Source organism: Ranitomeya imitator, chromosome 4, assembly GCF_032444005.1.
Source record: "Ranitomeya imitator isolate aRanImi1 chromosome 4, aRanImi1.pri, whole genome shotgun sequence".
In the NCBI taxonomy this organism is placed as follows: Eukaryota; Metazoa; Chordata; class Amphibia; order Anura; family Dendrobatidae; genus Ranitomeya; species Ranitomeya imitator.
Window position 1 is genome coordinate 588,617,033 of NC_091285.1, and position 72,089 is coordinate 588,689,121.

Genomic DNA, 72,089 nt, shown 5'->3' on the forward strand with positions numbered 1-72,089 from the left:
TGCGCAAGAAATACGCCAGTGAAAATCTATGGAAGCGTGAAAAATACGGATTACACACGGACAAGCAGTGTGACTTGCGAGAAATACGCAGCGCTGTTAGAGAGAAAAGCCGGTAATTCAGTGCGGTGTACAGTAAAATCACACTGACAGCTTACAGTCCAATAGGTAGAATAAATGTGTACACATAGAATAGGTATATATATATATATATGTCAGTGAGACACATATATGTATATATATTAATATTTATTCCAGCGCTATACAGCTTGAAAGTCGGTAATTAAATTACCGGCTTTTTCTTTCTCCTTCCTAAACCCGACATGATTTGAGACATGGTTTACATACAGTAAACCATGTCTTCTCTCCATTTTTTTTGCAGATTCCACACTACTAATGTCAGTAGAGTGTATCTGCAAAATTTGGCCGTTCTAGCTCTTAAAATAAAGGGTTAAATGGCGGAAAAAATTGGCGTGGGCTCCCGCGCAATTTTCTCCGCCAGAGTAGTAAAGCCAGTGACTGAGGGCAGATATTAATAGCCTGGAGAGGGTCCACGGTTATTGCCCCCCCTGGCTAAAAATATCTGCCCCCAGCCACCCCAGAAAAGGCACATCTGTAAGATGCGCCTATTCTGGCACTTGGCCACTCTCTTCCCATTCCCGTGTAGCGGTGGGATATGGGGTAATGAAGGGTTAATGTCACCTTGCTATTGTATGGTGACATTATGCCAAATTAATAATGGAGAGGCGTCAATTATGACACCTATCCATTATTAATCCAATTGTAGTAAAGGGTTAAATAAAACACAAACACATTATTTAAAATTATTTTAATGAAATAAAAACAATGGTTGTTGGAGTATTTTATTCTACGCCCAATCCAGTCACTGAAGACCCTCGTTCTGTAAGTAAAAAAACATAATAAACCAACAATATACTTACCCTCCGCAGATCTGTAACGTCCAACGATGTAAATCCTTCTGAAGGGGTTAAAACATTTTGCAGCAAGGAGTTCCGCTAATGCAGGCTGCTCCTTGCTGCAAAACCCCGGGGAATGAGGCTAAATATAGATCAATGATCTATATTTAGCTTCATTTGCGGTGAGGCGCCCTCTGCTGGATGTTCATAGATCGTGGGAACTTACCTAGAAAGCTCCCAGGCTTCTCTGGCGGAGAAAATTGTGCGGGAGCCCACGCCAATTTTTTCCGCCATTTAACCCTTTATTTTAAGAGCTAGAACGGCCAAATTTTGCAGATACACACTACTGACATTAGTAGTGTGGAATCTGCAAAAAAAATGGAGAGAAGACATGGTTTACTGTATGTAAACCATGTCTCAAATCATGTCGGGTTTTAGGAAGGAGAAAGAAAAAGCCGGTAATTGAATTACCGGCTTTCAAGCTGTATAGCGCTGGAAAAAATATTAATATATATACATATATGTGTCTACTGACATATATATATATATATATATATATATATATAGACAGTATATATATTTTTTTTTTACTTTTTGGGACACATGGATCACTTCTATAGCGGTATGTTGGTTTTGCAAGCCTGCGAGAAAACCACGCAGTACGGATGCCATACAGATTACATACGGAGGATGCCATGCGCAAAAAACGGTGACACACCCTGCCTACGGAGGAGCTACGGACCACTATTTTCGGGACTTTTCAGCGTATTACAGCCGTAATATACGGACCGTATTTTCATACGCTGAGTGTGAAGCCGGCCTTAATGTGGTCTCTAAGTTGTATGCACTTGATGAAGGGGACAAACCATCCCCAAAACACGTAGTATATTTACATGTCTCATCTTGTGAATAGGCTGTCTTCCTCCATCGTAGCATCTGGAACATATCTGCCCACTTCTTTTTCCTTTTTCTTCCTGAATTGTATCTTTAGCTCTTGACCAGGATGGTGCGGAGCTGATTGTTGGTGCGCCAGCTGATCGGGGAAGCCATCCGTCATTCACCTCCTCTAAAAGTGTGCTTATTCAGTACAGTGGTGCAGCTTCTGCCTGGTGAGGGTGGGAAGCTGACGGTCAATGCAGCAGCTGATCAGAAGAATTCTCCATTTTGTGCCCTATAGCAGTGTTGTGCCTGTCCAGCAAAACAAATGAAGGTGAGAAATACTTACTTGGGCCTTGTACTATGCCGTAGTCGAATCACACTGAGAGACCCCTTCTCTCTCTTTTTTATTCCAAACCCGTTGGGGTCTTTTTTCCTATTAGTCAAACCTACATTATTTTTTTTGGAATGTTTCAATTTTAAAACCTATTTGAGTATTATTTTTTACAGATCAATGGCAAGAAAATGAAATGTTTTCAGCTTCTTTGTGGCATAGAGCTCATGTGTTGATTTCACAGCATGCAGCAGACAATGTACCACTCAAATAAATTTCAGCTGGAGTAACATGACATGTAGCAGTGAACAACTTTATTTGAAAGAGCTTGGAAGAAGATATTCTTGTTCCGCTGGTTATTTAAAGCCCCAAATGAACAGAAAATGTTTTACAACTTGCTCCAAGTACATCGCAGACTTTTCCACTCATATCTCACTATCGATTCAGGGCTCTCTGCGGCGTGGGTCAAGGTGACCTGAATGGCAGCAGACAGTCAATAGCGCTGTTCTGGTAAATGAAAATGGATGAGTTGGTTAATAAGAGTTACCTCACAGCTGTTGTATTTCGGTGCACCGCTAATAACATAAACCATGAACAGATGGGACTTGAATCTGTTGATTTAGTTAAAAATTAAATTCCTCTAGTTTTTTTAGTGACATGCTTTTCAAAGAATACTTTAGAATGGTACATCATTTTGTGTCAAATGTAATACTATGGGCTCATGCAGACGACCTAGTTATCGGTCCGAATATAATCCGACAAAACATCGGATCTCACGTGGACCAATGTTAGTCTACGGGTCCATGTACATGTTCACATTACAAACTCTGTCTGAGGAAAAAAAATCTTAGCAGGCTTGTGTGGCGCCCCTGGGGTCCAGTCACCACAGAGGTACTGCACCTCATCCAGAGGTGTGGTATCCTACTCTCAGGTAAGGAGGGAGCACTACCCAGGAATCTAACACTAACATCCAACACACACCAGCTCAGTCGGGGCACCTGGTCGTACCCTTAAGGAGAAAGGCCCCATCCCAGGCTGGATAGGAATAGGTGGTGGGAGTGGGTGGAATAGGTAGGAAACACCTGCCCGGCCTACCAGAACCACCATCATCTCATCACTTATAAATACAGTTGCCCTGGGGTCTAGCTCTACCTGTGGAGAGCTGTATCAACTCTGCAGCATCACTAACAGCCCAAGAGCGCTCTGAAGCAGCGTCGGCTAATACCTTCATTGCCGAGTACCACAGGTGGCGTCACGAACAAATCTCGTATAAACTTCATTTTTCCCTTTAACAACCATTCCATCTTTAATTGGATGGCCAGGGCCACTGCTGCGGTGACTACATCCCCTTTAAGAACTTTCGATTCGGCACAAGAACCCCACTGCCCTTGGGGGCGCTCCACTTGTGCAGGAATATGTACTAGAAATGGATTTATCCTAATGTTGACAATTATCTTTGACCGGTTTCTCCCTTACACATATACAGTACCTTGCGAAAGTATTCGGCCCCCTGGAACTTTTCAACCTTTTCCCACATATCATGCTTCAAACATAAAGATATAAAATGTACAGTATCTGTGAGTGAGTGAGCAGGGCTGTCACTTATGTAAGGCTAGTTTCACACTAGCACTTGGCATGGCTGCGGAGGGCTGCGCATGCATCGTTTTCACGCTGCGCCGACCGCAACAAATTGCAACATGTTGCGTTCGGCACGGGTCGGCGCAGCGTGAAAACGACGCATGCGGAGGCATCCGCATACATCCGCACGGTCTGCGTACCCAATGTTAAAGATAGGGTATGCAGGATGCGTGCAGACATAGGCGGAGCTTAATGAAGAGGCGCGGCAGTGGGCGGGGCTTCACAGAGGAAGTCCGCAGCCCTCTGCAGCCATGCGAAACACTAGTGTGAATCTAGCCTAACAAGAAGCCATGAGACCTCTGGAGACACTAGTGCAGGATGTGCCATCAATGAGGAGAGACTGCCATCTGTTGGCCAGCAGAAATCAAGCAGAACCAAAGTGTGCTGGAAGATTTGCAGGGGAATGACATTGTGTGTTGGACTGGATCAGGTGACCCTCAGTAAGGACTTCCCTGATATAAAAGCCCTGCGCGCCCAACCACGAGGAGATTTGTCGCCAGGGAAGAGAGCGTGGCAGACGTGCTTCAGATACACTGCTGAGACCAACGTGACAGGCCTCAGTGGGGAGTCTGTGCTACCCAGGTGCCAGTCACCACCTGACAAGGTCTAGATCCCCCAGAAGATATTCCCGAGTACGGTTAACACTGGTCAGAGCTGGAACCTGCACCCTGTGAAGGTCAAGCCTCCAAGGCCTGACTACACCTGTCAACAGCTGAGGCCCGTCTTCTCTGACCCGAACCTGAGAGATTTCCACCGACGGTCAAGCCGAGAGGAGCTGTGCAGCAACTGTGACAGGACAGGACCACCTGCGATAGGGGAGGAACAGTGTGAGTGAGCAGGGCCGTCACTTCCAGCTGTCACCTACGGTATCGGGGTCGGCTGTGACAAGGATCACAGGTTGGGGGTTCATTGTTGGCTCAATGGGCTTTCATAGACTACATCAGGAAGAGACTTGCGGCCTCGTGGAGAAACCCGATGATCCCCGCTAGGGCTAGAGCTTCGAGTGAGAACTCACGTGGTGGCTTCCAAGACTGGGTGCACCACTAACGGTAAGTAGTGAGACTTTCTTGCTTATGCTGAACCTGTTGTGATTCCCTATACTGTTAAATTGCATATCTACTAACACTAATTGTTTAAAAGTTACTGTTGTATATAAATATCAATATATCAACCCTTATCTTTTTCTGCGTCGTGATCTCTGCTCGTTGCATCCAGGCACCTGCATTAGGCCTGTTTCACACGTCAGTGTCTCCGGTACGTGAGGTGACAGTTTCCTCACATACCGGAGACACTGACACACGTAGACCCATTAAAATCAATGCATCTGTTCAGATGTAATTGATTTTTTGCGGACCGTGTCTCCGTGTGCCAAACTCGGAGTCATGTCAGTGTTCGTGGGAGCGCACGGATTACACGGACCCATTAAAGTCAATGGGTCCGTGTAAAACACGTACCACACATGGACGTTGTCCGTGTGCAGTCCGTGTGCCGTGCAGGAGACAACGCTACATTAAGCGCTGTCCCCACCACTGGTGCTGAATCCGCGATTCATATCTTCACTGCAGCAGCGTTTGCTGTAGAGAAGATATGAATAATAGTGTTTAAAATAAAGATATATCATTTACAGTAATGAATATGCGGCTCCACCTCCCATAGGGGTGGAGCCGCATATTCATTACTGTAATCGGCGGCCCCATGTGACCGCATACAGGAAAAGATGCGGCCAGACCAGGAAGTAGCCAGCCAACGAGGGAGCCTGGTGAGTATTTTCAGAAGATATGAATCGGGGCTTCAGCACCAGATGCTGGTACGTGTGGTACACAGCACGGTGCGTGTGGTACCCAGTGGGCACACGGGCAGCACACGTGTGCCACACTGATGTGCCACAGAAACGTAGGGGCACACGGACACGGATAATTCCCGTACCGATTTTTTCCGGTACCGGAATTATCTGGACGTGTGAAACCGGCCTTACATGTACGTAGAGAGAGAGACCTTTCAATCAGATGCAGTGGAGCTTGAAAAAGCCTGGGGAAGAGTCTGGTCTCTATTATATTCCCTGACTAGATACTTAAAGTACATTATCTCTAAAATGCCAGAACAAATCAGAGAATAATACACCTGTCTGCAATCGTGCGGTCAGTTCGCGATTTGTGATGCCCATGGTTTCTGCAGCATGAATCACCTAACAGATTCTCTTTAAACATAAGTTTATAACAGTTTTGTGGAATATTCACTCTTAATATATTGACAAGGGTATTATAAAAAAAATAGTTCAAAGGTAGCCTTTGCACCCAGAATCCTGCTTTCCAAGAAAGTTAAACAGCTCCTAGCTCTTAGTGGGTCGGGGCCCTTTTACATACCTTGCATACATACAAGTAGTCAGTAGAAGTGTATTCCAGAGAACTGGTATTACACCAGTAAAATCCTAGAGATGGGAGTCAGAGATTATTAAGGTTGTTAATCATGGATCATTGTTAGAATGTAAAGCACAGTTCGGGCAGTAATTAGTGGATTTAGAGATGTGATACAGTACAGTAATATGGAGATAAGGCCGGCGTCACACTAGCGAGTTTTACGAACGTATGAGCGCATAAAATACGTCCGTAAAACACGCCTAACAAACGTCCCAATTATTCTCTATGCCCCTGCTCCTATCTGCCGTATTTTACTTATCAGTATTATACGGCTTTCTACGGCCGTAGAAAATCGCAGCATGCTGCGTTTGTCACCGTATTGCACAAAAAAAACGCCAATGAAAGTCTATGGAAGCCAGAAAAATACGGATTACACACGGACCAGCAGTGTGACTTGCGAGAAATACGCAGCGGTGTTAGAGAGAAAAGCCGGCAATTCAGCGCGGTGTACAGTAAAATCACACTGACAGCTTACAGTAGAATAGGTAGAATAAATGTGTACACATAGAATAGGTATATATATATATATATATATATATATATATGTATATATATATATATATATATATATGTCAGTGAGACACATATATGTATATATATTATTATTTCATACAGCGCTAGATAGCTTTAAAGCCGGTAATTCAATTACCGGCTTTTGCTATCTCCTTCCTAAACCCGACATGATATGAGACATGGTTTACATACAGTAAACCATCTCATATCACCTTTTTTTTTGCATATTCCACACTACTAATGTTAGTATTGTGTATATGCAAAATTTGGCCGTTCTAGCTATTAAATTAAAGGGTTAAATGGCGTAAAAAATTGGCGTGGGCTCCCGCGCAATTTTCTCCGCCAGAGTAGTAAAGCCAGTGACTGAGGGCAGATATTAATAGCCTGGAGAGGGTCCACGGTTATTGCCCCCCCCCTCCCGGCTAAAAACATCTGCCCCCAGCCACCCCAGAAAAGGCATATCTGGAAGATGCGCCTATTCTGGCACTTGGCCACTCTCTTCCCATTCCCGTGTAGAGGTGGGATATGGGGTAATGAAGGGTTAATGCCACCTTGCTATTGTAAGGTGACATTAAGCCAAATTAATAATGGAGAGGCGTCAATTATGACACCTATCCATTATTAATCCAATACTAGTAAAGGGTTAAAAAAAACACAAACACATTATTAAAAATTATTTTAATGAAATAAAAACAAAGGTTGTTGTAATAATTTATTCTACGCTCAATCCATCTGAAGACCCTCGCTCTGTAACAAAGAAAAAATAATAAACCAACAATATACATACCTTCCGAAGATCTGTAAGGTCCCACGATGTAAATCCATCTGAAGGGGTTAAAATATTTTGCAGCCAGGAGCTCTGTTAATGCAGCACTGCTCCTGGCTGCAAAACCCCGGGGAATGAAGGTAAAGTAGGTCAATGACCTATATTTACCTTCATTTGCAGTGACGCGCCCTCTGCTGGTTGTTCCTGGAGCGTGGGAACTTTCCTAGAAAGCTCCCAGGCTCGAGTTCATATGAGGACAACCAGCAGAGGGTGCCTCACCGCAAATGAAGGTAAATATAGGTCATTGACCTACTTTACCTTCATTCCCCGGGGTTTTGCAGCCACGAGCAACGCTGCATTAACAGAGCTCCTGGCTGCAAAATATTTTAACCCCTTCAGATGGATTTACATCGTGGGACCTTACAGATCTTCGGAAGGTATGTATATTGTTGGTTTATTATTTTTTCTTTGTTACAGAGTGAGGGTCTTCAGATGGATTGAGCGCAGAATAAATTATTACAACAACCTTTGTTTTTATTTCATTAAAATAATTTTTAATAATATGTTTGTTTGTTTTTTAACCCTTTACTAGTATTGAATTAATAATGGATAGGTGTCATAATTGACGCCTCTCCATTATTAATTTGGCTTAATGTCACCTTACAATAGCAAGGTGGCATTAACCCTTCATTACCCCATATCCCACCGCTACACGGGAATGGGAAGAGAGTGGCCAAGTGCCAGAATAGGCGCATCTTCCAGATGTGCCTTTTCTGGGGTGGCTGGGGCAGATGTTTTTAGCCGGGGGGGCAATAACCGTGGACCCTCTCCAGGCTATTAATATCTGCCCTCAGTCACTGGCTTTACTACTCTGGCGGAGAAAATTGCGCGGGAGCCCACGCCAATTTTTTCCGCCATTTAACCCTTTAATTTAATAGCTAGAACGGCCAAATTTTGCATATACACAATACTAACATTAGTAGTGTGGAATATGCAAAAAAAATGGTGATATGAGATGGTTTACTGTATGTAAACCATGTATCATATCATGTCGGGTTTAGGAAGGAGATAGCAAAAGCCGGTAATTGAATTACCGGCTTTAAAGCTATCTAGCGCTGTATGAAATAATAATATATATACATATATGTGTCTACTGACATATATATATCTAATATATAATTGCCTAGTGTAATGACCAGAGGTCCGAATAAGATCCAGTGAGTCACAAACCAAGACCAAGGCAGAAATCTCCAACGGTATTTACTCAAAGGCAAATTAATCAAGGTAATATGGAGAATATTAAGGCAGATGCACCCCAAAGATACACTAATTCAGCAGCAGCTGAAATCACTGTGCCACTCAAAGGTCTCCTGAGAACTGTGTACTACAACAGACTAGTAAGAAATTTACCTAACAGGCAACTAAAAACAGGAACAAGTGTAAATTGAATGTAGTGTTATTAAGGGAGCCCCTGGAATGGCACATTGAGTATAACTTACACAACTCTAATATAAGATACACCTCTAAAGTAACAATTTAACACTCTGAGCAGAGATACCCGGGTATCTATAACTATGGTACCGTATCCTGAGATGGATTTCCTCTCAGGCAGGAATCCGCAGAGGCTGTAGCCAGTTCATATCTTCAGCGCCAATAAGTTACAGCAAGCTCCTCTTGTCTTGTCGGCCGATGCCGAGCCCAAACGCCGGGGACTTAGTTAGTGGTCTCACGATGTAGTCTCTGCTTCTGTAGCTCCTAGGAATGGTTCCACGACAATCCGTCCGTCTCTGTATCAGCAGTCTGTCCAGACTTGTTCCTCCACTCAATGCACAGGGAATCCACAGACTTCCAAATTCGTACTGCGTTCTTAGCAAAGTCTCCGTCTTTTCTTAGATAAAGGGTTAGCTCCTCTCCAGGAAACGTTAGCAACACAAGTCTCTCACAGAGTTAAACAAAAGGTTAGCTCTTCTCCAGGGGAACGTTAGCAACAAAAAGTCTCTCAAAAGCTTCTTTTCCTCCAAAAACACTTGCAGTAAATCCACACAGTCTCTTTTTAAGATCTCACAGCAGCTTCTCCTTTTCTTCCCGCCTTTTCTCTCTCAGCTCTCACTTCCTACTTTCACTTTACACTCGAGACACTAGACCCCACCCCGCAGCACACATTGTCTCTGGGAGGTCTGTCCTCTGCTGCAACAGGCAAAAACCACAGGGTCCTAGTGCCCTCTCAGTGGGACTACAGTTCACCCTCTTACACCTAGAATACTACTTCCTGCAATTTGTGCCAACTTCCGTGGCTTTGTCCGGAGCTAATGTCCGGAGCTAATGTCCGGAGCTAATGTCCGGAGCTAATGTCCGGAGATAAGTGACGTCAACAGTGTCCAGTGTCTGATTGGTTGCCGCCTGCTGCGAGCGACCAATCAGAAACGTGCCGTACTGTGACACACTCCGCCCGCCATTTTGGTGTGATTTTTGAATTTTTACCTCACAGCAAGTTTCTACTGCGTGGAGGCGGGCCCAGTGACGTTGCTCTTCAAGCTCCTGCCGAATTTCGTCAAAAAAATGATAATACCATTTACCAAAACTATATATATTTAGTTGTGAAGTGGTTCAGTGACATTTTCACACCAATTTTGAACTTTTGTTTGGTGTTTTCTCCATATACTGCCTATTATTTTTGTTCTTTCTTACTATTATTTATTAATTGTATTATTCTTACATTTGAATAAATAAAGTATATATGGATTCTAGACTCCCGATTCTTTAGAATCGGGCTGCCATCTAGTATATATATATATATAGACAGTATATATGTTTGTTTGTTTTTTACACATGGATCCCTTGTATAGCCGTATGTTGGTTTTGCAAGCCTGCGATAAAAACACGCAGTACGGATGCCATACGGATTACATATGGAGGATGCCATGCGCAAAATACGCTGACACACCCTGCCTACGGAGGAGCTACAGACCACTATTTTGGGGACTTTTCAGTGTATTACGGCCGTAATATACGGACCGTATTTTCATACGCTGTGTGTGACAGCAGCCTAATACGTTGGAGAATAAGAATAAGAGCATGGTGAGAAGACTAGTTAACTAGAACAAGATTTATTATGGTTGTGATCCTGGATGGTTTTCCTGGTGCACTGTGGTCAACAAAGGATTACATCCATGGTCCTAAAACAAATTCCCGGCTCACTGCTCTAGGTGTCCTAGTCTCGCCTGCATTACACTGCGCTACATGTGGTTCATATATGAGGTGCCCAGGACAGTAGCCGTGGGCAAGCTGCTGCTCCAAATAAATTGTATCCCAGTCCATATGTGTTGTGCAGGGTACATTGCATTGCGTTAACTTGTAGGCCAGAGGCCTTCGCTGTCTCCACACTTTTGGGTCCAGGAACAGTTGAAAACACATCAGGGACACCCGATTCATTTTAACAAGTTCAACTTCACTGGACAGTTCATGTACGTCAGTCTTTAACACGCAGTATTGGACACAGTACCCTTCGCCACTTATTCCATGAGCGCAGCATATTTCCAGAATTTTCTTACGTTCAGTTCAGACAATCCCTACTTTAACAGATCCAATTAGCCTTAGGGATTTCCCATCAGGCACCCCAGTGTCCCCGAGATCCAATATGTTTCCCTCACATGGTTCCAAGTCCATCTTCCTCTTTACGGAAGGGTTGTCAATGCTCTCCATAGACCCCTGACTTGAGCCTTGAGCTCCAGATGTTGCAGGAATGTCCGCAGGAAGTTTTGTATGACCTCATACCGTCAGAACATTTAGTTCACACCGCGCTCCAGCCCACAGCACCTTGAACTTGATCTTGCCTCCTGTAATCAGGTTGCGGGATGCAGTGACGCAAGAAAGGCAGAGCAAGGGTTAACAATTTAATTGAACAGTAAAGATACTCCTCGCAGGGAGATCAACGGTTAAATTTCAAAAGATAGGGAAGCAAACAACAACAATGTGATAGCAGTCCGCTCAATAAACTTATCGTGTTCATAGCTTCTTCGGCCGCAGATTATCCAGTGAGGGTTGGAGTCCCAGCAACGGCCGATGCAAGATCTTCAGAGGAGGTTCCACAGCTCATGGTATGTCTTCTGGTAGCAACAGGCGGTCTCCGGTTTTACTTGTTGCCCCTAGTCCATGAACTTGTGCAGCCAAAGTCAAGGGAGCTGCGTACAGTCTATTGCCAAAGGAAGTCTGTGGTGTGCTGTCCGGCAAAGGGGGCCACAACGACCAGTCCTGCACACTCCTGTGCCGGCAGGTGGTACTGAGCTTAGCGGAACCCACAGGCCTTTCTCTGCTGCTAGTCTCAGTGGTGTGCTTGTGTGTGGCCGACCGCGGTACGTTGCGGTGCTGCGGCACACCAAGCGGAGCACGCTGCGCACACACCTGCAGTACCTAATACACTGTGCATTGTTTACATTTCACATGACAGAATGAAACGCAGGAAATCTGCATGACAGTATTCACACTGCGCAGTTGTTGTTTTCAGGGGCAGGAACACAACAGTCAATGTCACACCATTACCCATATGTAAGGGTGTGCACTGGGACTGTGTGATGCCCCACTCCCTTTCTGCACATATTGCCTTGTAGCATTATTAAACCTTGAATATATGTTGTATTTTATATTATGTGTCTAGTGCTGCTATTTGTACAATTGTTGTTAGTGAAAGTGCAGTACCTCAGTTATTACACTAGATGGGGGTACATTAGTGGATATAGTTATGTAGGAGGAGACAACCGTGAGTAAGGAAGAGGGTTTTCCCTGTTTTTAGTCCGAAGGGCCTTAGAGTCCGTACAGTGCGGTTGCCTCCCCAACGTTAGAAATGAGAAGTCCTGAATGTGGTAAAGCTGAGCAAGGAGAACGCTGTGGCACCGGATGGAACGGTACGATCCCGACACCCACTGAAAGCGTAAGGAAGAGTACAGAGAAAGCGGAGGTTGTGAATTGTATGGAGCCCTACACTGATGCTGTATCTGACATGGACGTGCTGCGTAAGGGAAGAAGTAAAGTCATTTGTTTACAGTTGCAATTGGACTGTGTCTCTGTTTGTGCGAAATCGTATGGAGGGGGTCTTCCACAACTCAGAGGAGACCCTGAAGGTGCCGAGAGCAGAGAAGCAGTTACATGTATAAAAGGATATTGTTTTTATGTGATGGGAGACCAGGGTGCGCAAGAGCCATTAGTCTCAGCCACGACTACAGCCCTGGCGCTCCCTCACACGTACATGGTCCAGTTCACAAACTTTTACAAGGCTAGGGTGCACCAGTTGCCTTTGATTTTGGCTAATACCAATGTGCAACGGGCTTTTACAGATCTATCCCACAGTATTCTGTGCTAGACCAATAAGGCCGATTTAGCCCCAGTCTGTTTCGGTGCTGGTCTGTTCCTACTGTTTAGCGTTAGTTAAAACTCAACTCATCTTTCTTGACCATGTTCTTCTGTCTGCTGCCTGTCTTGACATATGCCCAACCACGACGTACAAATGACCTCTACTGACCTCAACTCTTCATCTGGGGCAGTACGGTGGCTCAGTGGATAGCACTGCAGTCTTGCAGCGCTGGGGTCCTGGGTTCAAATCCCACCAAGGATAACGTCTGCAAAGGAGTATGTATGTTCTCCCCATGTTTGCATGGATCTCCTCCCACACTCCAAAGACATACTGATATAAGTGAGTAAAATAAATAAAAAATAAATAAATCTGCCTTCTATTCTATGCCTTCTATGGGATCATCTTTCTGTGTTCATATCAGTCGTTGCCGATTTATTGGCCTATGAAATCTGGGGGTTAAAGGAAAAGACAGCACAATCCCTTAGACCAGAGTTCCCCAACTCTAGTCCTCAAGGCCCACCAACAGGTCATGTTTTCAGGATTTCCTTAGTATTGCCCAGGTGATAATTGCATCACCTGGACAGGTAAGAATTCCATCACCTGGGCAATACGAAGGAAATCCTGAAAACATGACCTGTTGGTGGACCTTGAGGACTAGAGTTGGGGAACACTGCCTTAGACACTGCCATAGTTTGGTTGCAGAAGAAACTTGTGAGAGTAGATTATATGGGGTAATTCAAGTTTTATCTACACAGAACATGAGGTACATGCATCAGCTTCTTAATACAGCATAACAGGAAGTCTGAAGGACCTTTTACCAGACAGAAAGTGAAACCAAAGTACAACAAGTATATGCATTACATTCAACTAAGCATATAACAGTAACAACATCGCCATCTACTGTCAGAAAAGTGTAACCTCCTCCTGCACACAAATAAGTCTGTATCAGTTGCATATCTGCCAACAGTCTCTGACTTAGCACCTAAGTCAGTTCTTTACATGATCCAGTGGATCCATCTCCACTTGGTTTCACTACACCAGATATCATTAAGTAGATGCATATTTTGAACTTCAAATATTATAAACATTCAACCCAAAATCACCTATACCATACATCACCGCTAACCATAAGACAAAGTATATAAGCCTTGACTTTATTATAATGTACAGTTATTAAACGATTTCTATCTAAAGGCAAATATTCCTTCTTTAAGACTAAAGCTGTGGAATCGTATTCTAAGGGAACATAATACGGTCAGAGCTCCTGCTTCCCTTTTTTTGCCATACCCAGAAACAACATCCCCGTTCCATAATTTAAAAGTTATTAGTTACCTCGTAGGAATTAAAGTTACTGCAAAGACATCAAATTTTATAGAGAATTCTCAGACATACTTTCTCTCAGGGCACAGGATGCCGACATCAAAGCTGTTTAGAGAATATATTTAGTTTATATTATCTTTGCATTATAAAATCTTTCATCTCTTGAGACCAGAAGAGTCAATTAAGAAAAGGAAAAATGTGTAATATTGTGTCTCTGCCAGAAAGAAGAGTTTTGCATCTATAAAAGGAACTTTCTTCAGACTCCTTAATTATTGCTGCTTGATAAATGATAGCGCAAATATGATGAACCAGGCCAGGGCCGGCGTCAGCACCCGGCACAGCGGGCAAATGCCGGGGCCCTGGGGAGAGAGGGGGGCCCACTCACGCTGTCATAGATATAGCTGGGAGAGCAGGAGATAACATGCTCTCTCCGCCTGCAAAGTCACTGCTGGCTGCGTTCTCTTAACCCCTATGTGCCAGCTTTGACACAAGCATCTTATCACTCAGTGAGTGCAGCCAGGCAGGCACACATAGGGGTTAAGAGAAGGCAGCCAGTGTGACATTGTTTGTGGGGGGAGAGAGCATGTTCTCTGCTCTGCTCTCCGCCCCTGGCTGGCTGTCATGCTGCTGAAGTTATGAGGTAGATTCAGGAGGAGCTCCTCGTCCTACCAGTGCATGAGTGAGTGGCCCTGCTATATACTATGTGGGCTGCGCTGCTATATACTACGTGGGCTGCTATATACTACGTGGGCTGTGCTATATACTACATGGGCTGCTATATGCTACGTGGGCTGCTATATATTACATGGGCTGCTATATACTACGTGGGCAGTGTTATATACTACATGGCTGTGTTTATATGCGATTATGAATCGGGGTATGTGTTAAAGGGGGGGCCCACTGAGACTCTTTCGCCCGGGGCCCTCAAAAACCTGGAGCCGGCCCTGAACCAGGCACAGATGAAGACAAGGAGCACATGTTATTATGTACCAACAACATAGAAGAAAGGAGAACACTACCTACTGCATAAGAGCGGCCTGACCAACCCTCCCACCCACAAATACTAATTCCAGCAACCTTCTCGTTCTCCCGTCCACAGGCACCATATTGGCTGTGCTGCCTAACTGTTAAATGCCTGTACTCCTCCCTTCTCTTTCTATTCCATTCCCTTCAATTCCTCCCCAATTCCTTAATTTTCTCCTGATTTTAGTATATGTTGTGGGGGGAGAATCTGATGGGGGCAGGGCAATCTGGAGTCAAAGAAACCGCCACCAATAAGAGATCTATACTTTCGCGGTCTCGTTCACATGAGCATATACATCGGACAAGTGCTATCCAATATTTCATTGGATGGCTGGTGGACCAAAGTTATACTATTTTTGCAGATTCAGCATGAGATATAAAAAAAAATTGAAGCAAGCTACAAGAGATTGTATCATGTACACCCATTCAAGTCTATGGGGGCGTGTAAAATATCAGACTGCACTCTGATGTCATCGGAGTGCAGTCCGATTTAAGCAGACACAGACAATGAAGAAGTTGAAGAAATTAAGTTTTCCATCTTTTCCAAACCTGTTGGATGATTCTCTCATACGAGAGAACAGGATCACAGTAGACTGGTACTCATCTCATTCTCTGATCAGGGCACCAAGTGTCATTACTATAATGGATCCGATCTACATCATTCTGATGTGCTGTCTTTTGCGTCCCCTCTGAGTACCCATATGCCACCGATACCTCTGCACCCACTACAGCTCTATCTCTACACTCTATTTATCCAGCTCTCCCGGTTCTTGTTAATCTTCTCAATGAATTATATATTAGTTAGAAGCACAGGGGACATGGAAGATGGTAGATGGTAGAGCCAGTCTGTAGATTGTTTTTAGTGTGTCACCATGAGGACGCATTGCTCTGCATAAGAGCTGTAAAAACAAAATGGCATTTTCTATATTCATAGTAATTACATAGAAACATTGGAGCATTTCAGAAACATTTTAGAAATCGATGGTTGTAAAGATTTACGTACATATCATAAAAATAACTGGATAATAAACTATATTTTTCTCAAAAAAATACAACTGTGTAAGTTTGGACCCTCCTAGCTGATTTGAAGATAGTCATAGTCACTTTTCACATGACCCGTAGAGATCCCTCTGGGCATTTCCCTCATCTTTAGATCATTAGTGAAAGTTAAGAAGCATCCAGTACTCAAATATTTAAAAGGAATCTCTCAGCAGTTATTTGCTATGTAATCTGAGAGCAGCATGATGTAGGGGCTGAGACACTGATTCCAGTGATGTGTCGCTTACTAGACTGTCTGTTGCTGTTTCAATGAAAACAGTGTTTTATCAGCAGGAGATTATCCCTACAGGACTAGATGTCTTATGCCTTCTAGTCAACTTATCTGTGTAATCCCTCCCCCACTACTGATTAGCATTTTTTGTATCAATGTACAGTGTGCACAGATCAATGGTGTGGGCAGGGCTATACAAAACTCAGCATTCTGAGCACTGCTGGATCTGAAGCAGAGAAAACAGTGATTCTATCACAATGACATCAAGCAGACTAGCAAGTACATAACACCGTGCTGGGATTAGGGTCTCAGCCCTTACATCATGCTGCTCTCGGATTACATAGAAGGAAACTGCCGACAGATTCCCTTTAAAAAGGGTTTTCCAATCAGCCCCAATAGCATTGCTTCTACAGTTCAGAGACCCCAGACCCCCGACGGATGATGCTAGTTGCCATTTATGTGTGGAACTTAATCAGCAAAGCTCACCTGATTTGAGTTTTTTGCCGTCAGAAAGTGTCTGAAAAGTATCAGGTATAATGACAATGCAGCAACGTTAGCGGAAAAGGTAGAGCACTTGTGCACAAGAGGGTGCATTTCATGTAAGGATGACGGATCGGTACAAGAAGTCGTCTCCCCTGAGGATGCGTAGTCCTTTATACCAGACTGTGCTTGTTTATATACATCTCTCAGCCGCACTTGTGTCCTGCCGGTCTCATCATAGAGCCCTGAAGTCATCAGTGCGGCACAGAAGTTCTGTCTGGAATCCTGCAGTTTGTCTTTTGAGATTTTCTTTTCCAGACAAGATATTCAGAAACAGAAAAACAAGCACAGTGTGCAGTGCGTTAACTTGTGTAGCTGTGACGTGCTCCCGAGTACTCAGGGGTCCTCAGGCCAGGACAACTGGAGGCAGCCAGCAAGCAATATAAAGATTAGGAGGAATAATATTCACTAAGCAAACAAGTCCTACATAATAATAATCATAATAATAATAATAATAAAATAATTAAGTGATGCTTATTTAAAGAAGATCATATATTGAATGTACCATATTTTTGGACTTTAGTACCCATTTTTTCCCAAAATTTGGTAGTCCAAATAGTCCAAATGTAGCTTACCGGGGGGCCCTGGTGGTGGAGTGGAGTCACAAGAGGGATGCTGTGATGCTGTGCGGGTGTAAGGAGGTGAAGCACAAGAAGAGTCTGGGGACGGTTACCATCTCAGCTCTGTGCCTGGAACCATTGAGCTGTGCGACAGGTTCCCCAGGGGGCAGACTTAGAGACTGGGCAGGAAGGAAGCCGGGCAGAGAGCAGGAAAGGCGCGCACGCAAGGTTCAGAGCAGCGTGAGCAGTGGTCAAAGCAGGGTGCAGCTGCGCTCCGGGAGAGAGAAAGAGCTCCCAATCAGAGGACAAATACAATGCCTTGCGCAGGCGTGTACTACTGAGGACAGAGAATGAACTTCAATCCAATATTGCGGCCAGCATGCAGCCAGCAGGTAAGGAAAGGGTGAATCAAACACCTGAAAACCCTGCCCCTATGACCGAAAACCAGTCCCACCAAATTCAGGTGACAGGTTCCCTTTAATAATAGACTGACCCTTTAATAATAGATTGCAGGTGGAAATCGTTGCCTACCACTAGCGCCTGTGTGTTGTAGTGCTTCCATGCTGAGCATTCGGGATAGTCCTCACAACTTCTATTCTCGTTCGTTCCAGTTCTTTCTAGTTCTTTCTCGTTCTTTCTGTTCTCCGTCCCCCTGGTTTGTTATGGCTAGGACGCACCCGTTTGACGGGTAGGCTCGGAGCTCTTCCGGGACCCTAGAGACGCCCCTCTCCCACTGTTGCCCCCTATGTCTGCTTAGGTGATGTAAGGTAGACAGCCAACCTATAATTAACTGTCCTGCGGTATTTGAAGTAAGGCATAAAGTCAGTTACTTCCTCGGTGTTCCGGGCAACGGCTACGCGCCTCAGTAGGATGTTGCCGTTCTCCAGGCACAACTCCTACTGGCTCTCCTTTGTGCTTGATCTCGTTTATCACTGTCCACAATATCCTTTGCTTTGTGTCCTTTCTAAGGATACCGCCGCAAGGTAGTGCAGGTGTGGTTCCGTTTCGATCTGTTCTTGTCGCTAGGTACCTGTCAGGTTCCCACGCCTGACAGGGACCCCCTTGAATCTTCCCCCGCAACACCCCCTGCCACGGGATGTTGCCTGGACAAAACCCAGTCAGCTTCTCTCTAACTTCCTATCCAATCCCTAGTTTTACCAGTGTGAGGAGTGGCCTAATAAATAAAACCTTTTGCTCCCCCTAGTGGCCGGAGTGTGAAGTGTGATGTGTGCTGGTCATACCTGGTCAGATGAACTCCTTTAGTGCCATCAGACGTACCATCACTCCCCTTAGTGGCAGAGCGACATTACTGCAACGACCAGGTCTCTGGGGTGCTGCAATTACATTGGACTGTATATGGAAACTCGGCTGCGATCCGGAGGATACCACGCCTATATGTGAGTCTGCAAATAAAGACACTATTTATGTTGAACTTTCTGTGGTCCCTGCCTGTCTGTCGAATTGCACATTGTAAACATTAAATGGCCACTTATGGTATTTGTCCACATGGTACATAAATAACAGTCACAAATCAGTACCCATGATAGAGACTATAATACAACCCATCATCATATGCCCCCAAGAAAAAGATGATATCGGGTGAAAATATATGGTATAAAAATATCAATACTTCATTATTAAAACAATGACCATAGGTATATGGAGGTGAAACACAGAACGTGACTAAAAAAGTGCTGTAAGAAAATACATAGCAGGAGGCAGGTCAGCAGGAGGTCAATCATTAATTAGAAATGCATAGGAAATTTGCAATGTTGATACTGCACTAGTTTGGGACCATAAAGATAATGCGGACAAAACAAGTCTCCAAGAATAATTCCCAATAAGTCAGGGGTAAACCAACAGATAGTAAATTGCCGCCAACGAGGGCTATCGTTATGAATATTCCTTACTATGTGTCGTTGTTATAATGCTAAGAGGTAATCCTCCCAAAAGGGAAACACACAGAAAACGGCAAATGTCAGCATGTACCCACCGCAGTATAGATGGACCTTCCCGCAAGTCGCCTCCGCCCCATGTATCAACACCCCCCGGAAGAAGGCAAGCGCCGAAACGCGCGTAGGGTCCTGAGCACATGTAGGTACGAGGAGCCTCCAATATTACTGGACTTTATCAATTTTATCCACCATGTTATGGTAATGTGTTAGTGATTATTAGCTATCCGGCACTTCCTGCACTTTATTGTTCTACCTAGCACTTTTCTTATTATAGCAATAGCGGTACTATATTTGTATGGGCTTATGTGCAATTGATTTAACTAATTAAATTGTGCAATATTGGCCTGGTTTTGCATTTTTTGGCACTTTATATAGCACATTGCACTTTGCACTTTGGTCCATCGCAAATTGTTGTGCATTTATTATTAATAATTGCTTACACAAACTTTTATTTGGTATTTTGTTGCTTTTTTTTTTTTTTGCACAATTTTTTTTTTAAATACTTTCTTAAAAATATTTTTGCACATAATTTTGTACAAATTGCACAATTATCGCACTATGCACTTTTGTGTGGCTGTTATTTAATCTTTCATTATTTTGGAATAGTGCTGGTATATACCATATCATTGTGGAGGTCTATAAATTATTTGGTGACATTTTTTGTAATATTTGGTTGGCATCTGTTTTTACTATTATATTGTGCTCATGTTTATCAGCTATATTTGATTATATTAGTTTTTTTATACTTTATAATATTTCCAATAAAATAATTTTATACATTGTCTTTTTTTGCACTTTTTTATTTGGGATGATTTATGTAATTATTGGTGCATGACACAATATTTTGCATACAAGTGGTTACACATCTGATTAATATACTATACAGAGGACTATGGGTAGTGTATAATACTACATGGGTGACTATGAGGTGCATTATACTATATGGAGGACTATGGGTTGTGTATAATGCTATATGGAGGACTATGGGTTGTGTATAATGCTATATGGAGGACTGAGCAGTGTATTTTAATATATGGAGGACTATGAGGAGTGTATTATACTATATGGAGGACTGAGCAGTGTATTTTAATATATGGAGGACTATGAGGAGTGTATTATACTATATGGAGGACTGAGCAGTGTATTTTAATATATGGAGGACTATGAGGAGTGTATTATACTATATGGAGGACTGAGCAGTGTATTTTAATATATGGAGGACTATGAGGAGTGTATTATACTATATGGAGGACTATGGTTAGTGCATAATACTATATGGAGGACTGAGGAGTGTATTTTAATATATGAAGGACTATGAGGAGTGTATTATACTATATGGAGGACTATGGTTAGTGCATAATACTATATGGAGGACTGATGAGTGTATTTTAATATATGGAAGGCTATAGGGAGTGTATTATACCATACTGAGGACTATGGGGAGTGTATTATACTATATGGAGGACTTTGGTGCACATTATACTATGTGGAGGACTATGGGGTATATTATACTAAACAACCAAAGTGTTACATATTCATCCAGTGATTGGATTGTTTATTCGGGAACAGAAATCATTGTTCTCAGCAGCACATCGCCGGTGTAAACTGTAGATGTGCTGCTGATAACATGATACTGTATGGGGACAGATTGATCTAATTGTGATTATTCTGTCCCCATCATTCTTTCTTGGTTGGTGTAAAGAGGCCGGGAAACAAGTGTTGAACGACTTCAATAGTGTAGATCACACTCGTTTAGCGGCCTGAACTCAGCGCATGTAAATACAAGAGAAATGCTTCTGTGTGATGTGCAATATGTTAGCATTTGGGGCCCCATTTTACACTTTTGCCTAGGGCCCCTAAAACCGTCCCTGGGTTCGGGCACCCATCGGCTCCCTAGTAGTGAGACCACAAATTTCCAATGAGTTGCAATGGCAGCATGGAGACCAGACTTGGGCTCAACATCCTAGGCAGGATTTTTGCTATACACGTCAATATTGAGATAATGCAGTTTATAGATAAGCAATCAGACAATCACATGTTCATGACAAGAAAAAGTTTTACAAATTAAAAACCATAAAAATTGGAATCACCTCTTATATACATCTTTAAAAATAGACATTTTTTTTTATTTTTCACCACATTTGTTTTTTTATCATTTTCCAAGACATTGTATGGAAAAGTGAATGGTGTCAGTCAAATCTACAACTTATCCCACAAAAAGCAAAACCTCAAACGCCAATAAGAAAAAATAAAAAAGTTATGGTTCTAAAAAACAAACTAAAAAAAAAAAAACTGCAAAACCGAATATTGGTCGTGGTGAGATGGGGGATGGGAAAATCTTTAAAGAACTGAATATATAAATAATAATAATATTAATAATAATAAATCTCAGCCAGAAGTCACCAACTGTGTGTGGCAGGAGTCAAACATGGGGTCCAATAGCACCATCTAGTGGAAATGTGACATTGGATGCTTATTCTCATGGCTCAGAATTTAACTGATGTAGATAAAATTCTGTTGTATTAGAATATGTGACTTTGTGCAATATAAACATATATACAGTGGCATTTAAAAGTTTGGGCACCCCTGGCAAAATCACTGTTATTGTGAACAGTTAAGCAAGATGAAGATGGAATGATCTCTAAAAGGACTAAAGTTAAAGAGGACACATTTCCTTTGCATTTTAGGCAAAAAAAAATATACAGTTGAAATCAGAAGTTTACAACCATTATATAAAGACACATCTGCATGTTTTTCTCAATATCTGACATGAAATCAGAATAAACCTATTTTATAATATTTGCCAAATTCCAGAATAATGAGACAGAGAAAATGTTATGAGGCATTTTTGTTACTTACTGCAAAGTCAAAAGTTTACATACATTTCGTTGGTATTTGGCACCATTGTCCTTAACCCCTTAAGGACCAAGTCAGTTTGTAGTTTAATTACCAGGCCCAAATTTGGAAATGTGACCACTGTCACTTTATGTGCTTATTAGTGATGAGCGAGTGTACTTGTTGCTCGGGTTTTCCCTAGCACGCTCGGGTGACCTCCGAGTATTTGTGACTGCTCGGAGATTTAATTTTCATCACGGCAGCTGAATGATTAAGGCTATGTGCACACGTTGCGGATTAGGCTTATGAATTTCTGGTGCGGATTCTGCCTCTCCTGGCAGAAAACGCACCTGCGGATTTGTTGCGTTTTTGTGCGGTTCCACAGCATTTTTTGTGCGTTTTTGTTGCGGTTTTCTTGCGGATTTGCTGCGTTTTTTACCCCTGCAGTTTTCTATAATGGAATGGGTACAAAAACGCTGCAGATTCACAAAAAAAGAAGTGACATGCTACTTCATTTAAACCGCAGCGTTTCCGCAGCGGATTTTCCGCAAAGTGTGCACAGCATTTTTTTTCTCATTGATTTACATTGTACTGTAAATCAATTGCGGATCTGCACCTCAAAAAACGCTGCGGATCCACAGAGAATCCGCAACGTGTGCACATAGCCTTATAGCTATTAGCCAGGCTGAGTACATGTGGGGGTTGCCTGGTTGCTAGGGAATCCCCACATGTACTCAGCCTGGCTAGTAGCTGTAAACCACTAAGCTGCCGCAATGAAAACTAAATCTCCAAGCAGTAATAAATAATCGGAGGTCACCCAAGCGTGCTCGGGAAAACCCTAGCAACAGTACACTCGCTCATCACTAGTGCTTATAACTTCGGAACGCTTCAACGGATCCCGGTGATTCTGAGATTGTTTTTTTCCGTGACATATTATCTACTATATAATTGTCTAAGGGTCACTTCCGTCTGTCTGTCCTTCAGTCTGTCATGGATATTCATTGGTCGCGGCCTCTGTAGTCATGGAATCCAAGTCGCTGATTGGTCTCGGCAGCTGCCTGTCATGGTTGCCGCGACTAATCAGCGACGGCCACAGTCCGATTAGTCCCTCCCTACTCCCCTGCAGTCGGTGCCCGCTCCATACTCCCCGCAGTCACCGCTCACACAGGGTTAATGCCAGCAGATAACCCTGTGTGACCAAGTTTTTACTATTGATGCTGCCTATGCAGCGTCAATAGTAAAAACATCTAATGTTAAAAAAAATAAAAAATCATTATATACTCACCTTCCGCCGCCTTTCCCGCTCCTGGCTACGCTCCGGTGACCGCTCCATGCAAGCGGCAGGTTCCGGTGGTATGGGAGAAGGACCTGCCATGACGTCACGGTCATGTGACCGCGATGTCATCACAGGCCCTGCGCGCCTGCGCGAGAAGGACCTGCCATGACGTCACGGTCATGTGACCGCGACGTCATCACAGGCCCTGCGCGCCTGCGCGAGGAGGACCTGCCATGACGTCACTGCAGCGCCCCAGAGACCTGGTCGTTGCAGTATAGCGCTCTGCCACTAAGGGGAGCAGCGGTACGTCTGATGGCACTAAGGAGTTCTCCTGACCAGGTATCACTAGAACACATTACACTTCACACTCCGGCCACTAGGGGGAGAAAAAGGCTTTATTTATTGGGCCACTCCTCACACTGGTAAAACTAGGGGCTGGGGAGGAAGTTAGTCAGAAGCTGACTGGGTTGGAACCAGGCAACATCCCGTGGCAGGGGGTGTTGCAGGGAGAAGGCACAGGGGGGTCCCTGTCAGGCGCCTAGCAAACAGAACAGAACAGAACGGAACCGCGCCTGCACACCCTGCGGCGGTATCCAGGAGAGAGACACGAAGGGAAGTATATTGTGGAACAGTGTAAACGAGATCAGCACAAAGGAGAGCCAGTAAGAGTCGTGCCGAGAGAGGAAGGCAACATCTTACTGAGGCGCGTAGTCGGTGGCCGGATCACCGTAGGAGTAACTGACTTCAGGCCTTACTTCAAATTCTGCTGGACAGTTAATCATAGGTTGGCTGTCTACCTTCTACACCTACGAAGACATAGGGGGCAACATTGGGAGAGGGGCGTCTCTAGGGTCCCGGAAGACCTCCAAGCCTTCCCGTCAAACGGGTGGCGTCCTAGCCATAACATATCTTGGGGACGTTAGAAACTAGAACCATCTGGAACCAAACACGAGAGAGAGAAAGAAAGCTGTAGAGAACGAACGAACGAGAGCAGCAGTTGTGAGGACTATTCCGAATGCTCAGCAGGGTAGGACTACAACACACAGGCGCTATTGGTAGGCAACGATTTCCATCTGCGAAGGAAACTCTGGATGTGCCCATCGGACCGGCCGGTCTCTGATAGCCCGGTTGAACGTGCTCTGGACTGAGGATATTGAAGCCTTCAGTAAAGAGGTAAAGAGACTGCAACCCTGTGTCCTCGTTATTGCCTGCACCTCACACCATCACCATCTACCTTACTGGGAAGCCCTGGGGACATACTTCACCTGTGGGAAGGTATACCATCCAGCTGCCATTCCATCACCCCAGCGGACTCCACAGCAGCGTCGGTCACCCTGACCGAACACCACAGGTGGCGTCACGAACCCCTGACACTGTACCAAAACCTTTATTGGACGCCCCTTAGCAGGGTCACGACCGGGTCCAGCCACCGTGACAATCGCGTAACTGAGCAGAAAGGACCGGTACCGAGTGACCTGTGGCCCTGTGTCTGGAGGCGCTCCAACTTGGCGTCACGAACAGGATCGTACTTAAGCCTGAAGAATTGGGTCATGTGTGCCTTGGAACTGTGATTGAGATGTGTTGGAATTGTGATTTATTGCTAGGACTGTGAATTGCTATTGACGCATGATTCCCGCCAAAACCGCCGCTATTGCTGCGCCACGAGGAGCACAGGAGAAGAAGGAGGGCGTGTCATGGGAGGAGATCGAGAAAACGGCGCGAACAGCAGAACCCGCCTACTCCGACTACGGCTGCAGGAGGACGAGCTCAGGAATGGAGGAGCTCAAACCCCAGGGGATGATGGAGCCTCGTGCGTGTGCTGCTGCAGACCCAGGGGCGGAGCTGATGACCAGCGGGTGCCTGAACGACGACAAAGTGGCCTGGGAGCACCGCAGCCCGGCGGAGCCGGCCCAGGGCTTGCCGTCACAGGGGAACCTGGATCCCCTGGAGTTGCCGGAGGAGGTCCCGGACTACCCGACTCCGGACGGGGGTCGGCGACGGCGAGGAAATGGAAGTCGGAGCTGTGCTGGAAGGCCGCTCAGGGGGAGTCGTGGTCCGGGCCGCAGCAGACTCCAGCGTCCTCATCAGTGGAGCCGACCGACATCGGTGGAACCACATCAGACGCAGGTACCAACAGCGCCCCTGCCCCACCGTCCGTTCCGGCTCCGGTGACCGCTCCCCAGCCCATTGATGACTGGTGTCCGGCTACTGAGATCGTGGTGGCGGCCCTGTACGCCATGAAGGGGATCCTGCCCCCACTACCGACACCTCTGGGTATACCGATCAACATCAGCCCCAGGGGAGTGGTCTTTGAGTGGAATGCTCCCCGGTTTCAGCCAGATGGGTCCCGACAGGAGGGCTCCTACATCATCAGGCTCACCTGGGATCAGTATAGGCGAAGCCTGATCTCACAATGGGAAGATCGGGAGCGAATGGAACAGACTGTCCGATCCGAGGAACGAGTGCCCCTCGTCAATTGCTGCCCTGAGAGTTTGATAAAACAGGGGATTGTGCTGGCCTTCCACCGGGGGAGGGGTTGTGGCTTCATATTAGAGCCAGGGCTGCTGACCGAGGTCTATGTGACTAGCTGCAACGTGGAACCCCAGTCCCGCAGTATACCTCCGCTCCGAAACTTGTATAGGGGGGGACCATGTAACCTACACCCGCCACTGGAGTGAGCGAGGGTGGTATGCTAAGAGAGTCAAATGCTGTTAGCTAGTGGTCGCACCTTCTACGATCACGACTGAAACTGGTGGCGGGACTCCACTGACCCCTGACCCCACAGGACCCAGCACTACCACTTTGGCGCGTGGTGTCCTGCTTGCGGAGTCTGCCACCGGCATCACTGCTCGTACCCAGACCGCTGCTGATCCGACGACGCCGGTGCTGGACTGTGACACAGGGTCAGACCTTCCCTGGCCGGGACGTGGTCACCATCGGCTGATGTCGTGTCACCTATTACAACACTAAACCTCGAAGATCCGAAATATGTACATAGTTCATTGTGTTCCTGCTGCTACCTTCAACCCGTCCAGGGCCAGGGAAAAACTCCTAGGGATCCCTTTGTTTACCCGGGATCCCTATTGTTTTCTACTGTTTTTCTATTGTTACCCCACGTTCATCATTGCTTTAAAGACTGCCGGATCATGGACGGTGAATGATTCAGAACTGCTTTGTAAATAGTTGCACCTTCTTAAAGGTGCTCCCTACTGGTTTTATAAGCCAAAGAAGACTTTGCGAAGACATGATGCAGAAGGACTTGCTTGCTGTGAACTTGCTTGCTGAAAGAGAATCTGCACCAGAGACTTGGGTCCCTCTTAAAGGGAATGTTTGATGATTACTTTGATAAAGGTTGAAATGTTAATAATGTTGAAGAATTTACATAGTTTAATAATGTTAATAAAGTTTGAGGACTGGAAAGTATGAAGTGAGACTGTAGGGGTTAGAGAGAGAGTCCTCCTGAGAGATGTAGAAAGATGGTCGGCACAATGGCAGTAGGCTCAGCCAAGGAGCTAGGCGGTCCTGCATTGGTGAAGTTGGAACGGAAAGAAAGTTGAAATGTTGTAATAGTATTTTATGGTAGGCCTTTAGTGGGTTCAGCGAATACGCCCTTAAAGGAAGAGTTAGTTTATGGTTCAAAAATTTGCACTTAGTAGAATACCCGGCTGGGTACTGAAGGTTATTTATACTCTAAATGTTATTTAAAAATATTTAATCTTCTTATTGTTTGTAACGTTTAAGCGTCCTCACCTCCCATAAAGGGAAGCACCTTTTCTATTTACTTTTTCTTAGCATTCAAAAATTTTGTATGTCTTTCACTGCATTATATTGTTGTTCTTCTTCCTAGTCCAGGAGTACTGGATTTAACCGGGGGGGAGTGCAGCGCCCCAAAGACCTGGTCGTTGCAGTATAGCGCTCTGCCACTAAGGGGAGCAGCGGTACGTCTGATGGCACTAAGGAGTTCTCCTGACCAGGTATCACTAGAACACATTACACTTCACACTCCGGCCACTAGGGGGAGAAAAAGGCTTTATTTATTGGGCCACTCCTCACACTGGTAAAACTAGGGGCTGGGGAGGAAGTTAGTCAGAAGCTGACTGGGTTGGAACCAGGCAACATCCCGTGGCAGAGGGTGTTGCAGCGAGAAGGCACAGGGGGGTCCCTGTCAGGCGTGGGAACCTGGCAGGTGCCTAGCGAACAGAACAGAACATAACGGAACCGCGCCTGCACACCCTGCGGCGGTATCCAGGAGAGAGACACGAAGGGAAGGATATTGTGGAACAGTGTAAACGAGATCAGCACAAAGGAGAGCCAGTAAGAGTCGTGCCGAGAGAGGAAGGCAACATCTTACTGAGGCGCGTAGTCGGTGGCCGGATCACCGTAGGAGTAACTGACTTCAGGCCTTACTTCAAATTCCGCTGGACAGTTAATCATAGGTTGGCTGTCTACCTTCTACACCTACGAAGACATAGGGGGCAACATTGGGAGAGGGGCGTCTCTAGGGTCCCGGAAGACCTCCAAGCCTTCCCGTCAAACGGGTGGCGTCCTAGCCATAACATATCTGGGGGACGTTAGAAACTAGAACCATCTGGAACCAAAGAACTAGAGAGAGAGAAAGCTGTAGAGAACGAACGAACGAGAGCAGCAGTTGTGAGGACTATTCCGAATGCTCAGCAGGGTAGGACTACAACACACAGGCGCTATTGGTAGGCAACGATTTCCATCTGCGAAGGAAACTCTGGATGTGCCCATCGGACCGGCCGGTCTCTGATAGCCCTGTTGAACGTGCTCTGGACTGAGGATATTGAAGCCTTCAGTAAAGAGGTAAAGAGACTGCAACCCTGTGTCCTCGTTATTGCCTGCACCTCACACCATCACCATCTACCTTACTGGAAAGCTCTGGGGACATACTTCACCTGTGGGAAGGTATACTGTTATGACCTGGTGGTTAGGAGCACCCAACCTGATAGTTAAACTCATACAGGACGAGCTCTGGGATGTGGGAGCTCTGCTGACCGCAAGGCCTAATCCTATCGCACACACTAGAAATAGCCGTGGAGCGCTCCTGACGCTCCCTATGCGCCTCGTCACAGCCTAAGAGCTAGCTAGCCCTAGAGAAGAAAATAAAGCCTACCTTGCCTCAGAGAAATTCCCCAAAGGAATAGGCAGCCCCCCACATATATTGACTGTGAGTAAAGATGAAAGTCACAAACGCAGAAATGAGATAGGTTTCAGCAAAGGGAGGCACGACTTACTAAATAGACAGAGGATAGGAAAGGAATCTTTGCGGTCAGCACAAAAACCTACAAAAGACCACGCAGAGTGTGCAAAAGGGTCCTCCGCACCGACTCACGGTGCGGGGGTGCCACCCTGCATCCCAGAGCTTCCAGCTAGCAAGACAAAATCAAGAAACCAGCTGGACAAAGAAACAAGAACAATAATAACAATCAGGAACTTAGCTTCTGCAGGAGAAGACAGGACACCAGACAGATCCAGCAGCGAACAGAACCAATGCTAAAACATTGACAGCTGGCATGGAGAAACGATCTGAGTGGAGTTAAATAGAGAAGCCAACCAAAGGATAAACCACGTCACCTGTGTAAGGAACCTCAGAAGCAGCAGCTCCACTCACAGCCACCAGAGGGAGCCCACGGACCGAACTCACCGAAGTACCATTCATGACCACAGGAGGGAGCTCGACAACAGAATTCACAACAGTACCCCCCCGCTTGAGGAGGGGTCACCGAACCCTCACCAGAGCCCCCAGGCCGATCAGGACGAGCCAAATGAAAGGCACGAACTAGATCGGCAGCATGAACATCAGAGGCAAAAACCCAGGAATTATCCTCCTGACCATAACCCTTCCACTTGACCAGGTACTGGAGTTTCCGTCTCGAAACACGAGAATCCAAGATCTTTTCCACCACATACTCCAACTCCCCCTCGACCAACACCGGGGCAGGAGGATCAACGGAGGAAACCATAGGCGCCACGTATCTCCGCAACAACGACCTATGGAACACATTATGGATGGCAAAAGAAGCTGGAAGGTCCAAACAAAATGACACAGGATTAAGAATTTCAGAAATCTTATATGGCCCAATGAAACGAGGCTTAAACTTAGGAGAGGAAACCTTCATAGGAACATGACGAGATGACAACCAAACCAAATCCCCAACCCGAAGTCGGGGACCAACACAGCGCCGGCGGTTAGCGAAACGTTGAGCCTTCTCCTGGGACAATGTCAAATTGTCCACCACATGAGTCCAAATCTGCTGCAACCTGTCCACCACAGTATCCACACCAGGACAGTCCAAAGGCTCAACCTGCCCTGAAGAGAAACGAGGATGGAAACCAGAATTGCAGAAAAAAGGAGAAACCAAAGTAGCCAAGCTGGCCCGATTATTAGGAGCGAACTCAGCCAAAGGCAAAAAGGACACCCAATCATCCTGATCAGCAGAAACAAAGCATCTCAGATGTGTCTCCAAAGTCTGATTAGTTCGTTCAGTTTGGCCATTAGTCTGAGGATAGAAAGCAGAAGAAAAAGACAAATCAATGCCCATCCTAGCACAAAAGGACTGCCAAAACCTTGAAACAAACTGGGAACCCCTGTCCGAGACGATGTTCTCCGGAATGCCATGCAAACGAACCACATGCTGGAAAAACAATGGCGCCAAATCAGAGGAGGAAGGCAATTTAGACAAGGGTACCAAATGGACCATCTTAGAGAAGCGATCACAAACCACCCAAATGACCGACATCCTTTGAGAAACAGGGAGATCAGAAATAAAATCCATGGAAATATGCGTCCAGGGCCTCTTCGGGACCGGCAAGGGCAAAAGCAACCCACTGGCATGAGAACAGCAGGGCTTAGCCCGAGCACAAGTCCCACAGGACTGCACAAAAGAACGCACATCCCGTGAAGGCCACCAAAAGGATCTAGCCACCAAACCTCTGGTACCAAAGATTCCAGGATGACCAGCCAACACCGAACAATGAACCTCAGAGATAACTCTACTAGTCCATCTATCAGGGACAAACAGTTTCTCCGTAGGACAACGGTCAGGTCTATCAGCCTGAAACTTCTGCAGCACGCGCCGCAAATCAGGGGAGATGGCAGACAAAATTACCCCCTCTTTAAGAATACCCGCCAGCTCCGGAACACCCGGAGAGTTAGGCACAAAACTCCTTGACAGGGCATCAGCTTTCACATTCTTAGATCCCAGAAGGTATGAAACCACAAAATCAAAACGGGAGAAAAAGAGTGACCATCGAGCCTGTCTAGGATTCAACCGTTTGGCAGACTCGAGATAAGTCAAATTCTTGTGATCCGTCAAGACCACCACGCGATGTTTAGCTCCTACAAGCCAATGTCGCCACTCCTCGAATGCCCATTTCATGGCCAACAACTCTCGATTGCCAACATCATAATTGCGCTCAGCAGGCGAGAATTTTCTAGAAAAGAAGGCACATGGTTTCATCACCGAGCCATCAGAATTTCTTTGCGACAAAACAGCCCCTGCTCCAATCTCAGAAGCATCAACCTCGACCTGAAACGGAAGCGAAACATCTGGCTGGCACAGCACAGGTGCAGAAGAAAAACAACGCTTCAACTCCTGAAAAGCCTCAACAGCCGCAGAGGACCAATTGACCACATCAGCACCTTTCTTGGTCAAATCAGTCAACGGTTTAGCAACACTAGAAAAATTAGCGATGAAGCGACGGTAAAAATTAGCAAAGCCCAGGAACTTCTGTAGGCTCTTCACAGATGTCGGCTGAGTCCAATCATAAATGGCCTGGACCTTAGCAGGGTCCATCTCGATAGTAGAAGGGGAAAAAATGAAACCCAAAAATGAAACCTTCTGAACTCCAAAGAGACACTTAGACCCCTTCACAAACAAGGAATTAGCACGAAGAACCTGGAACACCATTCTGACCTGCTTCACATGAGACTCCCAATCATCCGAAAAGACCAAAATGTCATCCAAATATACAATCATGAATCTATCCAGGTACTCTCGGAAGATGTCATGCATAAAGGACTGAAACACAGATGGAGCATTAGAAAGCCCGAATGGCATAACCAGGTACTCAAAATGGCCCTCGGGCAAGTAGCCCATGTGTTCCTGTTTCCATGATTGTTCTCTTGTGTCTACAAGACTGGGGAGTTCCACCACTCCTCTTGGGCTAGCTGCACAAAAGCTGTTCTGCCCTGTATGCACACATGGATTTTTCCTCTCTGAACCCTGTTCACACAGGTAATATACAGATGATCAGGTTTTTAAATACATCAGATAGGGATTGCATACATTAGTTAGGACTGCTCTGATATGGGTATACCGTGAAGATTGGTGGAGCAGCTTAGTATACATTTTTTGCAAAAAACGTATCAACCAAATACCCTGTTATTTACATCTTTTACTAGCACTTGCGGATTACTGCAAACATTTTTTCAAACTGAGTGTTTTTGGTTTTACCATTCTCTTTTGTGTCTTCAGGTTTCTTGGTGGTGTGTGAACATGTTCTTACAGACTTGTTCACTGTGCAAGTAGCCCATGTGTTCCTGTTTCCATGATTGTTCTCTTGTGTCTACAAGACTGGGGAGTTCCACCACTCCTCTTGGGCTAGCTGCACAAAAGCTGTTCTGCCCTGTATGCACACATGGATTTTTCCTCTCTGAACCCTGTTCACACAGGTAATATACAGATGATCAGGTTTTTAAATACATCAGATAGGGATTGCATACATTAGTTAGGACTGCTCTGATATGGGTATACCGTGAAGATTGGTGGAGCAGCTTAGTATACATTTTTTGCAAAAAACGTATCAACCAAATACCCTGTTATTTACATCTTTTACTAGCACTTGCGGATTACTGCAAACATTTTTTCAAACTGAGTGTTTTTGGTTTTACCATTCTCTTTTGTGTCTTCAGGTTTCTTGGTGGTGTGTGAACATGTTCTTACAGACTTGTTCACTGTGCAAGTAGCCCATGTGTTCCTGTTTCCATGATTGTTCTCTTGTGTCTACAAGACTGGGGAGTTCCACCACTCCTCTTGGGCTAGCTGCACAAAAGCTGTTCTGCCCTGTATGCACACATGGATTTTTCCTCTCTGAACCCTGTTCACACAGGTAATATACAGATGATCAGGTTTTTAAATACATCAGATAGGGATTGCATACATTAGTTAGGACTGCTCTGATATGGGTATACCGTGAAGATTGGTGGAGCAGCTTAGTATACATTTTTTGCAAAAAACGTATCAACCAAATACCCTGTTATTTACATCTTTTACTAGCACTTGCGGATTACTGCAAACATTTTTTCAAACTGAGTGTTTTTGGTTTTACCATTCTCTTTTGTGTCTTCAGGTTTCTTGGTGGTGTGTGAACATGTTCTTACAGACTTGTTCACTGTGCAAGTAGCCCATGTGTTCCTGTTTCCATGATTGTTCTCTTGTGTCTACAAGACTGGGGAGTTCCACCACTCCTCTTGGGCTAGCTGCACAAAAGCTGTTCTGCCCTGTATGCACACATGGATTTTTCCTCTCTGAACCCTGTTCACACAGGTAATATACAGATGATCAGGTTTTTAAATACATCAGATAGGGATTGCATACATTAGTTAGGACTGCTCTGATATGGGTATACCGTGAAGATTGGTGGAGCAGCTTAGTATACATTTTTTGCAAAAAACGTATCAACCAAATACCCTGTTATTTACATCTTTTACTAGCACTTGCGGATTACTGCAAACATTTTTTCAAACTGAGTGTTTTTGGTTTTACCATTCTCTTTTGTGTCTTCAGGTTTCTTGGTGGTGTGTGAACATGTTCTTACAGACTTGTTCACTGTGCAAGTAGCCCATGTGTTCCTGTTTCCATGATTGTTCTCTTGTGTCTACAAGACTGGGGAGTTCCACCACTCCTCTTGGGCTAGCTGCACAAAAGCTGTTCTGCCCTGTATGCACACATGGATTTTTCCTCTCTGAACCCTGTTCACACAGGTAATATACAGATGATCAGGTTTTTAAATACATCAGATAGGGATTGCATACATTAGTTAGGACTGCTCTGATATGGGTATACCGTGAAGATTGGTGGAGCAGCTTAGTATACATTTTTTGCAAAAAACGTATCAACCAAATACCCTGTTATTTACATCTTTTACTAGCACTTGCGGATTACTGCAAACATTTTTTCAAACTGAGTGTTTTTGGTTTTACCATTCTCTTTTGTGTCTTCAGGTTTCTTGGTGGTGTGTGAACATGTTCTTACAGACTTGTTCACTGTGCAAGTAGCCCATGTGTTCCTGTTTCCATGATTGTTCTCTTGTGTCTACAAGACTGGGGAGTTCCACCACTCCTCTTGGGCTAGCTGCACAAAAGCTGTTCTGCCCTGTATGCACACATGGATTTTTCCTCTCTGAACCCTGTTCACACAGGTAATATACAGATGATCAGGTTTTTAAATACATCAGATAGGGATTGCATACATTAGTTAGGACTGCTCTGATATGGGTATACCGTGAAGATTGGTGGAGCAGCTTAGTATACATTTTTTGCAAAAAACGTATCAACCAAATACCCTGTTATTTACATCTTTTACTAGCACTTGCGGATTACTGCAAACATTTTTTCAAACTGAGTGTTTTTGGTTTTACCATTCTCTTTTGTGTCTTCAGGTTTCTTGGTGGTGTGTGAACATGTTCTTACAGACTTGTTCACTGTGCAAGTAGCCCATGTGTTCCTGTTTCCAGACTCGAGATAAGTCAAATTCTTGTGATCCGTCAAGACCACCACGCGATGTTTAGCTCCTACAAGCCAATGTCGCCACTCCTCGAATGCCCATTTCATGGCCAACAACTCTCGATTGCCAACATCATAATTGCGCTCAGCAGGCGAGAATTTTCTAGAAAAGAAGGCACATGGTTTCATCACCGAGCCATCAGAATTTCTTTGCGACAAAACAGCCCCTGCTCCAATCTCAGAAGCATCAACCTCGACCTGAAACGGAAGCGAAACATCTGGCTGGCACAGCACAGGTGCAGAAGAAAAACAACGCTTCAACTCCTGAAAAGCCTCAACAGCCGCAGAGGACCAATTGACCACATCAGCACCTTTCTTGGTCAAATCAGTCAACGGTTTAGCAACACTAGAAAAATTAGCGATGAAGCGACGGTAAAAATTAGCAAAGCCCAGGAACTTCTGTAGGCTCTTCACAGATGTCGGCTGAGTCCAATCATAAATGGCCTGGACCTTAGCAGGGTCCATCTCGATAGTAGAAGGGGAAAAAATGAAACCCAAAAATGAAACCTTCTGAACTCCAAAGAGACACTTAGACCCCTTCACAAACAAGGAATTAGCACGAAGAACCTGGAACACCATTCTGACCTGCTTCACATGAGACTCCCAATCATCCGAAAAGACCAAAATGTCATCCAAATATACAATCATGAATCTATCCAGGTACTCTCGGAAGATGTCATGCATAAAGGACTGAAACACAGATGGAGCATTAGAAAGCCCGAATGGCATAACCAGGTACTCAAAATGGCCCTCGGGCGTATTAAATGCTGTTTTCCATTCATCGCCCTGTTTAATTCGCACCAGATTATACGCCCCTCGAAGATCTATCTTGGTGAACCAACTAGCCCCCTTAATTCGAGCAAACAGATCAGAGATCAGCGGCAAAGGATACTGAAATTTGACTGTGATCTTATTAAGAATGCAGTAATCAATACAAGGTCTTAAAGAGCCATCCTTCTTGGCCACAAAAAAGAACCCTGCTCCCAATGGTGACGACGACGGGCGAATATGACCCTTCTCCAAGGATTCCTTTATATAACTCCGCATAGCAGCGTGCTCTGGCACAGATAGATTAAACAGTCGGCCCTTAGGAAACTTACTACCGGGAATCAAATTAACAGCACAATCGCAGTCCCTATGAGGAGGTAGGGCACCGGATTTGGGCTCCTCAAATACATCCCGGTAATCTGATAAAAACTCAGGGACTTCAGAAGGAGTGGAAGGCGAAATTGACAACAATGGAACATCACCATGTACCCCATGACAACCCCAGCTGGACACAGACATAGATTTCCAATCCAACACTGGATTATGGACCTGTAGCCATGGCAACCCCAAAACGACCACATCATGCAGATTATGCAACACCAAAAAGCGAATATCCTCCTGATGTGCAGGAGCCATGCACATGGTCAATTGCGTCCAGTATTGAGGTTTATTCTTGGCCAAAGGCATAGCATCAATTCCTCTCAATGGAATAGGATGCTGCAAGGGCTCCAAGGAAAAACCACAGCGCCTGGCAAACTCCAAGTCCATCAAATTCAGGGCAGCGCCTGAATCCACATATGCCATAACAGAATATGACGACAGAGAGCAAATCAGAGTAACGGACAAAATAAATTTTGACTGTACCGTACCAATGATGGCAGACCTAGCGAACCGCTTAGTGCGCTTAAGACAATCGGAGATAGCATGAGTGGAGTCACCACAGTAAAAACATAGCCCATTCCGACGTCTGTGTTCTTGCCGTTCAGCTCTGGTCAAAGTTCTATCACACTGCATAGGCTCAGGCCTATTCTCAGAGAACACCGCCAAATGGTGCACAGCTTTGCGCTCACGCAAGCGCCGATCGATCTGAATGGCCAATGACATAGACTCATTCAGACCAGCAGGCATGGGAAATCCCACCATGACATCCTTAAGGGCTTCAGAAAGACCCTTTCTGAAAATTGCCGCCAGGGCACATTCATTCCACTGAGTAAGCACAGACCACTTTCTAAACTTCTGACAGTACACCTCCGCCTCATCCTGACCCTGACACAAAGCCAGCAAGATTATATCTGCCTGATCCACGGAATTTGGTTCATCATAAAGCAATCCTAGCGCCAGAAAAAACGCATCAACATCACGCAATGCAGGATCTCCTGGCGCAAGGGAAAATGCCCAGTCTTGAGGGTCACCACGTAATAAAGAAATAATGATTTTTACTTGTTGAGCGGGGTCACCAGAGGAGCGTGGTTTCAAAGCTAGAAACAGTTTACAATTATTTTTGAAATTCAGAAACTTAGATCTATTTCCAGAAAATAAATCAGGAGTAGGAATTCTAGGCTCTAACATCGGATTCTGAACCACAAAATCTTGAATGTTTTGTACCCTTGCAGTGAGATGATCCACACAAGAGGACAGACCTTGAATGTCCATCTCTACACCTGTGTCCTGAACAACCCAAAGGTCTAGGGGAAAAGAAAGACAAAACACAGTGCAAAGAAAAAAAAATGGTCTCAGAACTTCTCTTATCCCTCTATTGAGATGCATTAATACTTTGGGCCAGCTGTACTGTTATGACCTGGTAGTTAGGAGCACCCGACCTGATAGTTAAACTCATACAGGACGAGCTCTGGGATGTGGGAGCTCTGCTGACCGCAAGCCCTAATCCTATCGCACACACTAGAAATAGCCGTGGAGCGCTCCTGACGCTCCCTATGCGCCTCGTCACAGCCTAAGAGCTAGCTAGCCCTAGAGAAGAAAATAAAGCCTACCTTGCCTCAGAGAAATTCCCCAAAGGAATAGGCAGCCCCCCACATATATTGACTGTGAGTAAAGATGAAAGTCACAAACGCAGAAATGAGATAGGTTTCAGCAAAGGGAGGCACGACTTACTAAATAGACAGAGGATAGGAAAGGAATCTTTGCGGTCAGCACAAAAACCTACAAAAGACCACGCAGAGTGTGCAAAAGGGTCCTCCGCACCGACTCACGGTGCGGAGGTGCCACCCTGCATCCCAGAGCTTCCAGCTAGCAAGACAAAATCAAGAAACCAGCTGGACAAAGAAACAAGAACAATAATAACAATCAGGAACTTAGCTTCTGCAGGAGAAGACAGGACACCAAACAGATTCAGGAGCGAACAGAACCAATGCTAAAACATTGACAGCTGGCATGGAGAAACGATCTGAGTGGAGTTAAATAGAGAAGCCAACCAAAGGATAAACTACGTCACCTGTGTAAGGAACCTCAGAAGCAGCAGCTCCACTCACAACCACCAGAGGGAGCCCACGGACCGAACTCACTGAAGTACCATTCATGACCACAGGAGGGAGCTCGACAACAGAATTCACAACAGTATACCATCCAGCTGCCATTCCATCACCCCAGTGGACCCCACAGCAGCGTCGGTCAACCTGACCGAACACCACAGGTGGCGTCACGAACCCCTGACAGACTGTACCAAAACCTTTATTGGATGCCCCTTAGCAGGGTCACGACCGGGTCCAGCCACCGTGACAACCGCGTAACTGAGCAGAAAGGACCGGTACCGAGTGACCTGTGGCCCTGTGTCTGGGGGCGCTCCATCACGGTCATGTGACCGTGACATCATCACAGGCCCTGCGCACCGGCGCGAGAAGGACCTGCCATGATGTCACGGTCATGTGATCGAACTACTAGTGGCCTTCGGAAGGTAAGTACTGTATATGTTTTTTTTTAACCTGTGACATACGTAGCTGGGCAATATACTACGTGACTGGGCAATATAGTACGTGGCTGGGCAATATACTCGTGGCTGGGCAATATACTAAGTTGCTGTGCAATATACGGTACTACGTGGCTGTGCAATATACTACGTAGCTGGGCAATATACTACGTGGGCTGTGCAATATACTACGTGGACATGCATATTCTAGAATACCCGATGCGTTAGAATCGGGCCACCATCTAGTACTTTATAATATTTGTAACATTTCATTGATATAATTTGCATTTATTTGTGAAAAAATTGTAAATTTTGCAAAAATTTTGAAAATTTAACAATTTTCAAACTTTTAATTTTTATGCTGCTAAATCAAAGCATTATGTCACACAAAAGAGTTAATAAATAACATTTCCCACATGTCTACTTTACAATGGGTATGGAAAGTATTCAGACCCCTTTAAATATTTCACTATTTGTTTCATTGCAGCCATTTGGGAAATTCAAAAAAGTTCATTTTTTTCTCATTAATAAACACTCTGCACCCCATCTTGATTGAAAAAACAGAAATATTGACATTTTTGCAAATGTAATAAAAAAGAAAAACTGAACTATCACATGGTCATAAGTATTCAGACCCTTTGCTCAGACACTCATATTTAAGTCATATGATGTCCATTTTCTTGTCATTGTCCTTGAGATGGTTCTACTCTTCATTGGAGTCCAGCTGTGTTTAATTAAACTGATAGGACTTTATTTGGAAAGGCACACACCTGTCTATATAAGACCTCACAGTGCATGTCAGACCAAATGAGAATCATGAGGTCAAAGGAACTGGCCAAGGAGCTCAGAGACAGAATTGTGGCAAGGCACAGATTTGGCCAAGGTTGCAACACAATTTCTGCAGTACTCAAAGTTCCTAAGTGCACCATCGCCTCCATAATCCTTAAATGGAAGAAGTTTGGGACCATCAGAAGTCTTCCTAGACCTGGCTGTCCAGCCAAACTGAGCAATCGTGGGAGAAGAGCCTTGGTGAGAGAGGCAAGGAAGAACCCCAAGATCACTGTGGCTGAGCTCCAGAGATGCAGTAGGGAGATGGTAGAAAGTTCCACAAAGTCAACTATCACCGCAGCCCTCCCCCAGTCAGGTCTTTATGGCAGAGTGGTCCGATGGAAGCCTCTCCTCAGTGTAAGACATATGAAAACCCACATAGAGTTTGCTAAAAAACACATGAAGGACTCCCAGACTATGAGAAATAAGATTCTCTGGCCTGATGAGAAAAAAAAACACATTCAAGAACTTTATTAACCCTTCACGTGCTTCACAAGAACTGAAGCAATGTGGAAAGAAAAACTGAACATTTACCTTTTTTCACAAAATTTTTTACTTCGGACACAATTTTTTTTATTTTCTCAAGGGTATCAGGAGAAAGTGAACCACAATATTTGTTGCGCAATTTCTCTTGAGTATGCCGATACCCCATGTGTGGAGGAAGACCACTCTTTAGACACACGGCAGGGCTCGGAAGGGAAGGAGCACCATTTGAGGTTTTGAACGTAAAACTGGCTGGAATCGAGAGAGGACGCCATGTCGCGTTTGCAGAGCCCCTGATGTGCCCAAACAGTGGAAACTCCCAACAAGTGACGCCATTTTGGAAACTAGATCCCTCAAGGGACTTATGTAGATGTTTATTGATCACCCTGAACCCCCAAGTGCTTCACATAAGTTTATAATGTAGAGCCGTGAAAATTAAAAATCAAATTTTTTCCAGAAAATCATCTTTTAGCACCCAATTTTTTATGTTAACAAAGGTAGTAAGAGAAAATGGAAACCGAAAATTGTTAAGCAATTTCTCCTGAGTACGCCGATACCCAATATGTGGAGGAAAACCACTGTTTGGGCGCACGGCAGGGCCGGGAAGGGAAAGGAGCACCATTTCATGTTTTGAACGCAAAATTGGCTGGAATCGAGAGCAGATGCCATGTCGCGTTTGAAGAGCCCCTGATGTGCCTAAACCAACCAAAAGTGACCCCATTTTGGAAACTAGACCCCGCAAGGGACTTATCTAGATGTTTGATGAGCACCTTGAACCCCCGGGTGCTTCATATAAGTTTATAACGTAGAGCCATGAAAATTAAAAATCACATTTTTTCCACAAAAATCATCTTTAACCACCAAATTTTCTATTTTACAAAGGGTAACAGGAGAAAATGGACCCCCACATTTTTTGTGCAATTTCTCCTGAGAGTGCTAATACCCCATGGGTGAAAACTACTTTGGGTGAAAACTACTTTTGAGGCACAGTGCAAGCCTCAAAAGGTAAGGAGTGCTAGATTATAGTGCAGATTATACTCAGGGCCGCCATCAGGGCATTACAGCCGTGACTGGCGTATGGGGCCTGGTGAGCAGAGGGGGCCTGCATCGGGCCCCGACTTACCTGCTCACCGGGCCCCTACCGGCAGCCGCAGGCTGAACCGGGCCCTTAGCGGCGGCCGGCGCTGCAGCTGTTTAACGCTATTGACGTGCGGGCCCGCGCCCGCACGTCAATAGCTAACAGCCGCCAGCCAATCTGAGGCTGGCAGCTGATGTCAGCCGCAGCGTGCAGGTCACCGGCGTCTGACGTCATTGTCAGTCGCCAGCGAGTGCACACTTCCGCTGCATGGAGAGAGCAGGAGCGTGGCAGGTAAGCAGAACTTGTTTTTTTTTTTATTGAGAGCGGCGATCCGGGGGGGGCCCAGGACAGTAAAGCTGGACACAGGGGGGGCAGAAAGCTGGACACGGGGGGCAGAAAGCTGGACACAGGGGGGGCAGAAAGCTGGACACGGGGGGACAGAAAGCTGGACACGGGGGGGCAGAAAGCTGGGCACAGGGGCAGAAAGCTGGGCACAGGGGCAGAATGCTGCGCACAGGGACAGAACGCTGGACACGGGCAGAACGCTGAACACGGGCAGAACGTTGGACACGGGCAGAATGCTGGACACGGGCAGAAAGCTGGACACGGGCAGAAAGCTGGGCACAGGGGCAGAAAGCTGGGCACAGGGGCAGAAAGCTGGGCACAGGGGCAGATTGCTGGACACAGGGGCAGATTGCTGGACACAGGCAGAATGGAGAAACGGGCCATGATTGGAGACACAGGGCAGGATGACAGACATGGCGGCATGACTGGAGACACTGGGGCATGACTGGAGACAGATGGGGCAGGATTAGAAACAGATGGGGCAGAATTGAGACACAGGGGGCATGATTGGAGATGGGGCAGAATGGTGATACGGGCATGATTGGAGACACTGGAGGCAGGATTGGAGACTGATGGGGCAGGATCATGGGGCAGGATGGATACGATGGAGACAGATGGGGCAGGATGGGGAGATCATATGGGGCAGGATGGATACTCATTAGGGCAGGATGGGAGAACATATGGCTGACGCCAGGAATGAGACACACGGGGGCTAGCATGGCAAATATTATTACCATAGGGGCTAATTAAGGGATATTATTACTGCAGTGATGTATTTATTTTATTTTTTGAGTATACTGTTCTAAATGGGGGGCGGTCCTATTACTGTGTAGAGTGATAATATGTTGCCTTCTTCATGTGGTGTAATGTAGAAGTTGGGAAAATTAAGTAATGTGTTCTGCAAGTGGAACTCGAGATAACGGTGTTATTTCCTGCAGAGACGAGTCCTGGCTGGATGAAGTGATGGCGGTCTGTGCTGGATGAAAGATGAAGGACTTCACCTAGAGATGTCACTGATGAGTCAGTGTGTTACCTATACACTGACACTATACACTGTATACTATATACAGAGGTCCTGTGTATAATGTCACCAGTGATCATTGGATTACCTATACACTATATACAGAGCTCCTGTGTATAATGTCACTGGTGATCACTGTATTACCTGTACACAGACACTGCATACTAAGTACAGATCTCCTGTGTATAATGGCACTGATGGTGATAGTATTGTGTTTTTTTTACTATTGATCAGTATTGTAGTATTCAGTCACTATGTGGTGGTAATATGTGGTCTGGTCATGATGTTGTGGTATTTGTTCCTTGTATTTGATATTATTTGATCACTGTGGTGGTAATATGTCATCTGTTGATGGTGTGGCGGTATTTGTGCCTTGTAGATAGTATTATAGGTCACTGTGGTGATATGGTGTCTGGTCATGGTGCTGTGGTATTTGTTGTATTTGTTGTATGTGGTATTATAGGTCATTTTAAAAATTGAAAAATAAATAAAAATATACCTAAATTGTATTGCATATTTTAACAAATATTTAATAGGTTACAGTAGAGTAGGGCCTGGCCAAAAGTGTCTACTTTGTCATTTTGGTGGCTTAAAAAATCTTTTGGTCAAAACAAAAGCTGCCGGCTATATGTGTGATCTGGTGATGGGAACTATTAATGTGTGATAGGTGAGAAGTGGAGTTTTTCCAAGAAAGAGTGGTGGGACTGTGGACAGTTTGAGGGGTGGACCGTGGAGGCGGGGCTCGGATGGAGCCTGGGCGGACTCTCAAGGGGGCCCCCGAAATTTTGCCAGTATGGGGCCCTGAAATTTCTAGTGGCAGCCCTGATTATACTATTATGGTTTGAGGGTGCCATGACCCACTGGGAGAGCCCCTGAGGTGTCAGAAAAGCAGGAGACCTCATAAGTGACCCCATTTTACAAAATACACCTCTTGATGCATTAATCTAGGGGTGCAGTGATCATTTTGTCACCATCATTGGGTCACAGAATTTTATACCATTGGGCAATGTAGAAAAAATAAGTACATTTTTACCACAACAATTTTGTTTTAGCCCCAGATTTTATATTTTCAACCAAGAAGTGGGTAAAATTGGCACCAGAATTTTTACCACAATTTATGCTGTATATAGAAATACCCCATGTGTGGCTGTACACGGGGTCGGTTTTAGACAAAGTGGGACCCTGGGAACAAGTTTAAAGAGGGGCCCCAAATGGATCACACCATCACACAGATATTTTTCTGTTGTATTTACATGCGCTGAGTTCAGGCTGGTAAACGAGCGTGATTGACAATATTGAAGTCTGTCCGATGCTTGTTTCTGGCCTCTTTAGGGTATGTGCAGACGTTCAGGAATTGACAGCGCTTTGGACGCAGCACATGTCCGCTGTATCTAACGCACTGCCGGCTATTGAACGCAGGTGAATCTGTATGTGATCACTGAACTGTGCATATTCACCGCGTCCAATACATTGTATGAGTTTTATATTACGGAGACTCGATAAATAGATATGGTGCAGTCTGGAGAGATGCACTGCATGTCCGTCTCAGCGGATGAGCTGCGGGGGTCTGTGCACGCATAGTGGACATGGGATTTCTTGAAATCCCATTCACTATGCTGTAACATCTGGACACTGCACAAGTACGCAGAGTCCAACCCGCATCTTTTACTGACTGTGTGCACATACCCTTACTCCGAGCGAGGAAGAATGATTGGTGCAGATAGTCCTCGATACAGTATAATGCAGGTCCCATATAGTATAGTAAAATGCAGCCCCCCTCAGAGTATACTACAGCCCCCCTCAGAATAAACTGCAGTTCCCCATTGAGTATAATGCAGCCCCCTCAGAGTATAATGCAGTCTCCTTAGAGTATACTGCAGCCCCCCTCATAGAGTATAATGTAGTCCCCTCATACAGCATAATGCAGCCCCTCTGAGTATAATTCAGCCCCCTCAGAATATAATGCAGCCCCCACACACAGTATAATGCAGCCCTTTCAGAGTATAATGCAGCCCCCTCAGAGTATAATGTAGCCCCTCAGATTATAATGCAGCCCCCTCCGAGTATAATGCAGCCCCACACACATTATAATGCAGCCCCCTCAGAGTAAAATGCAGCCCCACACAGTTTAATGCAGCCCCCAGAGTATAAAGCAGCCACCAGAGTATAATGCAGCCCCACATATGCATAGTAAAACGCAGTCCCCACACACAGTATAATGCTGCCCACCACACACACAGTATAATTCAGCGCCCCCTCAAACACACACAGTATAGTGCAGCACCTCCCACACAGTATAATGCAGTCCCCCACACACACAGTATAATGCAGCCCCCTAACCACACAATATAGTGCAGACCTCACACATCGCATAGTGCAGCCCCACACACACTATAATGCAGACCCCCACATACACAGTATAGTGCATTCTCCCCCCACAGTATAGTGCAGCAAACTCACACACACCACAGTATAGTGCAGTCCCCCCAAACACACTATCGTGCAGCAGACACGCATACACACATGTATACACACAAACAATACTTACCTCTCCTCCTTGTCCCCTTGTTGCTCTGGCTTCTGCAGAACATCTCAGCATCTCTTCAACTCCACAGGTGCCACACACGCTGAGTCAGAAGTAGAGGGGGAGTGATGGGAGAGGGAGCGTCACATGACGCTCTCTCCTCAATCACTGCTTTCAACTGTATCGGCATATATGATACCGATAAGTTGAATGCGCGCTGTGGGGGGAACGACAGCATGGCCCCATAGTGGCTTTGTGTTGTGCCGCTGTTAGCAACACACCACTGGCTGGGGGCCCCAGGAAGAGTAGGAGCCCTTGGCGGCTGCCTGGTCTGCCTGACCCTAACACCGACTCTGGCTGTACAGTACTGCTTAGTCATACGGAGAGACTAGGAAGGGATGGAGTGCTATTCGCCTCCTGGAGCGCAGATTTTCCCAGTGCTACGGAGCAGAATCCTCCCTCAAGTGATCCCATTTTGGAAATTATACCCCTGCCAAATGTGAATGCTGGTTTATGCACACTGGGGCTCAGAAAGGATGGGGGAAATTTGTAATTAGAAGTGCAGAATCCCCTGAATTTCTTTTTGGGGGCAATGAGCGATCTTGCTTTTCCAGAGCTTTTGTGCTACCAGTAACGTGGAAGCCCCTATATTTCTGTTAAGTATGACGGAACTGAGTGAGGGCTTGCTTTTCTGTAGATTGAGTTGAAGCTTTTATTGGATACATTTTACATAACATTTGGGATAACATTTATCCGGCGCTCTACCCTGAGCACTTACTTTCCATCTAAATCTCCAAGTGACGTGACACATGAAACCCCCTGTAATGAGGCAGCAGAGTTACTCTGGACTCCGTCTGGCCTCTGTTCAGCATTGTCCTTCCTTTCAGAGGTGCACAAAACTATGGTGGATCGCTTTTATATGCACACCTATAGTGATGAGCGAGTATACTCGTTGCTCGGGTTTTCCCGAGCACATGAGTCGCCCCGCCAGGGCCGTGGGGTACTCGGTACCAGGTCCGGAGTTGTTCAGAAGGGGATGTCACGGTGGCGAACCGGTCTGTGGCCCTGGGCCCCCATGTAAAAGGGGAAAGGTCTTTAAAGGGAATAAAGTTTATGTTCATGACGCCACCTGTGGTATTCGGTCAGTGGGGACCGACGCTGCTTTAATGGGGTCCCCTGGGGTGATGTTATGGCAGCTAGATGGTATAACTTCCCACAGGTGAAGTATATCCCCAGGGCTCCCAGTGTGTAGATGGAAGATGGTGAATGGCGAATGGCGCGGTAAAGAACGAGGTCACAGGTTTGCAGCTTCTTTACCTTGTTTACTGAAGTCCTCAGGCAGCCACAGTCCAGGGCACCAGATCACAGGGCAGGCAGGATCCGGCCAGCTTGGAGGCAAGTTAGGAGTCCCCTTACCCAGGTGGAAATCAAAGCCTTCCTCTAGCGCCGTGATGTTGTACTCCCTTACTGCCTAGGGCTTCAAGTAAGGTCCTCACAGGTGTCCTATTGTTCTCTCTGTCTCCCATATAGGATAGGACACGACCCGTATGACTGGTGACTTGAGGAGGTTTATAGGGACTCTAGCACACCCCAGCCTCTAAGGGTGTCACCGTGCCTCCTCGGTACTAAGGCGGACAGGTAACGTGGAGTTCAGCTGTCCTGACGGTCTCTGATGTAAGTCATGGAGGGCCTTACAATCCTCTTTGTTCCGACTACCGGTGTCTGCGCGTCAGAAGGAGGCAGCCTGCTCGGGGCTGGTCTCCCCCTGGTATCCTCTCCTGTGCTTTGCTCTCCTGCACGTTTAATGCAATGTATTCGGCTTTCTGAATGTCTCTTTCCGGGAACTGCTGCACTGCAGCTACACAGCTCCGTAAACCCTCTTCTGCCTCAGACTGATCCAGTCTGTGTCCTGGCAAGAACTCTCTAACTTTCCCTAAAGACCACCACATATGTATATATAGGGGAGTCACCTAGTAAATAGGATCAAAAGCTCCCCCTGGTGGCCTGGAGTGTGAATGTGTTGCATGCTTGTGTTACCTGGTTACAGTTATCCCTTCATGCCTTCAAGCGTAACATCACTCTCGGTAGTCTGAGTATTTGTGAGTGCTCAGAGATTTAGTTTTCCTCGCTGCAGCTGCACGATTTGCGGCTACTAGACAGCTTGATTACATGTGGGGATTCCCTAGCAACCAGGCAACCCCCACATGTACTGCTGGCTAGCAGCTGTAAATCATGCAGCTGCGTCAACAAAAACTAAATCTCCAAGCAGTCACAAATACTCGGAGACCACCCAAGCATGCTTGGGAAAACTCGAGCAACGAGTATTCTCGCTCATCACTACAAAAATAAAAAGACGGACACCGCTGGATCACATCTACCTCATTATAGAGAATTTTCCGCTGGCGATTACATGGAAACCAAAATGTAAGTGGAGCGCCCGCTAGGACTGTGGGATACTCGGTACCGGGTCAGCACATTTCTTAAAGGGGAAGTGACATGGCAGTGACCCGGTCCGTAGGCCCTGGGAGTCCAATTAAAGGGGATAAAGTCTAATGTAGTAATGTTCGTGACGCCACCTGTGTTACTCAGAGACGGCCAATGCTGCTTAAAGTGATCCACTGGGGGCGATGGTAATGCAGCTTAGATGGTTAGAGGGCTACCAGGACAGTCTATGAGGGGTTCCAGATGTTGGGGTGCAGGAAAATAATTGGAGGACACAGGATTTGCAGTCTCATTACCTTTTACTGGTGAAATTGCAGTCCGGGGCACAGGTTACAGGTGGTCTTTTAAATCCGGGCAGCCTGGAAGCGGTTCGGAATCCCCCTAGCCAGGTGGGGTTGGAAGCCTTCCTTTCTGCGCTGAATTCTAGGTTCTTGATGCCTTAGCTTTCCTCAAGTCCCTCTCTCAATCTGTCCCTCAGGTGGAACACTACCTGCATGCCAGGCAGCTGGAGCCTTTTCACAGGTGTCCCTCTCTCGTGGTGACTCCGGGCTCTAATCTGCTGGTGTGCCTTCGGGTGTCAGCTGTGGCCAGGAGACCTGCAATCTCCTGCCCTCCGGTTTCAGTAGTGGGGCATACTGTTCCCACACAACCTCGGACCCCGGTGTCCGGTTTCTTTTGCGCTTAATCCTGGGAAGTGCTCAACCGCAGCTCTACTCCCAGTTTCTCTCTCCTTTGCTTCCTCTCCATTCACTGTCTCATACAGACTGACCTCTAACTCCTCCTCCAAGCCAGAACTTATAGGGAAGCTACCCTGAAACCGGGTTTAGAGCTCTCCCTTCTGGCCTGGAGTCAGGAAAGTGTTGTATGCTAGTGTTACCTACATGCTAAGGGGATTCCTTCCGGTTCCAGGCATGGCATCACCCTCCCCGGGAGGCAGGCAATACCACTGTGGCATCCAGATTCCCACGGTGCCACATTCCCCCCGTTAAATCCAGTACTCCCAGACTTGGAAAACATATAAAATAAATAGGTGAAGACATAGAAACATTTTTTAAATGCATTTCAACTGTAACAGGTAACATAAACTTTTTTTCCCTTTATGGGAGGTTGTTTTCTTGAACGTTGCATAAATATAAATAACAAAAGCGCAAACATGCTAGAGGTGCAAAACATATTATTTAAGTGCAAAATGTAACATTTTAAACAGGTCTACGTAGCAGGTGGTGAGATCCCATACCAGGGTGTCCTTCTCACCAACTGTAGTGATATGGGGGACCCGTTCCAAACCCCCAACGTAGATCTTGGGCGTGCTGCAAGGCATAACTATTCAGACCATTCTTCGGCTACTCCAAACGGTTTTGGCTGTTGGTCACTTTCAAACAGGGTTCTACCCATGCTGCCAGTGCATGGTAAAACCAATAGGGAGCAGTTTAAGAAGTGCTAACTATTTACAGCAAAACTTTTTGGGTCACTCATCATTCATGATCCTATTGTCCTTCAATTTTTAACTCTTAAACTTTAACAGTCATATTCATTTTCAGCAACAATCAGTTAGCTCTCTATTTCCTCTTGCAGGGCAACTCCTGGCGGCTGCTACCTCCTGGCCGGGAAAGTTCAGGATAGTACTTTTCAACGGGAATGTCATACAATGCCAGAATGGTTGATTTCACCACAGATGTCTGAGTGGCTTATGTGCGCTGATTGGGCTGGCCCACACCTGCAGAGTCAGTTGTTGCAGCCAGGTCTGCAGCTGCTAATCTTCTTGGCGCACGGACACACTTTTTGACATCCAGAGCACACCACCCCTTTTTCTGATGAAAGGCTATTACCACCCCTTTTTCTAAGTGGAAGGTGGCCACTACACCCTGCCGCAGTGGGCTTTGGTTAATGCTTTTGCTCTTATGGGCTTGGGCATTAGCCTGCAGATTCCTCTTCTCCCTCTCCTGCCGGGCCTTCTTTTCTGCATCATATTTTGCTGCCCGCGATATTCTTCCAATGTGATGACTGGGGTTTCTCCCTGGAGCTCGATCAAATCAGCCCCTGGGGTCCCCCTTTAAATACCACTGCCTCAGTGTGCACCTCTTGAGGCCCACTCGTTGGTGTCAGTGGGGCTGGCATCTTACCCAGAATACTGCTTTCCCTATCCCAGTGGAGTATTTGGGACCACCGCCCAGGTGTTGGGGTTCGCTGGGGCATTAGAGGTCCTACGAGGGTTTTTTCAGCTATGGATGCGGCATCACTACCCGCCACCTGGGTGCTCCCGGGGCCCGTTGGCTGTTCTCCCAGTAGATCAAAACCCTGGCCAGGTGTATAGAGGGGCGGAAGAGGCAGGGGCTCAATTGCAAAGTCCTCGACTCCCAGGGTCATGTCTGCACTCCTTACCTCCACTTCCCCTCTCCTTCTCCGGGGTTGATGTCGTTGGTGGCAAGGCCATCCACTGCCCGGTCAGCTTCTCCAGGAAGGCCTCCTTCCAGCCTGCTATTGCCGCCAGCTGTGTCTGCAGGAGCTGGCGGGTCAGCTCCCCTACCTCCGCATCCAGGAGGTCTGGATCCACCTCTGTCAGCTACTTCGGGTTTCATCCTGCTGACCGGGGAAGTCCGCTTCTCTTTCGGTATGCTCCGGCGGCTTTTCACTGCTGCCCACCATCGCATGCATCGGGTAGCGTTCAGCCATACTTGCTGCACGCTTTCCCGCGCCCTTCTCTTTCTCTTTCTTTTATGGGCGGTCCTTTCTTTGCTTCCTGCCATCCCAGACCAGGAGGCGGATCTCTTTAGTGGACAGATATATTTCCTTCACATAGTAGTATCGGGGAGGGGCGGTCATTACTTTCGTGCCGTTCTTCCAAGCTCCACCCACGACAGCATGCCCTTCTCCTCCTGCACGCTACATGATGCTGTAATGACGGCAATTTCTCAGTGCAATGATTTCTCAGTTAAACACAGTCTTTTAGGCGCACAAGACCCAGTTTAAGGGGTCGGTCCATCCTGTTCGTGGCACCAATTTGGAGCACCCGCTAGGACTGTGGGATACTCAGTACCAGGTCGGCACAGTTCTTAAAGGGGAAGTCACAGTGGCAGTGACCTGGTCCATGGCCCTGGGCGTCCAATTAAAGGGGATAAATTGTAATGGCAAATAGAGCCTAATGTAGTAATGCTCATGACGCCACCTGTGGTACTCGGCCAGAGATGGCCGACGCTGCTTGAAGGGATATGCTGGGGCCGATGGTAATGCAGCTTAGATGGTTTTGCTCCTTACAGGTAGAGCGGAGGCCTCAGGGCTACCAGGACAGTCTATGAGGAGTTGTAGATGTTGGGGTGCAGGAAATAATTGGAGGACACAGGATTTGCAGACTCTTTACCTTTTACTGGTGAAATTGCAGTCCAGGGCACAGGTTACAGGTGATCTTTAAAATCCGGGCAGCCTGGAAGCATTTCGGAATCCCCCTAGTCAGGTGGGGTTGGAAGTCTTCCTTTCTGCGCTGAATTCTAGGCTCTTGATGCCTCCGCTTTCCTCAAGTTCCCCTCTCTATCTGTCCCTCAGGTGGAACACTACCCGCATGGCAGGCAGCTCAAGCCTTTTTACAGGTGTCCCTCTCTCGTGGTGACTCCGGGCTTTAATCTGATGCTGTGCCTTCGGGTGTCAGTTGTGGCCTGCAATCTCCTGCCCTCTGGTTTCAGCTGTGGGGCATACAGTTGCCACACAACCTCGGACTCAAATGTCCGGTTTCTTTTGCGCTTAATCCTGGGAAGAGCTCAATCGTAGCTCCACTCCCAGTTTCTCTCTCCTTTGCTTCCTCTCCCTTCACTGTCTCACACAGACTGACCTCTAACTCCTCCTCTAAGCCAGAACTTATAGGGAAGCTACCCTGAAACCGGGTTTAGAGCTCCCCCTTCTGGCTTGGAGTCAGGAAAGTGTTGTATGCTAGTGTTACCTGCTAAGGCTACTTTCACTCTTGCGTCGGTACGGGCCCGTCGCTATGTGTCGGGCCGACGTACCTATGCACGTTGTGAAATTTGTGCCCCGACGTGGGCAGCGGATGCAGTTTTTCAACACATCCGCTGCCCATTCTGCAGTCCGGGGAGGAGGGGGCGGAGTTACAGCCGCACATGCGCGGTCGAAAATGGCAGACGCAATGCACAAAAAGGTTACATGTAACTTTTTTGTGCCGACGGTCCACCAAAACACGACGCATCCGTCGCACGACGGATGCGACGTGTGGCCATACGTCGCAATGCATCGCTAATGCAAATCTATGGAGAAAAAACGCATCCTGCGGGCAACTTTGCAGGATGCGTTTTTTCTCCAAAATGACGCATTGCGACGGACAGCAAACAACGCAAGTGTGAAAGTAGCCTGAGGGGATTCTTTCTCGGTTCCAGGCATGGCATCACCCTCCCCGGGAGGCAGGCAATACCACTGTGGCATCCAGATTTATGGCTTGTTTTTTGTGGGACGAGCTGACGTTTTTATTGGTCCCATTGTCGGTCACATGACATTTTTTGATCGCTTTCTATTCCGATTTTTATGGAGGCAGAATGAACAAAAACCAGCAATTCAAGAATTTTTTTTTTCCTCTGTTCTGCGTGTGGTAAAAGTGATAAGTCAGATGCCAGATTTATATATTTTTTTATGTTTTGGCGCCTTTACACAATAAAAACTTTTATAAAAAAATATATATTTTTGCATTGCTTTATTCTGAGAGCTATAACTTGTATATTTTTCTGCTGATGGAGCTGTATGGCGGCTTGTTTTTTGCGGGACAAGATGGAATTTTCAGTGATACTACTTTTTTATTTACATTTGTCTTTTTGATTACATTTTATTCCACTTTTTCCAAAGTGATGATAAAGCATTGCTTGCTACTTTTTTGTGTTTTTTTTACAGCGTTCACTGAAGGGGTTAACTAGCATGAAAATTTTATAGATTTGATTGTTCCGAGCGTGGTAATACCAAACATGCAGATTTTTTGTGTTTATTTGATTTTTTTTTACATAAAATGTGTATTTATTAGTGGATTTATTATTATTATTATGTAATATTTTTTTTTTTCATATTTTTTTTTTAAATTCCTTTTTTACCTAGACCCTTTATGGGACTTTCACTTTTTTTTTTTAACTTTGATTGCAGGTATAATGTATTGCAATGCACTAGTACTGCAGTGTATTATACCTGCACTGAAAGCTTCTGACACCATGCTGTGAACATGGTCTTTGAAGCTTTCTGTAGCTTGGTGACCCAGGGGTCATCATGGCAACAATCGTGCCCCGCGATACACCGATCTGAAGGCAGAGGGAGATCACACTCAATTGCAGCATTTAGGGGGTTAACAGCCAGGGGCTACGATGACATCGCTCCCGAATGCTAGTGCAGATGCTCAGCCACTGGAAGAGCTGGGCTGCTACACTAATTTGGCAGGGAGTGCTGATATTTCAGCATCTCCTAAGCGATCATGCTGTGATCGGTCAGTCAGAGCGATCTGGGTGCGGTGACCGACAGCATGGGTCCCTGCATCTCTTCCCATGCCTCTCAGCTGCAACAGACAGCTGTTGGCACTAAACTATTGTGGCACCCCTAGGGGTATTTGCCACAAAAATAGTTACTGACACTAAATACAAATACTAAAATAGCAAGACTGCACTACCACCTCCGGCCAGAAGTGGGAGCTCCAGAGACTCCCCTTGATCCATTCTGGTCTGAGAAAAGAACTGGCAGTTGGGCTAAGGAGCTGAAAGTGAGAGGTCATACAGCTGGATTTCTAACAGCCCTATGACGGTTTCCAGGCCCAAATCACCGGCCTGAGGAGAAGAGGGACAGAGAAAAAGGACATTGTGAGAACCGGGTAGCATTAACCACTACCCAGAACAGGCGCAAAGATGGATACCGGATCCGTGGCTGTATTCATCTAATATATAAAGCTGAATGTGTGTGCGTATGTGTGTATGTATGTCCGGGATTGGCATCTGCACCGTCGCAGCTACAGCCACAAAATTTTGCACAGTCACATGTCTGGACCCCAAGAGCGTCATAGGCTATGTTGTGAGGCGAAATTTTAACCCTGCGCGTTCCAATTCACCAAACAATTTTGCCCCTATCTACATAATGGGGAAAAGTGAAAGGAAAAGTGTTGGAGGCAAATTGACAGCTGCCAGATGTGAACAAGGGAGACTTAAAGAATGAGAGCGATAGCGCCAAAGAGTATATACCGTACAGTTGCTAAGGTTGGACCCCGACATGCGATACCACACACGGGAATATGAACACACACACAAAATGCGACACCACGTGCTTGAACACATATTACCCTCAGCACACATTTCACCACACATACACCAACCTCGCCACATAAAAGTCGAAACACAAAAGTCGCCGCTCAAAACTCGCCAAGCGCAAAAACTAGGCTCACGCAAAACTCGCCACAAGTTCAAAACACCTCATGGAAAACTCGCCACACGCAAAACTTGCACACGCGGAAAAATTGCCACATGCACAAAAGTTGCAGCACATGCAAAAGTTGCCTCACACACAACTTGCACATACTCAAAAGGCACCACACGTAAAACTCACCACGCGCAAAACTCGCCATGCGCAAAACTTGCTGCACACAACTTGCTACACTAACCTGTCACATGCAACTTGACACACAAAAAGTTGCTACACGCATGTCGCCACACAAAGCTCATCTCACAAAAGTCGCTACATGCATGTCGCCACACTCAACTCAACACACACAACTTGACAAACGAAACTCGCCCTAAAACACACACAAGTCTGGTATTATCCTTCAAAAATAAAAATCTGATTAATAAGCAGACAAACTACAAGAGCAACAAATGTACCATATAGGAAATACGGCAGCTCTCAGTCACATGACCTGTCTATTATGTGTGAGCTAATATATACTGCCAGGGGGAGGGCTTCCTGTTGGCTGGGGATTTATCAGGCTGCCAATTTAGCTTACAAATACTGAGGTAAAAATACTGAGCAAATAACGTGTGAACGAGGTCTAATACAGGAGGAGATGACACACAGGTATATACTATATACAGGGGAGATGACACACAGATATATACTATATACAGGAGAGATGACACACAGGTATATACTATATAGAGGAGGAGATGACATACAGGTACATACTATATACAGGAGGAGATGACACACAGGTATATACTATATACAGGAGCAGATGACCTACAGGTATATACTATATACAGGAGATGACATACAGGTATATGCTATATATAGAAGATGACATACAGGTATATACTATATACAGGAGGAAATGACACACAGGTATATACTATATACAGGAGCAGATGACCTACAGGTATATACTATATACAGGAGGAGATGACATACAGGTATATGCTATATATAGAAGATGACAAACAGGTATATACTATATACAGGAGGAGACGACACAGATATATACTATATACAGGGGAGATGACACAGGTATATACTATATACAGGAGGAGATGACATACAGGTATATACTATATACAGGAGGAGATGACATACAGGTATATACTATATACAGGGGAGATGACACAGCAGGTATATACTATATACAGGGGAGATGACATACAGGTATATACTATATACAGGAGATGACATACAGGTGTATACTATATATAAGGGAGATGACAAGCATGTATATACTGAGGTGAAAATGAGAGGTGTGAGGTGAAAATGAAAAGGTGTGAGTGCAAAATGAGAGGAGTGAGGGAAAATAGTGGAGTGATCGGAAAATGACAGATGTGAGGTCGAAATGACAAGTGTTAGGGGGGAATGAGAGGAGTGAGGGGGAAAATAAGAGGAGTGAGGGAGAAAATGAGAGGTGTGAGGGAGAAAATGAGAGATGTGAGGGGGAAAATGAAAGATGTGATTGGGAAAATGAGAGGCATGATGGTAAAATAAGAGAAGTGAGGTGCTATAACTAACCAGAGATATTTACTATGCCCAGGCAGCGCCGGGCTCTTCAGCTAGTTATATATAATACAGCAACCGGAAAACGTGAGGTGATATCAGCTTCACTAGGGCCGGACGCAGCAACAGATACAGAGTTCAGCGGTACTCCCGGAGGGGGTAAGCCGATAAAAGGACTCGGGTTGCCCGTCGAACCAGGACCCGGAGGGGACAGATTGGGCCGGCAGCCAGTTCACATACAGCAGCAGGGCCATACAGAAACTGCGTACAATAAGAGGCGAAGACCCCGGCAGGGTCAAAGTAACTCACAGTTCCCATACAGACTCCGGTGGCAGGACTGGTTGTAAATCCCTTTATGTTGAAGTAAACTGGTTAAATGTTTCAGTGCCTCAGTCTTTCATTTGGACAATAGCCATCTATCCAGGATCGGGATCATCACCGCTGGGAGAACCTGCTGCTGATCAAGTAAGTGCCTGTTCCCTCACGATACCCTTACACTGTGCATTGCCTGAGGCCACAGCACCGGGTCAAGCCACCCGTGACATCCCCCTCAAGAGACAGACCCCATTGGTCTGGTGCTGGGTACCCCGGTCTCCTGGGCGTCACAATTGGCGTCACGAACAGGATGAGCCAGCCCGTATACCGGGTATTGTGTGCCGTGATTGGAGCCCAAAACTGTGAAAACTTGGATGAAAAATCTTGAAAATTGACTTTATTAAAGAAAATTCCGTTCCCCATTGAAAACTATTGAAAGTGACTTTTCCCCATTGGTTATAATGGAGTAAAGATGGCCACCATCCCCTGAGGTAATCACCTCGTAACCGTTAGGCACGAGGCTGTTAATTGGGCTACGCCATTACCTGAGCCCCAGTCTGACTGAAAAACTTCAGAATCCGCCATTACAGAGCGCGCGGCGGGCGGGAGCAGCAGGGAGCATGTCATTGTGGGCGGCACCAAGCTGAGCGCTCTGACGTCAGAGCAAGGGGAAAACCAATCCTGTTGCACAGCGGAACGAATCTACACTATCCCGACGGAAGCGGAGGACCGGAAGGGTCCGGATTAACTAAGGGGGCACAGTATGTCGGAGCACGGAGACGTCGCAGCACCCGGCGACGCTAATGCAGCTGAAAGACAGAGTGTCGATAGAGAGTCTGGCAGCGCAGCGGTGCAAGGAGTGGCGCCCATCATGCCGGTGCTGATGCCATATACCCCGGGTGGCCCGTGGCTTCCAATGTATCAAGGTGAGCCTAATACCCTTGACAATTTCAGAGAAAAGATGCTGGCCCATTTTGACATGTTCCCCGTGGGTGAAGTTCAGCGTGTTAGTCTCCTGATGATGCAGTTAAGTGGCCATGCTAAGCGAGAAGTCACAGCATGGGCAGCTGATCTAAAAGGCACTGTTGAATGCATATTTGCTGGATTAAAAGCTACATTTGAAACCACGGCCAGCAGCAAAGCTAAAATACGATTCTTTAATTGCAAACAAAAAGCTAATGAGGGCGTGAGAGACTTTGCCTTAAACCTGCAGGAAGCCCTTAAATCACTTACACTGGCTGAACCCATTTTTAACACCGGAGCGGATAAACTGCTAAGAGATCAATTTATTGAGGGACTCTACACCCCTTCTCACCGGGGGCATGTGAGCATGCTTGTTTTTAAGAACCCTGAATTGACATTTGCCCAATTAAAGGAGAGCGCTATACGTCTCCAGCTGGCAGAGGCACCTCGGGATCAGGATCCTGCGCAACCCATGGCAGAGGCACCTCAACAACAGGGAGTGCCAGTGACATCAGCTATGTCCGGGGCCATTGCTAAGCCCCTGGGGCCCAGTACTAATGAGGCTCTTCAACAAAAGCTTGACTCTTTAACTGATGTTGTTGCTTCAATGGCTAAAACCATGCAGGAGATGAGAGGACACAAGATGGAGTTGGCAAACTGTAGAGAGGATGTTCCATGGATGAGACCCCGGAGATACCCGACATGGAGAGGACGACCCCGCGACCACTACCAACCGGATGGACAGCCCATTTGCCGCCGTTGCCAGCAGCCAGGCCACTTTGCACGAGATTGTGATTTAAACGGGAATCCCCTGGGAATGCGGGCCGCTTCGCAGGAATTAACTTTCAAGGCCCAACACCCTGGCACGACAGGTACATCGGAGGACGACCCATTATCCCTATCGTGCTGGACAAAATTCCCCTCAACGCTTTGCTGGACACAGGTTCCCAGATTTCATCTATACCGTATATCCTTTATAAGAGGTACTGGGCTGATGCAGATATTGATAAAGGGCCCTCTGATGTTGAACTAGATATATGGGCTAGTAATGGTAAGTTGGTACCGAAACTAGGATTCAGGGAGATGACCATAAAGATTGGTAAAGTAGAATTGAAGAAACAGGGTATAATTGTTGTTGATGTTGACCGGCGGAAATGTGAACCAACTGTATTGATAGGAATGAATGTGTTAGAGAACTGCTTTTCCGAAGTTATTTCTGTCTTACAGCAAATTGCTGAAACTGCCCAATCCTGCCAGCAGAGAGTTCTCCGAAGGGAAATAAAAGTATTGATGTTAAGGCAACAGGTAGAAGTTGCAGGTGGAGAAATCGGCAGTGTGAGGGTAAGTGATCCGACATCTATTGTAATCCCACCAAAAACAGAAATGCTGGTATGGTGTAGAGCAGCCATTGGTACTAAGGGACGAGATTATCAAGCCTTAATAGAACCAGTGTACACCGACAGCAGGCCCACTATACTCACAGCACGAGGGGTAGTCGAGGTACACCGGGGACGAGTGCCGGTACGACTTTTGAACTGTGGAGAGGAAGAGGTCACTTTGCCAAGGTATGCTACAGTGGCAAAGCTATATACTGTTGACAACAATGCCATCACAACCATTGAGCCCTTAGAACCAACCTGTCAGGTGGAAGGCAACGGCTCAGACGGAGAATTGGAGGATTGGTGCCAACAGCTACACGTGGGCATAAATTCAACACCTACCCATCAAAAACAAGGGGTGTATAGGCTAGTGACGGAATATGAACAAGTCTTCAGTAAACACCCATTGGACTTCGGACGGATAGAAGGGGTAGAACACACAATCCCCACCGGTGACCATCCCCCAATAAAAGAAAGATATAGACCCATACCGCCCGCTCACTATCAGTGTGCAAAAGATATGCTGAGGGAGATGAAACAGGCCGGGGTAATAAGAGACAGCTGTAGCCCCTGGGTGGCCCCTCTAGTGATTGTCAAAAAAAAGGACAGAACCATGAGAATGTGCGTAGACTACCGGCAGATTAATAACATCACCCATAAAGACGCCTACCCCTTGCCTAGGATAGAAGAGTCCTTGACTGCTTTGAAATCTGCTAATTATTTTTCCACCTTAGACTTAACAAGCGGGTATTGGCAAGTCCCTGTGGCTGAGAGAGATAAGGAAAAGACGGCATTCACCACACCATTGGGTCTATGTGAATTTAATCGCATGCCGTTCGGACTCTGCAAGGCATCCGGTACCTTCCAGCGGCTGATGGAATGCTGCCTCGGACACAAGAACTTCGAGACCGTCCTCCTGTACCTAGATGATGTGATCGTCTACTCAAAGACTTACGAACAACACTTAAAAGACCTGGCAGAAGTGTTCGAAGCCTTATCCAGGTATGGCATGAAAGTCAAGCCATCCAAATGTCACCTTCTCAAGCAAAAGGTACAGTACCTGGGACACATCGTGAGTTCGGAGGGAGTAGCACCAGATCCCGAGAAAATAAGCGCCATAAGGGATTGGCCAAGACCTACCAGCGCAAAAGAAGTGAGATAATTCCTGGGATTGGTGGGTTACTATCGCAGATTTATAAAAGGATTTACCAAGTTGGCAGCACCCTTGCAAGACGCCTTGGTAGGGCAGACGAAGAAACCTTCAAACCGAAACCCTCCTTTTCAGTGGAACGACGAAAGGGAAGACTCCTTTGAACAACTAAAGAAGGCACTAACCGGAGAAGAGGTTCTGGCATACCCAGATTACCATCAACCTTTCATCCTCTACACCGATGCCAGTAATGTGGGACTAGGAGCGGTTCTGTCACAAAAGCAAGAAGGTCGGGAGAAAGTCATCACCTTTGCAAGTAGAAAGCTCCGGCCTACTGAAAGAAATTCAGAAAATTACAGCTCCTTCAAATTAGAACTACTGGCAGTAGTTTGGGCTGTGACTGAACGTTTCAAACCCTAAGAAAACAAAAGACCTTTAGGACAATATAAATATCAACAACGGTGACTGCAGGCCTAAGTATCCCAGCCACCACAGGCATTAGCCATGGAAACACTCCACGCAAGATTTTTAACAAGAAGAAGAAATTGGAGTGATAAAATCCACCAACAAATAATAAAATCCGAAAGAGTTTATTATATAAACAATTACATACATGGCACTGTAAAAATATATATATAACACCATAAAAATAGGACATCAGCTGAATTGAAGCAAAACTCAGATGCAGCACCACATGCAGACCGACCGGACACCAGGGTAAGAAACTAATATTAAATTTAGAAAAAGTGCTCGTGCTATATTACTCATAATACTTAACGTGCCACTACCAGGGATAGTCACAAAAAGTTTTCATAAAGTCATAGTGACCACTAGTGCCATACATCACTATCAATAACCTCCCATGGCATGTATACAACATATAGATGAAAGTGATTATTTCTTACCCATCGCTGTCAGGTCGGCCGCACGTGTACCCCTACGCGCGTTTCGCGTGGGCTTCGTCAGGGGGGCTGTGATCACATAATAATCACTTACATCTATATGTTGTATACATGCCATGGGAGGTTATTGATAGTGATGTATGGCACTAGTGGTCACTATGACTTTATGAAAACTTTTTGTGACTATCCCTGGTAGTGGCACGTTAAGTATTATGAGTAATATAGCACGAGCACTTTTTCTAAATTTAATATTAGTTTCTTACCCTGGTGTCCGGTCGGTCTGCATGTGGTGCTGCATCTGAGTTTTGCTTCAATTCAGCTGATGTCCTATTTTTATGGTGTTATATATATATTTTTACAGTGCCATGTATGTAATTGTTTATATAATAAACTCTTTCGGATTTTATTATTTGTTGGTGGATTTTATCACTCCAATTTCTTCTTCTTGTTAAAAAACGTTTCAAACCCTATCTGGCCGCTGCAGAATTTATTGTCTATACTGACAACAATCCGTTGACCCACCTGGACACAGCCAAATTAGGTGCGTTAGAACAGCGATGGATAGCCCGGTTATCTAATTACAACTTCATAATCAAGTATCGAGCAGGTCGCAAGAATGGAAATGCCGATGCCCTATCCCGGATGCCACACTTGAGAGATGTAGAAGAGGAAACGGGGGAGCTTGAAGAAATTGAACTACCAGCCTTCCATCATCCCAAGGCAAAACATCATCAGTCAAGTACCTATCAGAAACAACAAGAGGTGAATTTTAATTCGTTAGCACACCATAGATGGGCTGACACCCAAGACAGCAATCTGGCTGTGAAGTTGGTGAAGGAACTGTTGACTGAGCAAAGTGCATATCCCGATGAGGATGCCCCAGAAGAGACGCATCAACTCTGGAAAGAGAGAGGCAAAATGTTTCTGTATCAAGCTAAGCTCTGTAGAAGGTACACCAATCCGAAAACACATGAATTGGTTTGGCAGATTATTGTGCCTAAACAAGATGTGAAGATGGTCCTCGAAGCTTACCATAATGGTGCTGGTCACTTCGGCTGGAAAAAGTTAGAAGTACTTCTAAGAGAAAGATTTTATTGGGTCGGGATGAGAAAATCAATCGAACAGTGGTGCAGAAACTGTGGCCCGTGCAACCTCAGAAGAAACGATCAAAAGAACCAAAGAGCACCACTGCAGCCCATAATCACCAAACAACCACTTGAACTTGTAGCCATAGACCACGTGAAGTTGACACCAAGCCGATCCGGCTATGTCTATGCCTTGACCATCGTGGACCATTATTCACGCTTCTTGGTAGTAGTACCTGTAAAAGACCTGACAGCAAAAACAGCAGCCAAAGCGTTCCAAACGTACTTTTGTAGACCCCATGGATATCCGGAACAGGTTCTCACCGACCAAGGTCCAGCCTTTGAATCAGAGATCTTCAGAGAATTCTGTAATATGTATGGTTGCAAAAAGATCCGGACGACGGCCTATCATCCACAAACAAACGGATTATGCGAGAAGATGAACCATATTGTAATAGACCTACTAAAGACTTTACCTGAGACAGAAAGGAATCAATGGCCAGATAAATTGCCTGACTTGGTGGATCTGTATAATCATGTCCCGGTGAGCTCCACCAACTGCACCCCAGCTTACCTTATGCGTGCAAGACCCGGCCAATTACCAATCGATCTAGAAATGGGAATTCTGAAACCAGACGCAGAAGTTCAAGACTCCAATTGGGATATCATACGGCAAAAGCAGTATTGCCAAGTGCAAGAGAGTGTGGAAAGAAGCCTTCAGCAAACTAGAGAAAGACAAGAGCGAACTTTCAACCAGAATGCTCTAGCGACCCCATTAAGACCGGGTGACCAAGTGCTCAAGAGAAATCGTCGAACCAATAAACTAGACAATCAGTGGGAAGCCGTACCCTACACAGTTTTACCAACAAGAATGGATAATCCTAAAATGTGTCTCATTAGCAAAAACGGAGGCTTAACATCTGTACTAGTGTCGAGAGACAATCTTAAATTATGTCCAGAAGCATTGAAAGAGCCAGAAGTTGTCCAGCCAGAACCAGAAGTTATTCAACCCATACAGATTCAACCAGTAAAGGAAAAAGAAGAGGAAATGTATCACACCTGTATAGGAGACTTTCCCAAAACCCTACTAACATACCATGGTGCAGTAGTGGTTCCCATGGTGGCCCTTTACCCAACATCGAACCGAATACCAGAAGTCCCAAGACAGGAAGAGGCTGACCCCGTACTACGGGAGGTTCCAGGCCAGGAAGAACAGATTCCTGATCAGAGTAATCCCATTCACGATGGACTTGCCAACTCCATAGTCGTGGAATTATCTTTAGCAGAGAGGGCAGATACTACATCAGCAGTAGACAGTAGTACACCACATGAAGAGACACCGCTATTACGTAGATCACAGCGTAGTACCCAGGGTCAATTACCGGCCAGGTATGCGGTTTACCAACTATAAAACTATAGTCATTGTTATCATTCTGCAACGTTTAAGCCCAGTGCCTACAGAGACTTGTCTGTATGAACTTCTTGCATATTCTTGAACTTGTTATTAACCCGGAGGCACTAAATCAAAGCTCCGGAAAGACTGCTTTTTGAACTTTGCTTTGTGCTCTTTTTGAACTTTCTTTAGACTTTATATTGGTAACTCCGTTGGAAAAATGGAACTAAATTCCTGGACACAAAGTGCAGTGCCTTTCCTAGTACCTTCAAGGATAGAACTGTATTAATGGACGCTATTTGAAGTGACTTTTTACAGAACTCTATTTTTGTTTCCTTGAGTGGTTTTTGTAACTTTTCATTTTTAAGACTCTGTACATATTAATTGTTATTTCAAAATGTTATCGTCCCACAGTCCCGGAGTACTTTTCTTAACTAAGGGGGAATGTGGCACCCCTAGGGGTATTTGCCACAAAAATAGTTACTGACACTAAATACAAATACTAAAATAGCAAGACTGCACTACCACCTCCAGCCAGAAGGGGGAGCTCCAGAGACTCCCCTTGATCCATTCTGGTCTGAGAAAAGAACTGGCAGTTGGGCTAAGGAGCTGAAAGTGAGAGGTCATACAGCTGAATTTCTAACAGCCCTGTGACTGTTTCCAGGCCCAAATCACCGGCCTGAGGAGAAAAGGGACAGAGAAAAAGGACATTGTGAGAACCGGGTAGCATTAACCACTACCCAGAACAGGCGCAAAGACGGATACCGGATCCGTGGCTGTATTTATTATATATAATACAGCAACCGGAAAACGTGAGGTGATATCAGCTTCACTAGGGCCGGACGCAGCAACAGATACAGAGTTCAGCGGTACTCCTGGAGGGGGTAAGCCGATAAAAGGACTCGGGTTGCCCGTCGAACCAGGACCCGGAGGGGACAGATTGGGCCGGCAGCCAGTTCACATACAGCAGCAGGGCCACACAGAAACTGCGTACAATAAGAGGCGAAGACCCCGGCAGGGTCAAAGTAACTCACAGTTCCCATACAGACTCCGGTGGCAGGACTGGTTGTAAATCCCTTTATGTTGAAGTAAACTGGTTAAATGTTTCAGTGCCTCAGTCTTTCATTTGGACAATAGCCATCTATCCAGGATCGGGATCATCACCGCTGGGAGAACCTGCTGCTGATCAAGTAGGTGCCTGTTCCCTCACGATACCCTTACACTGTGCATTGCCTGAGGCCACAGCACCGGGTCAAGCCACCCGTGACATCCCCCTCAAGAGACAGACCCCATTGGTCTTGTGCTGGGTACCCCGGTCTCCTGGGCGTCACACTATCACTGCGTGTTTACATATGGAGCGCCCCGTCAGGGAAAGGTGTACTCGGTACCGGGTCTGGTGTTCACAGGGGGATGTCACGGTGGCTGCGACCAGATCCGTGGCCCTGGGACGTCCGTGTAAAAGGGAAAGGTCTTTAAAGGGAATAAAGTTTATGTTAGTGACGCCACCTGTGGTATTCGGTCAGGGTGACTGATGCTGCTTAGGGGTCCGCTGAGGTGCTGTTATGGCAGCTAGATGTATACCTTCCCACAGGTGAAGTATAACCCCAGGGCTCCCTGTGTGTAGATGGTGGTATGGTGAGAGGTGCAGGGAAAAACGAGGACACAGGATTGCAGTCTCTTTACCTTGTTTACTGTTGGTTTCAGCAGCCACAGTCCAGGGCACCAGATCACAGGTCAGGTAGGGTCCGGCCGGTTTGGAGGCAAGTCCAGAGTCCCTTTGTCCAGGTGGAAATCAATAGCCTTCCCTTGCGCTGTAGTGGTGCAGTCCCTTACTGCTAAGTCTCTCGTAAGGTTCTCACGGATGTGGTGTTTCTCTCTCTCTCTGTCCCCCGTATAGGATAGTACAAAACCCATATGACTGGTGACTTGAACCTGTTTATACAGTCTCTTAGATAACCCGGCTCTGTGGGGTGTCACTGTGCCTCCTGGGTGTAGGTGCGGACAGGTAATGTGCAATTAGCTATACTGTCTCTGAAGTAAGGCTTAGAGGACCTTACTACCTCAGTGTTCCAGCTACGGGTTATCTGCGCCACAGAAGGAGGCAGCCTGCTCGGGGCTGGTCCACTTCTGGTATCCTCTCCCGTGCTTTGCTTTCCTGCACGCTCACTGCAACGTATTCTGCTTTCTAAAATGTCTCTTTCTGGGAGCTGCAGCTCTTAGGGCATGCACAGCTCCGTGAACCTTCTATCCTCCTCTGACGGCTGCCTGGAACTTTCTCTAACTTTCCCTACAGACTACCAGTTATATATATATGGGGAGTCACCTAATAAATAGGATCAAAAGCTCCCCCTGGTGGCCTGGAGTATGAATGTGTTGCATGTTTGTGGTACCTGGATGCAGTTATCCTTCTTTGCCTCCGGACGTAGCATCACTCTCCCCGAGAGCAAAGCAATACCACTGTGATGACCAGGACCCTGGGGCGCCACACATACGTGTTTAGGTAAACTAAAAGCTGCGATCATCAGATCGCCTGTGCTACACACAGTAGGGCTTCAGCCCTACTCATTTTATGCTTTCTAGTTGATGCCATCACAATGTCTTCCCCCCACTGCCGTTCTGCGATGGTGACAGGAGGTTCCAAGCTTCTTCATGGCGCTTGCTGCCCGAGATCCAGCTATCTTATTTCTGTGTGTGTATAAAAGTATACACAAATGCTCACCTATACAGTTTATAAATACGTACAATGTGTATGTCTGCAATGCATTTATGTAAGTGAATGTGTATACATTTGACATTTTTAATGATGAAGTCAGAGATAAAAAAGCATATTTGCTTTAGCTAAATGCACCACAAAATAAAATGCCAAGACTCATGTACCTTTAAAAAAAATACCTTGCACTTTTATATGCAGAATGAATAATTCATATATCTATAATGTTGTTTATAGCAAAAATATAACTGCCACCTCTGCATGCCCAAATTAGTTAATAAAGGTAGATAATAAAAAGGGGTGTCCCATTTCAAAAATTACTTCATAAGCTCAGAGGTATAAAAAGTCACAAACAACTGAGTTTTAGGGTACCGTCACACTCATCAACTTTCCAACGATCACGACCAGCGATACGACCTGGCTGTGATCGTTGGAAAGTCCTTGTGTGGTCGCTGGAGAGCTGTCACACAGACAGCTCTCCAGTGACCAACGATGCCGAAGTCTCCGGGTAACCATCGGGTTACTAAGCGCAGGGCCGCGCTTAGTAACCCGATGTTTACCCTGGTTACCATTGTAAATGTAAAAAAAAAAAACACATACTCACATTCCGGTGCCTGTCACGTCCCCGGCGTCCGCTTCCCTGCACTCCTCCTGCATCCTGTGTAAGCGCCGGCCGTAAAGCAGAGCGGTGACGTCACCGCTGTGCTCTGCTTTACGGCCGGCCGGCGCTGACACAGGATGCATGAGGAGTGCAGGGAAGCGGATGCCGGGGACGTGACAGGCACCGGAATGAGAGTATGTGTTTTTTTTTTACATTTACAATGGTAACCAGGGTAAACATCGGGTTACTAAGCGCGGCCCTGCGCTTAGTAACCTGATATTTACCCTGGTTACCAGTGAACACATCGCTGGATTGGCGTCACACACGCCGATTCAGCGATGTCAGCGGGTGATCCAGCGACGAAATAAAGTTCCAGACTTTCAGCTCCGACCAGCGATGTCACAGCAGGATCCTGATCGCTGCTGCATGTCAAACACAATGAGATCGCTATCCAGGACGCTGCAACATCACCGATCGCTATCGTTATCGTTGTAATGTTGTTCAGTGTGAAGGTACCTTTAGGCCGGGGTCACACTAGCGTATTGCATCCGATGCGAGAGCATCTATCTCTATCTCCTCCTTTGCCGGGGTCAGCGTATAACCTACATCACTCGGATGATATCTGAGTGATGTGCGTTGTCTCACTCGCACCCATATAAGCCTATGAGAGAGCAGAGACTCGGCCGAGTGACGGTGACAATCGCAGCATGCTTCGATTTCACTCGCACACTGAAAACGGCCGAGGAAAAAAACGATTATGTGAGCTGCCCAATAGAAGAGTACTGGTCCTAGTGTTATGGGATTTTGGGATTTTTTATCGGATAGCACTCGTCCGTATTACGCTCTAGTACCGGCCTTACTCTTTAGCTTTGTTGATTGGTTGCAGCTGTGAAGTTTTGTCTGCAGCGCTGTAATCAATCACTGAACTCAGTGTCTGATGTAGAGGTCAAAATCCACTGAGTTCGATGATAGATTACAGCACGGTAGACATGAAGTCACCGCTGCAGCCAATCAACAAAGGCGAAAACAGTGGAAAGAGGCCTCTCTGGTCCCCGATAGAGTGACTAAGGTTATGTACAGATGGTGTCTTTTTCAAAATTAGTTTGCTTGGAAAACACCAGAAAAAATGCTAAAAATATACAATACAATGATACACACTGTAAAAATAACTTGTACATAAGTTCACTCTTTCAGCTTCTTCTAACAGCCAAGGTGAAAAATTGCTGAAAAAGTCAGCAAGAAGCAAACTATTAACACCCACAATAATAATTAAAAATACCTCTAAAAAATTTTTAAAAGATACTTCATTAAAAACACCTCTGTTGTCTTCCTGTGTTCCTGAAAACACTTCCTATAGCAAAAACAATGTGGGCAGGCTGGCGCCTAAAAGACGTGCACACACCCTAGGAGCTCAGTTATTTTTTATATTTATTTTCTTTTTTGTGTCTCTGAGATAATAATCTTTTATATGGGACAACCCGTTTAAATGATATGCATCCTCTGTTGACGGCATTGTCAAAATCAAACCCTTATATAAACTTAAAAATAAAAAAGACTGATCTCTGGGAAAATGAAAAAAATACTAAGTCTTGACGGCCTAAAAGTGAAGCATACTGTATATATATAAATGATACACCATTTGAATGGTAAACTTGCCCCCTTCAGCAAGAAAATAGCCAAACAAACCACACATCCACGATGTGATCACGAAATACACTTTAAACATTAATTTTCATAAACCTGTAGTAAGAACAAATGACCTGCAGGTGGCACCACACTACCCCAAAGCCTACTAATACAAAGCTGAAACAAATCCTAACATTTGCCTAGGGGGCTTTCCAGCTTGCCAAACTACTTGCCCAGACGATTTCAGGCAGGTACATATAAAATATTTGCTACATATGTGGAAGTAGAATAAAAGTTAAACTTTACCTGTTTCAGACTTCAGCTTTAAAACTGATGATATAAATGAATGCAGTCTAAGGCCGGAGTCACACTAGACCGTAATACGGCCGAGTGCAATGCGATAAAAAAAAAAAATCGCATAGCACTCAGCTCAATGTTAATCTATGGGGCAGCTCCTATTATCCGTTTTCTCGGCAATATTCAGGATCAGAGTGAAATCGCAACATGCTGCGATGGTCAGCGTATCTCGGCCGAGAATCGCCAATGAAAGTCTATGGGGGTGAGAAAAAAATCGGATTACACACGGACCATCAGTGTGACTTGCGAGAAATACGCACCGGTGTTCTATAGAAAAGCCGGCAATTCAGTGCGGTGTACAGTAAAATCACACTGACATGTTTGAATAGAACAAATAAAATTAATGTCTACACACACATAGTATAGGTATGTGTATATATATATATATATATATATATATATATATATATGTCAGTGAGACACATATATATACATTTCATATAGCGCTAGATAGCAGAAAATCCGGTACAGTAATTCAATTGCCGGCTTTTGCTATCTCCTTCCCAAACCTGACAGGATATGAGACATGGTTTACATACAGTAAACCATTTCATATCCCTTATTTTTTTAACATATCTCTCACTACTAAATGTAGAATTACATAGAATGTAAGTCTGCAAGGACAGGGTCCTCTCCCCTCTGTACCAGTCTGTCACTGTAAACCGGTTTACTGTAAATGATATCTATAACCCTGTATGTAACCCCTTTCTCATGTACAGCACCATGGAATTAATGGTGCTATATAAATAAATAATAATAATACTAATGTTAGAAGTGTCTGTGTGCAAAATTTGGGGGCTCTAGCTGTTAAAATAAAGGGTTAACTCGCGGAAAAAACTGGCGAGTGGTAAAACCACCAAAGTGGTAAAACCAGTGAATGAGGGCAGATATTAATAGCCTAGAGAGGGACCGTGGTTATTGCCCCCCCCCCCCCCCCCCGGCTAAAAACATCTGCCCCCAGCCACCCCAGAAAAGACACATCTGTAAGATGCGCCTATTCTGGCACTTGGCCACTCTCTTCCCACTCCCGAGTAGTGGTGGGATATTGGGTAATGAAGGGTTAATGCCACCTTGCTATTGTAAGGTGACATTAAGCCAGGTTAATAAAGGACGGGCGTGAATAAGAAACCTATCCATTATTAATCCAATAGTTTTAAATGGTTAATAAAACACACACACATTAGGAAAAATTATTTTAATGAAATAAAGACACAGGTGGTTGTAATAGTTTATTAAACGCTCAATCCAATTGAAGACCCTTGGCACCTGAAACAAAGTTAAAATAAAAAAAACAACAATATCCCATACCTCTCCGGCGTTAGTCATGTCACACGATGTAAATCCATCAGAAGGGGTTAAATAATTTTAAAAGCAGAAGCTCTGCTAATGCAGCTGTGCTACTGCCTGTAAAAACTGGTGAATGAATGGGAAGCAGGGGAACGTAGCTACCTAGACTTGCGGTGCTGCGCCCCCTGCTGGTATAAACTCAAATGAACTCGAGCGTGAGAAAAGATTCTGAAAAATTCCCACGCTGGAGTTCATATGAATTTATGCCAGAAGGTCCTGTGGATTGATGAAACCAAGATTGAGTTGTTTGGTCATACAAAAAGGCGTTATGCATGGCGGCCAAAAAAGACAGCATTCCAAGAAAACACTTGCTATCCACAGTAAAATTTGGTGGAGGTTCCATCATGCTTTTGGGCTGTGTGGCTAATGCCGGCATCGGGAATCTTGTTAAAGTTGAGGGACGCATGGATTCCTCTCAGTATCAGCAGATTCTTGACAATAATGTTCATGAATCAGTGACAAAGTTGAAGTTACGCAGGGGATGGATCTTTCAGCAAGACAATGATCCAAAACACCACTCCAAATCTACTCAGGCATTCATGCAGAGGAACAATTACACTGTTCTGGAATGGCCATCCCAGTCCCCAGACCTGAATATCATTGAACATCTGTGGGATCATTTGAAGAGGGCTGTCCATGCTCGGCAACCATCAAACTTAACTGAACTGGAATTGTTTTGTAAAGAGGAATGTTCAAAAATACCTTCATCCAGGATTCAGGAACTCATTAAAAGCTACAGGAAGCGACTAGAGGCTGTTATTTTTGCAAAAGGAGGATCTACTAAATATTAATGTCACTTTTCTGGTGGGGTGCCCATACTTATGCACCTGTCAAATTTTGTTTGAATGCAGATCGCACATTTTCTGTTAGTACAATAAACCTCATTTCAAGGCAGAAACATTACTGTGTCCAACAGTTATTAGATATATGAAACTGAAATAGCTGTTGCAAAAAAAACAATTTTTATAAAACATTAAGCTTAAGATTAATAGGGGTGCCCAAACTTTTTCATATAACTGTATCTGCCCTCAGTCACTGGCTTTCCCACTCTGGCAGAGAAAATTGCGCGGGACCCCACTCCAGTTTTTTCCGTGATTTAACCCTTTATTTTAACAGCTAGAACCTCCAAATTTTGCGCACACACTCTACTAACATTATTAGTGCGGAATATGCAAAAAAAAAGGGACATGAAATGGTTTACTGTATGTAAACCATGGCTCCTATCCTGTCGGGTTTGAGAAGGAGATAGCAAAAGCCGGCAATTGAATTACCGGCTTTTAAGCTATCTAGCGCTGTATTAAATATAAATATATGTGTCTCACTGATATATATATATATATATATATATATATACATACACACACACATATACATACATATATACATACATACTAGATGGTGCCCCGATTTGAACGCATTGGGTATTCTAGAATATGCATGTCCACGTAGTATATTGCCCAGTCACGTAGTATATTGCCCAGCGACGTAGTATATTGCCCAGTCACGTAGTATATTGCACAGCGACGTAGTATGCAGCACAGACACGTAGTATATTGCCCAGCCACGTAGTATATTGCCCAGCCACGTAGTATACAGCACAGAGCCACGTAGTATATTGCCCAGCCACGTAGCATATTGCCCAGTCATGTAGTATATACAGCCCATGCAGTATTTAACAGTGGCCACATAATATCTAGCACAGCCCACGGAGTAGATCACACAGCCCACATAGTATTTAACATTGCCTACTGTATGTAGTATACAACACAGAGCCACGCAGTATGTAACACAGCCAACGTAGTATACAGCAGTGTGGGCACCATATTCCTGTTAAAAAAAAATGAGTAAAATAAAAAAGTTATATACTCACCTCGTGGGGTCCAGCGGAGCTCCGGCGATAGGCGCACGGCTGCCGCCATCTTCCGTTCCCAAGATGCATTGCGAAATTACCCAGATGACTTAGCGGTCTCACGAGACCGCTAAGTCTTCTGTGTAATTTCGCAATGCATCGCCGGGAACAGAAGATGGCGGCCGGCTCTGCGGACAAAGGAGGGTGAATATAGCAGGTTTTTTGTTTTTTTTTTAATTATTTTTAGCATTACATTTTTTACTATTGATGCCGCATAGGCAAAAGTTGGGGACACACAGGGTTAATAGTGGCGGTAACGGAGTGCGTTACCCGCGGCATAACGCGGTCCGTTACCGCCGGCATTAACCCTGTGTTAGCGCTTAGCGGTGACCGGAGGGGAGTATGCGGGCGCAGGGCAGTGACTGCGGGGAGTAAAGAGCTGCCATTTTCTTCCGGAAACTGCCCGTCGCTGATTGGTCGCTGCAAAGCAGCCACGACCAATCAGTGACTTGGATTTCCATGAAAGACAGAGGCCGCGACCAATGAATATCCGTGACAGACAGAAGGACAGATGGAAGTGACAGACAATTATATAGTAGAATATACATATATATATAAAAAATGGAACAGCACAATGCTCACCAATGGTGGGTGCCTAGCCCCCTGGATAAAATGGTCCAAACATTTATCCAAATTGTATACCAAATAGCAAAAAAAAGAAGGCAGCACTCCAAAAGTTTCAGATGAAAAAGAGGTGAAGTTTTAATCGACCCACATCACTGTGCGACGTTTCGGCTCACTGAGCCTTTCTCAAGCACTTGGCCGAAACGTCGCGCAGTGATGTGGGTCGATTAAAACTTCACCTCTTTTTCATCTGAAACTTTTGGAGTGCTGCCTTCTTTTTTTGTATATATATATATATATATATATATATATATATATATATATATATATATATATATATATATATACACGCTGGGAGCGTCACTCTGTCCGAAGCCTTTATAGACTGCGCAAGCGCAATCTGGGCCTCACAGAGTGACGCTCCCAGGAGATCGCGGTATGCGTAAACACTGAACGCACACCGCGATCTCCACCGGAGAATCAGGGACCGCCAGGAGGGTAAGTATATTCACCTGTCCTCCGTTCCAGCGCTGCGTGCGGCTCCATCTCCCGGGTCCTCTGCTGTGACGTTCCCAGTTCAGAGGGCGCGATGACGCGCTTAATGCGCGCCGGCGCCGCCCTCTGACTGAACAGTCACAGCCAGAGGAGCCGGAAGATGACGGCGCGCAGCGCTGGAACGGGACAAACAGGTGAGTATAGCAAGTGCTGGGGGCCTGAGCTAACGGTGACTCCGGCACCTGACCCCCACAGCGCGCCGGTGTCCCCGCCTGCTCAGGCCCCCAGCACTCGGAGCCCAGCGACGATAGGGGAGTATGGTTTTTTTTTTTTATATATATATATATATGGCAGCAGCATACGGGGCATATATAATGGAGCATCTTATGGGGGGCATATACCGTAATACAATGGTGGCGCAGGATGGGAGCAGCTAATGACAGAACGGGGGCGCAGGATGGGAGCAGCACATGACAGAACGGGCGCAGGATGGCAGCAGCACATGACAGAACGGGCGCAGGATGGGAGCAGCACATGACAGAATGGGGGCGCAGGATGGGT